The following is a 72,089-nucleotide window of genomic DNA, read 5'->3' as shown; positions in this document are numbered from 1 at the left end:
CAGTTATCCCAATACAGCCAGAAGTGAGGGTAGCTGAAACTGCTCTTTTGAAAAGCGTCAGTGACTGCTTCTAACTAAATATAAAAGCTTTTCTTTATTCCTTGTTTTCTTACGCCACCGTTTGAGTCACTGCCCACTGTTCTCTTAAAACTCTCCTTTCTTGAACCATCCTACCACCCGACCATTCCTTCTCTACCCGTTCATTGTCTTCTCCCCTCCAGTGGGTTTAGTGGATGGGTAAGCTTATTTATAAAGCAAATCATAGTTGATACTGGCAATTTCCGGGTTGATAGGGCAACATAGGTCAGGAACCTAGGCAAAGGTCTCACTTTTAAATACCACGAGACTTAAAATTCAATAAATACTTGTTGAATGATTTGGGGCCCACTGTACTTTCATCCATTAGTAGGATGGTTGAGAGTTGGCAGTATTTAATGTGTACATTAAATACATTATTAATGCTAGTATTTCCCAGTCTCAACTGGGGGAGTTCTGAAGGCTTTTCTATTCTCAAGAAAGTATGATTAAACAATTTCAAATTCAAATGATCAAGACTGTCACCTTTGCCAGAAGTTTTTTCTATGGCATTTATTGTATTCCTTTTTTTTTTCCTCTTGATGGGTCTCTTTCAACTTGTACAATTTCCCCATTAATCCTTCCCAGATCAGGTCCAATATTTATTCGTTTTTCCTTTTCAGTTTACATACGTATTTCTGTTCCAGCTGGTTCAGCAGTAGGCTAAAATTTCCAGGTTTTGCTTGTTATCTCAGATATGATTATGCAGGTTAATATCTTTATTGTAAATTATGTTTTTCATTTATTTTAGGTAATGATTCCAGACCCCTACAAGCGGAGGAATCCATAAATCAAGGTGATTATGCTACTATTGAGATTGTAGTCTCATTTTTCCCCTGAGGACATTTCTATTGATTATATATTACTCCTACATGTATTCAATATAAAAAAAAATAACTGCATCAAAAAGATGTCTTTGATAAACAGAATAATGCTTCAAAAGTAGCATAGGATTTCACATCTGTCAAAAGAAAGTAACTTAGATCTTCTGATCATTTGCCGAAGCTTTTATTGATATCAGATGGCATTAGGATAACCAAACATTAAGGATAATTGTGCATCTTTCAGTTACTCTTCTAACTCTCTTTCAAGAAACCTGTCAACACAGGCTTGATGCCTTGAAAAATAATGCCACTTTGAAGGAATTATTATCAAGCTGAAGTTGACAATTCAATGTTTACAGTTAAGGACAATTAAATGTTAGTTTATCCTTGGAGTTAATTTACTGCCCTTGAGACCTAGCTTCACTTCCCTTAAGAGTGTTTAAAAAATGATAGACTGATTTTTAAGAAATGCCCCTCTTGGATAATAGTTCACTTAAACAGAATTTTTAAAAAATTGTCTGCTTATGTTTGGCTGCCTATGTTTGAAACAGGGTTTAAACTGAAGTAGCATCTGCAAACATACAATAAGAAAAATGATTCTGAATAACAGCTGGAATTTTGTCCTTAGCCTAGAAAACAAAGATTGAGACAAAGTATATATGCTAATACTTTATTCAAAGGGAGAAGGTACAATTCCAGAAAAGCAAGAGTCACTAAAAAGGATATCAATAAGGGATAGAGAAAAAGCAAACACAAAGTGGTGCATTAAGGAGTTGGCCATAGCTTCGTGAGAAAACACCGTGGATTACTCGGTCAAGTCACATGGAATCACATTAACTCCTCTCCCTTCCTCCTTGATGACACGCAGAGCGCTTTCCACCTCCTTTGGCCAAAGTCAGCCTCACAGGGGGATAATGCCCTTGCACTCTGGGACAGTGTTACTGAAGACCTCTCTAGGCAGCTACTGGGGAAACCACAGCCCAAGGCACAGTGCTTCTTCTGAGTCCAGAAGCGGTAGGAGGAGCCATAGCCACCTCCATGGTCCGGTTGGGCTGGTTTGGGAGCAGGGTTGGCTGCAGCTTCCACTCTAGTGGTGTAAGGCAGGTCATGCCTGCGATGGTACTCACACCAGGGGAGTAAATCATCACCAGGGCTCTGCATTTAGCAAGCAGCTTGGAGGCAGGTGAGGCAAGTCTGGGGAAGCACATAATACGGGTCTAATATTCTCCTTATTGTTATTCAGGCCTCGTCTAATATTCTCCTTATTGTTATTCAGGCCCCCTACTTCAAAATTCCATTTAACACCGTTTTTGAGCATCTATCCTTTGCCAGACTTCGTGCTTGGGGCACAAATATAAAGAAAACAAGGGCCCTGACCTCTAGGATTTCACAAGCTAAAGGAAGCAGAGAACATAATGAACTATAATTCAATATAATAAATACCACAACCCTGGGACTCTAGATGAGAGAAATGAATTCTGTCTTGGAGAGAACACAGAAAGCCACAAAGAAGAGAACACAGATGAGCAAGGTAGCTTGGTCTAATTCAGGTGAGACATGTACGAGAGAAGAAAGACTGGTGAGAGATGTACAGGATTAACCAAGAATATGCATCTTTTCTCTTGAGCACAGAAGTAGGACTATATATGAGTGAGCCCCTCTAGCAGTTTAGGGTCTCTTCTTCCTTATACTTTCTATAACGAAAGCCACCTATACGGCAATGTGGCAATTAAAAGAAACTCTAATAAAGATTTAAACCATAAGGATATTCATTACTGACTTGGTAAGAAGTGCAAGGCTAGCCATCTTAGAATAGTTTTGGAAACCAGAGTGTCACCAAGAACCCAAGGTCTTTCTTCTGCTCTGCCCTCTTCAATTTGTTGGTTTTCATCCTAGGCTTATTGCCTCATTGTTCCAAGATGGTTGCTGCAGCTCCATACATTACATCTTCACAGAGCAATACCCAGAAAGAGAGGGAAGGAAGGGAACAATAGAAGCTTTCTTCTCAAGTATTTTTCTCTTATCAAAGAACTCTTTCCCAGAGGTCCTTGCAGACATCCTTGTACATCATACTGACCTGAACTGGGCTGCAGGCCCCAACCCTAGATTAATAAAGAGAATAAAATTGTCATGATTAACTTAGATCAATCAAGATCTATCCACTATGGCTGAGTACCTAATAGCACATCAAAATTGGCCTCCTTCTTGATCTTCTTGCTTCTAGCCAGTATGCTCTTTCTAACAAGCAAACTGATAGTGTCATTGTCACGCTTGAAATCATTCTATAGCTCTTCCTTGCCTATAGGGCAAGTCCAAGTTTCATGACCATTCACACTTCTTCACATCAACCCTTCAGTTTCATCCCATCCCACTTTGCCAACGGTACTCTGTTTCAAAAACATGGAATTAGCTGAAGTTCCCAGAGTGCTCTATGTTACCTCTGGGGTTTTGTATATATTGTCTCTTCTGTCTTCCCCCATCGTCTTCATAGCAAAGTACAACTCCTCTTTCAAGCATAAACTTAAATGCTCCTTCCTCAGAAAGTCTTCCATGATGTTTCTCTTCTGTTTTTTTCAATAGCGCCCTGTTTATACCTGTTTTATACCATTTACAGCCCTGTGGTAATTACTTGTTTTCTCATCTGTCTTCTTCTTTTGACTGGAAATCCCCAGGGCTTAGTCTAGTGTCCAGAATGCAGAAGCCACTTAAAAAGTGATTAAATGGAAAATCGCTATGGGTGTGTGTGTTACCAACTTCAACCAAGTCTTGATTTGTTTTATTTGTCACTTGTTGAATCCTGCCCTAGGGACTATTCCAAATACTCTACACCCTCCCATAGCCTACAGTCCAGACTTTGCCTCCCTTGTCCTTATCAGGTGAGCACAGCTTCTACTTAGAGTTCATTAATGACATTAAATTCAGGCCTTAATCTTCTCCCATTTACCTCGACCCACATTCTTAACACTTAACATTTCTCTGTTATACATCCTCTTCATTCCTCTCACCTAAGAAAAAAAGGTGTTTCTTCTCTCCACAGATCTTGTGCCTCTCACCTCCCTTTGGACCTCTCTACCCAGAATTTTCAGTCTTCCTTTTGATACCTGTTATCACTCTGGTCTTCTCCCCAGCCCTAAAGCACCCATCAGACTAGTTACTCTAGCACTGCCTGACATCTCAAAAGAGTAATCTCTCTTCGTCCCTCTCCTGTCATCAATGCCTTCTAACCAAGCCCTTAAAGCAGAGATTGCTAGAACTAGTGGCTCAAATACCAGACACAGACTAAATGATGTTTTACTTGACACTTCCAGTGTTTTAAAATTGAGAAATTTCACTTAAAAATAAAGATTTAGGTTATCTTCATAAAGATCAGGTGACTGGCCACCCTGGGCCACCTTTTTCATGTAGTAACAATAGGCTGGCACAGCTGCTCCCTTTGGGTGGGCCATGTGGTCACCAGGTTGTTCTCTGACCATCTGCTCACTTCTGTTACCTGCCAGATCCTTGTAAGCATTCGAGTTTGCAAACCCCTGCTAGAGTTTTTTTGTCCCATCTTTCAACTGGAAATGCCCTCTTGAAAGTCACCAGTGATTGTGAGATACACAAGTGTTTGATCATCCTCATTGTCCTTGAACTTTCTGCACTTCCAGAAACTACCAGCTTGACTTCCTTAGCACCATATGTCCCTGCTTCTCTTAGGTTTCTAAAGCCATCTTTGGTGACTGTTTTTCTTCTGCTCCCTAAATGAAGTCTTTCCCTAAGTTTTGGCCCTAGAATTTCCTTTCTAGGTCCCTACCCACCTCCACTGGCTCACCGAGTCATGTGGTCTTACCATCCATCCCCTTTATATGAAGAACTGCCATATTTCTCTCTGTCCCTAATGTCTCTCCCATCATGTCCTTTCACACATCTCCAATGGTATGCTGGAAATATCCTGCTAGATGTGCTTCCAGCACTGCAAATTTAACACCTTTGAAACACAACTGGTTATCTTGCCTCCTCGCCCTCCTCCCCCACCAAACCAGGTCCCTCCTGACTAGTTAACGGGGTTCTCACAGTGACCCAGGCTACAAATCACTTTGACTGCCTCTTTCCTTTGACCTCCACTGCATTTCTTCAGACCCTCATAATGTCTGCCTTCCCAGCTGGTCTCCCTGTTTCCTGCTCCTCATCCAAATCTTATCCCTTGCACCATAGTAAAATCATCTTTTTAAAACATTGCTGTGATGATGTCACTCTACTACTCTCAATTCCATAGCTGAGGGGATGGGACATGGCAATTAGTCAAGGTTCTTGTCCACTTTCCTCTCAGCAATCCAGTTATATTTAAAATCAGAGCAGTGAAAGTCTACCTTCCCCGCACCGTTCTTAGTGCTTCAGAGACTTTTAGTAGTTCTCCATTGTTGAATAAGAAAATGTGAAGCTTATGACCTTCAACCATCCCAGTCCAACCAGGTCGCTGACCTTATCTCCTTCTGCTTGCTGACACACACCTAATGTCAACTGGACAACTTGAAGTTCCACTGGATGATTCGAAGATACTTCATGCTTTCTCCCTTTGCTGATACAGGCCCATTGTCTAGAAGGTCTGCCCAGAAGTCTTCAAGGCCCATCTCAGACGTTTTACTGATAATGTCACCTGTCACACACATTCTTGTATTGCAAGTATTTATGGCCACTACAGTGTACCCTCCTTGAGAGCTAAAACTGTACTTCTCCGTCAGAATCCCCAGCACATGACATTCTTTGAGTCAACAAATATTTATATAAGCTTTCTATGATAGCTAACACTGACCCAGGTGCTGGCATACAAAGATGGATGAGGCACAGCCTCTGCCCTTGTGGGGTTCTCATTCGAACTGGTAAAAACAACGTATAAACACACAATTGCAAAGTGTGATGAGCACAGTAGCAGTATATACAAAGTATAGGGAGGATTTCTGGTGGAGGGGTGATTGAAAATGGAAAAGGCAGCCTCAGAAGATATGACATTTGAATTAGGCACCAAAGGAAGAATGGTCAGAGCGGTGGGCAGGAGAAATGATTAGAGCAAAACTTATTGGCAACTATGATGATAGCAAGATTGAAGGATTAGCTTAAATGTATTTAGATTACGTAGGTTTTATTTTGTATAATACAGATAAGTGAAAGTTTATTATGTAAATATGTCCTCTATCAAGGAAAATATGTGGGGGAGGAGTAATTGTTGACACCTTCCAGCACATATATCATTTTGTTGACAGGTGAATGTTTTAGGCTAACAGTTATTTATTATAGACATTTTTAAATGCGGGATAGAGTATTGGCAATCAAGATTTGATACAGCTCAGAAAAACTAGTGAAAAATGCTTTATACATATGGCAAGCACAGAATCTGCAAAAATGACTTAGATTTTGGAATGCTTCCATCCCTCTGAACATGACTTGAACAGCATTATCACCTACCAAGACTGAAGTCACTGCTAAAATGTCTTCCCTAATACAAGACAATCCCCAGAATCGGTCTCCATCAGAAGAATGACCTTTGATTTCATCACTAGAACACACAGCTTTATTTGACTAAGATAAAAAGAAAAAAGCCAGAAACCTGAAATATAACTTCATTTGATCATTTTAACTGAAATATCTTCCCATGTGAGAAACGATTTCCCCATCAGCATTTTTTTTTAAAAGGGACATCTGGCTTCAAAAGCTTTTATTGCCTTTTTTTTTTCCTATTGTAAAAATATTAAGTCAAGCATTTCTGGGGAGGTGTGCAACAAAAATGCCAACATCAAACTAAGTCCTGCTGGGTTTGCTGGGACTGTTTCTACAATAACAAGTCATTGCTATTGTTTTTACAGAAACACTAATAAATAAACAGTCCTAGAAACACAGCACATGGATAGTGATCAATAAAGTTAAATATCTATTCATTTTAAAGATGGCCCTTCAAAATACCACAGAATTGCTAGTGGAGAACATGGATAATCAGTGTTAAAAAGCAAAGGATTTATAATTATGGGATTTTTAGTCTCCCACCCAGGCAGCATTTATGCATTAGTGGTTGATCATCCTTTCTCATCTGCTCAGAAACTTCAAAGGTATTAACCCATATTGGGCACTGACCATCCATCTTCCACCAAGTGCATTCTTATTATCAAAACTAAGCATTGGAGGTCAATCATTATACACATTTACTCTCATAGAGTTCTTGGAATTTCAAATCCAAACCCTGGTGAAGCCAGCCTGGGTCATCCAGTTGTGGTGGGAGAGATGGGCAGGAAATGAGAACCAGTGTGCTTCCTGGGCCATCCTTTGAACAAAATCAATGTAAATCTTTCCTTATTGTGATAAGTGCCTCCACATGCCCAGTCAAGCAACATTTGGAAATCTTCACCATTCTGATAACCATCACTAGGCCACTGAGAATGCTAATGAGTTCTGGGTCTTTCCCTGGGGTCAATCACTTTGCAATAATATGTCTCTCGGGCAAACTCTAGTTCCCTAGCTAAACAAACAAAAAAACCCAAATTCCAGTTGCCTCCGAGCTGACTCCAAATTATGGCGACCCCATGTGCTTCAGAGTAGAACTGCTCCATAGGTCTTTCAAGGCTGTGGTCTTTCAGAAGTAGACTGCCAGGCCTTTCTTCTGAGGTGCCTTTGGGTGGATTCCAACCATCAACCTTTCAGTTAGTAGCTGAGCACTTAAACATTTGCATCACCCAAGTTCCCTAGCTAGAGGACTGCAAATATTATAAAAATCAGGAGAATTGATTTTGATATTTATTGCTTGCTAGATAACTAACACATGTGAGGACTGAAAAGCCTCTAGTTTTAAAAAATTGATTAATGAGGTTGAATTCTTTGTACCTGTTTGCTCTTTGAAACAGTTTTCAGGTGAGAGTTGGTGGCTGGCAGCTGATAGAGAATTGAAGCTGGGATGTAACAACATTTTCTACTTCTTCCACAGAGGTGGGACCAAGGGCCCTGGAGATGCCAGGCTTTGAGGATCCAGCTGCCTCTGGCTTCCAAGGCTGGTGTAATGGCTCTGTTCTCACAGAAGTGCTGACAGAAAATGACAAATAGAAAACAGATGTGAGCTGACCTTCTAAAAATGTATTTCAAGGCTTCTTAATCTTTGTAGGAAGATGCCACCTTCAGACAGTAATGCTCATGACATTTGCAGAAGGGCTGATGTTTCTCCCATGATCCTCTGAACAGTTCCCCGTGCCATTCTCTTCCTCCCGCCTCTCCTCCTCATTGCCTTTCAGACATCTCTCCCCTCCGTATCCATTTCACATGTGGTCATTTCCGTGCACACATGCTTTCTCCCCACCTGTCTTCATGCAGAGTCATTGCTTTCATAGATGTATCCACCTTTTACCAAGCATTGAGGCTACTCCTCTCCCATTTTTGTCATTGAATACGTTTGTTGTTAGTTGCCATCAAGTTGATTTCAGCTCATGACGACCCCGTGAGTGCAGAGTGGAACAGCACTCCCTAGAGTTTTCAAGGCTGTGACCTTTCAAAAGCAGATCCCAAGGCCTTACTTCTGAGGTGCCTGTGGGTGGGTTTGAACCACCAACCTTTCGGTTAGTAGTCTGGCATTTGACCATTTCACCACCCACGGACTCCATACTTGTTTTGTAATTGTTATTGTTCACAGCGTCAGTTACTAGCTTCAAGTCCTTTTGATACTAAATGTTGCTTTGGAGCCACTGAGTACACTAGACTTTTGCCCACATAGAAACTTCAGTTAGAAATATTGGAGTGGAGGGGTACAAAAGCCAACAGGAGAAACAAGTTTTCATTTGCTCTCACTACCTTCCTGGTCTGTAGCTTCTAGGGAAAAGTACTGCTCCCCCTGTGATATGAGCACCATCTTGGCACCATGCTGGATTCTGTGACTTTTGAATTGCTCTGTCAATGAGTACAAGAATTTGGGAGGGGTTACCCATAGTTTTTGCCCTTCCAAAGACAACAGTACTTTGAAGACTTTCTTCCTTGCCAACTTGTTGAGATCCCACAATATAACTTATGGCAACATTTCTTCTGAGAAAGAAAGCTATGCAAGGCAATGAAAATTCATTCTCAGTGCCAGTGATGAGCAATGAAATAAGAATTGCTGGTCATTAAGAAGTGAGAAGTAGCCCTGGTGGTGCAGTGGTTAAAGTGCTCTGTTGCCAACCAAAAGGTCGATGGTTCGAACCCACCAGCCGCTCCATGGGAGAAAGATGTGGCAGTCTGCTTCCATAAAGATTTACAGCCTTGGAAATCCTATGGGGCAGTTCTACTCTGTCTGATAGGGTTGCTACGAGTCAGAATAAACTCGATGGCACTGGGTTTGGTTTGTTTTGGTTTGAAATTCTACTAATAAATAGCAGAACAGGACTCAATCAGGCTGGTCTGTAATGTTGTTCTTGTTAGGAGCCGTCGAGCTGATTTAGACTCATAGCGACCCCAGGTGACATAGTAGAAGTGCCCTGTAGGGTTTCCTAGGCTGTAATCTTTCTGGGTGCAGATCACGAGGTCTTTCTCCTGCTGAGTGAATTCAAACCGCCAACCTTTCAGTTAGCAGCAGAGCGCTTAATCACTGCATCACCAGGACTCCTTTTGTCTGTAACATCAGAAAACCAAACCCTTTGCCATCGAGTTGATTCCAACTCATAGCGAACCTACAGGACCGAGTAGAACTGCCCCATAGGGTTTCCAAGGAGTGGCCAGTGGATTCGAACTGGTGACCTTTCGGTTAGCAGCCGAGCTCTTAACCACTGCGCCACCAGAGTTTTTATAGTGGCTCCAAAATGTTTGCTTTAAGAGTATTAGGTTTTACAACAATAAAAAAAATAATAAAAAGAATGTTAGGGGCAACCGTCTGATGGAAATGTGGACAGGGGACTTGTCTTGACGCTATTTTTCATAGCTAGCTCAGTGCTTGGCTTAGTACATTTATTTGGGTTTGACTGAGGGGATGCCATTTCTTCTCAGACTCTAAGACCCACTTTCTTTCTTTTTATTGTGTGCTAGGAGAAAGTTTACAAAGCGAATTAGTTTCCTATTCAACAGTTTGTACACAAAGTGTTCCATGACTTTGGTTCCATTCCCCACAATGTGTCTGCCCTCTCCCCATTTCTGTCCTAGTTTCCCTGTTTCCTTTCATCCTGAATTGCTACCCTTCCTGCCTTCTTATCTTTGCTTTTGGACAAATATTGCCCTTTTGATCTTGTAATAGATTGTTCTAACGAACATATTCCTCTCGGGTGCTGCTGTTTATTTTATGGGCCTGTCTATGGTTTGGCTGAAAGGTGGTCTCCAGTAATGGCTTCAGCTCCAGTTCAGAAGGGTGTCTTAGGGCCAGAGTCTCGGGATTCTTCCAGTCTCTATCAGACCAGTAGGTCTGAACTTTTTTGTTAGTTTGATTTTTGTACTGCAATTTTTCTCCTGCTTTATCCGGGACTTTCTGTTGTGATCCCAGTCACAGTGGTTGGTAGTGGTAGCCGGGCACCATCTAGTTCTTCTTGTCTTTGGGTCGTGTAGGCTATGCTTCATGTGGTCCAATAGTCCTTGGGACTAATTGCTCCCTTGTGTCTTTGTTTTTCTTAATTTTCATTGGGCCAGATGGTAAGAGATTGATGGTTGTATCTTATATGACTGCTTGCAAGCTTTTAAGACCTCAGATGCTACTCATCAAATTAGGATTCAGAACTTTGTCTTTATGTACTATGTGGTGCCAACTGATGTAGATGTTCCCCAAGTCTATGGTCCTTTGCCTTCGAATCTAGGGACTTCATCTATTTTCTTTCAGTTGATACATTTTGCAATGAGAGCTCCCAGTAAGAAAAGTTTAAAGACAAATCTGCAGTTGGTAGATTTTTGATTAATAGATTAACCCCAGATTCTATTCACTGCCTGTATATATGCTTCATTCCATATTGCCACCCCTTGCACATTCAGAGACTTAATAACTTTCTGGTTTTTTTTTTTTTTTTTTTTTTTTGTCTTCTAAGTCCTGCTTTCTCATCTCTAGGTCTTTCTTTGCACATGCTCTTCCCTTTACCTGGAATACTACCTCCCACCACTGCTTTCTCCTCTCTCTCTACCCACTTTTCCTCTGGCTAACTCCTATTAAGTCTCAGCTTCAATGTCACCTCCTCCAGGCAGCCCTCTCTGCTCTCCCTCCCATCTTTCAGGAGGTGCTCTGGATCCGGGCTGTGCACACTTGAATCCTGACTGCCTGATTGTGCAACATTGGGCTACTCACTCATTCTCTCAGTGTTTTACTTTCCTCATCTTCAAATGGGGAAAATAGTAGCACTCGGACCCTTGAGGTGTTTGTAAAGATGCACTGAGGGAATACCAGTCACGCAGTTAGAGCAACTCAACTTGTGGTGATCCGTTGCCGTCAAGTCGATTCCAACTCATAGCAACCCTATAGGACAGAGTAGAACCATAGGGTTTCCAAGGAGGGCCTAGTGGATTCAAACTGCCGACCTTTCGGTTAGCAGCTGTAGCTCTTAACCACTGTTTCTCAACTTGTGGTGAGCCCTCTGTAAATGTTAGCCATTACTCTACCTGTTTACAGTAATAGGCGAGGGACTGTGACTAGGCAGGTCTTCACAACATCCCAGCCCATGGCACAGCGCCTGTGAATATTTGCTGGATAAATGAATCTCCAGTTGCACAGGCATGCATGTCTACTGCTCCCGATCTGACCCACCATTTTCGCTCATCTGATTCTGAAAGATACCCCTGCTTCTATTCTTTGTTCCCTCCAGTCCAGCCAGAGGGATCTTTGCCAAACCCAAGTCGAATTATGTCACTCTTCTGGTTTCCCATCTAACTTGTAGTAAAAACTAAAGTCCTTGCAATGGGCACCAACACCCTACGTGGTTTGGCTCCCTATTAACCACTCTGACCTCTTCTCCTGCTACTCTTCTCATACGGCTCACTTGGCTCCAGCCACAATGGCCTCTTGGCTCTTCCTTGAACACACCAGGAATGCTTTTGCTTTGGGGTGATTGCCTTGGCTGTCCCTTCTGCCTGGACCACTATTCCTGGAATTAATTGCTGGCTAACTCCTTGACCCCCTTGATGTCTTCTTCAAATGTCACCTTCTCAGTAAGGCCTGCATACAGCAGTTGCTGTCAATTCTGACTCATGGCGACCCCATGCGGTGCAGTGCAGAACTGCATTCCATAGGGTTTTCATGGCTGTCACCTTTCGGAAGCAGATCGCCAGGGCTTTCTTTTGAGATGCCTCTGGGTGGGTTCAAACTGCAAACCTTCAGGTTAGTAGCCACTTGTTTAACTGTTTGTACCACCTAGCAACTCTTAAGGCCTACACAGACCACCCTATCTATCTTGCAACCACACCCACCCTCACCACCACACTCCCAGCCTCCTTACCCTGCTGTAATTTCCCATAACACTTAATACTTTTGTGATGGTTAAGATTGTGTGTCAACTTGGCTGGGTCATGATTCTCAGTGTTTTGGCAGTTGTATAATGTTGTGATCACTTCCCTGTTGAAATTTGATACGTGATTACCTCTATGATGGAATCTGCTGTGTGGTACTGGCAGGAGCAGAGCCTGTGGCAGCTCACCACCTCCTCAGCCTTCAACTCTCCGCCCTATGCCACCTACTTCCTGGATCCTGCAGCTGGCTGCTGTTCACCTGACCTCTGGTTCTTGGGACTTGAGCTAGCAACTTGCCTGCTGATCTTGAGATTCATCAATCTTCACAGCCTGCTACAGCCCTCTCTCCAGCCTGCTGATCTTGGGTTCGTCAGCCCCTACAGCTACGTGAATCTGGAGAATCCTTTCCTGCCCCACAGACTTGGGATGTTACTCAGACTCTAAAAACCATGTAAGCCATTTCCTTAATATAAATCTCTCTCTCTATATATTTATATATACACAATTTACTAGTTTTGCTTCTCTAGAGAACCCAGCCTAACACAATTTTCTAACTTAAGCTGTAGATTATTTGCTTATTATTTTCTGACTTTTCCTTCTAGAATGCTAGTGCCACAGGGCAGAGACCTTTAGTTTATTCACTGATGTATTTCCAAGCCCTTAGAACATTACCTGATGTACACAAAGTGCTCAATAAATATTGTTGACCAAATGATTACATATAAAACGTGCATACATACATGCACACATGAATAGCTACAGATAGTTTTAGTTTATAATTACTATGAGTTGGTAACTTTACCAGAAAGGCCAACTCTTGTAGGTGAGAAAGCAAAGATTTCTTGAATTGCGCTTTTGGCATATGCCCTAGATAGATTTCATTTAACTGGGTCTTTTCAAGAAAAGGAGTGTTACACAAAGCCCTTTCTTTGTGCAGCCCCAAGACTTTCTTTGGCAGTTTGGATGCTCTTTTGGCTAGGCTGTGGCCCTGCACATGGTCTTGATGAAATCCCCAATTAGTTACCAGAAGCGCCCGAGGAGCTCTAGGGACTAGCATGTCAGCTCATGTCTCACCATGGAGAAATGGGTTTTCGTTAGCAGTTCTACTGAAAGCCTTCTCGGACTGTCTCTATCCTTGGGCAACAACAAAAGACACACTCCCTCACAGTCTCTTCTGTCCATCTTTTTTCCTTACTGATCGCTAAAAATACAATGATTATTTCTTAACTTGTGATAACAATGTCCATTATTTTAAATTAAAAAAAAGATTATGTGGTAAAATATATATAGCAGAAAATTTGTCATTCTAACCATTTTTATGTGCATAACTCAGTGACATTAATTACAATCTTGTGCAATCATCACCACTGTTTTCAAAATTTTTCATCACCCTTAACAAAAACTCTGTACCCATTAAGCAGTACCCCCATTCCTCTTGCCTACAGGGCCCTGGTAACCACTAATGAACTTTGGTCTCTATGCACTCGCCTATTCTAGATATATCATATATGTAGGATTATACGATATTTGTCCTTTTGTGTCTGACTTATTTCACTCAGTATGTTTTCAAGGTTCATCCATGTTGTAGCCTGTACCAGAAGTTTCTATTTACAGCTGAATAATATTCCATTGTAGGTATATACATTTTATTTATCCAAAGAATCTTTCTATATTAAGGAATAAGACCCTGTTATGTATGTCCCAATTTTCCTTTTGACTATTTTTATTGTGGTTTTTTCTCCCCCCATAGAGAAGTGTTATATTTTTATGTAGTCCAACTTATCAAGCTGGGCCATGACAGTGTTTCTCAAATCAGCTGGATGTCTTGGACAAATGCAAATTCCCAGACCCCATGCCAGGCCTACCCAATCAAATATCTGGGGGTGGAAATTGGGATTCTGGACTTTAAAAAGTTCCCCAGGGGATATTCTTCCTTTCTCCTTTCCTACCTCCATTCTTTCTTCTTTCCGTCTCCCTTCCTTCTACACATTCTTCCAGAGTTTTATTATATTCAGTGATCAACATTGAACAACTTGTTAGAATTACTAAACTCAAATACAGAAGTAGATGTGTAAATTATACAATTGGAAGCTACTGTCATCTTCTGAGAGTGCACTGTAATCAAAATGACTTATTCTTTATCATTTCTTTACTTCAGGGAGAAGTAAAAAGGAATTGTAATGGCTTCTTCTGTCTGATGCCCCCCTTTTTTTTTTTTTAAAACTTTTTATTATAACAAATTTCAAGCATATAAAAAAGTAGAGAGAATAATACAATAAACTTCCATGTACCCATCACTCAACATCAACAATTATCAGAATATGGCCAATCTTATTTCATCTATACCCTCTATTTCTCCCTCTTCCCCATTCCCCAGATTATTTTACAGCAAATCCCAGGGGATTCCTAAACTCATTCGTATTTGAGAGTCAGAACTTTATGGCTTCTGGGTTTCACATTGTGCTTAGAAAGTTCCTTCCAAGTCCAAGAAAATAATATTCACTTCTGTTTTTCTCTAGCTAGCACCTTTATGAGCTCATTTTTTGTGTGTTTTAATCTCAAGAGATTGAAGTCTATTACTATTTCAACAACAGAAACTGAAGACTCTGGGGTTCTGAGGAATAGGTCCTAAGGAATGGATAGTTGAAATGTTTTCTACAGGAGTTTTCAAGTATCTGTTCTTCAGGATTCCCAATAGGACTTAACACCAGAATTTTCTTATATGTTATTAATGGCTAGCAAGATTATTATCTACAGTGTTTTGCAATTCATGACATTTGATGATCATATTTGATATAGTCTTAATTTACTCCAATTACTTAAAGGAAAGTTTCAGGAGTATTTAGGCATGAGCAACAGACAATTAAAAATGCTAACACTTTGAACATGAGAAGAATTAAGTATTGTTGAGACAGAGACCCACAGTTGTAGATTATTAGTCTGAGTCACTGCTGGTTGACTGAAGATCAAGCTATAGTCCCTTAATCCCTTAACAGATGTTTTAGGTTGGGTTCTGTAGAGACGCAAAATCAGTGAAGCATATAAATATATAGAGAGTGAGAGACACAGAGGGATAGATTTATCTCAAGGAAATGGCTCATGCGGTTGTAGAGGCTGGCAAGTCCCAAGTCCGTGGGTAAGGTGTCAGGCTGGAGGCTTCTGGGACTCATGTAACTGCAGGGGCTGACAAACCCACGATCAACTGGCAGGTCAGATGGCAGGCTGCTGGCTCACAGGATGCGGGGGCTGACAAATCCCAAGATTGGCTGGCTCAAGTCCCAAGAACCAGAGGTCAGACCATGCCACGGATTAGCAGTGCCTCTTTACTACTGGAAAAAGAGTCATCAGCACCTTTAACACTAGTCAGACTTGAGAACCAATCAAGCCGAATGCAGGATCCAGGGCAAGCAAGCAAGGTTTGCCAGAATGTCCATAAATATATTGAATGCAGGCCATACCCCTGAGGAAACTCCCCTTACAACTGATTGGCTGATCTCATCAGATCACATCATGGAGGATGACTACATCATTACATAACTGCCAAACCACTGAGAATCACTGCCCAGCCAAGTTGACACAACCTTAACCATCACAATGGGTAACAGCACTAACCATCTACCACACTGGTTAGAAAAAGACTTATAAATACTTTGATCTTCTTTAAATAAAGGAGCTGCCTAATTACTTGAGTTTCCTCTAATTGTTCCTAGTCCTTATCTCAATTAAGGAATTATTCCTTGGTATAAAAGATTCTCTTCCACTTGTAGAAGAAAGAACAGGGAAACAAATCAAAACTTGTACAATATTTCAAAGATTTTTATAACTTTAAACAAAATTTGCCACTTAAATGATTTTTAAAAAATATCAAAGTAAAATTCAACATTTCAACCGCTATAGAGTACAATTCAGTGGTGGTTAGTATATTCACAAGATTTTGCAACTATCACCACTATCTAATTCCAGAACATTTCCATCACTCTCAAAAAAAAAGCCCCATTCCTATCAATTTCCCCCTCCTTGCATCCCCTATTTTAAATCTTTCTGTCTCTAGGGATTTGCCTAGCCAATTCTGGACATTTCATAAAATGGAATCATACGATATGTGGCCTTTTGTGTTTGGCTTCTTTCACTTATAATGTTTTCAAAATTCATCCATGCTGTATCATGTATCAGTATTTCATTTTTATGACTGAACTATTGTATGGATATACCACATTTTGTTTATCCATTCATCAGTCGATGGATATTTGGCTTGTTTCTACTTTTTGACTATTGTGAACAGTGCTGCTATGAACATTTGTATACAAGTTTTTGTGTGGACATACATTTTAATTCTCTTGGGTCTATACCTAGGAGTGGAATTTTGGGTCATATGTTAACTATACGAGGAACTGCCAAACTTTTTGAGGAACTGCCAAACTCTTCTACAGTGGCTACACCATTTTACATTCTCACCAGCCATGTATGACAGTTCCAATCTTTCCATTCTTACCAGCATTTGTTGTTGTTTGTTTTTTAGTTATAGCCAGTCTAATGGGTGTGAAGTAGTAGTCTCACTGTCATTTTGATTTGCATTTCCCTAGTGACTAATGATGTTGGGCCTCTTTTCATATGCTTATTGACCATTTCTAGATCCACTTTAGAGACATATCTATTCAAATCTTTTGCCCAATTTTTAATTGGGTTGTCTTTTTATTGCTTAGTTTTAAGAGTTCTTTATATATGCTAGATACTAGAACTTTTTCAGATACATGTTTGGCAAATATTTTCTCCTATTCTGTGGGTTGTCTTTTACTTTCGTGATAGTGTGCCACTTAAATATTTTTCTATATTTTATAACAAGAGTAAAAATTTTGCAATGTCATTACACATACACGTTTGGAAAACAAACCAGAAAAAACCTAAGTCTTACTTTAAAAGTCATAGAAAAGAATTGAGAAAAATTAAGCCCTGCACTTTAGTTAAAATAAGACCATAGATTGGGGGATGGGGGAGACAGCTGGGAGGAGTCTATCTTATCACACTTCTCCAAACCCATTTAGATAAGGATATAACCTTTCATTACTTAGAAATTAGAGTGATTGCAATTTGTATACAATACTAAAGGAGGGTATGATGTTGTTGTTGGTGCCCGCCAGTCATCAATTTTCGACTCACAGTGACACCATGTGACAGAGTAGAACTTCCCCATAGGGTTTTCTAAGCTGTAATTTTTCCAGGAGCAGATTGCCAGGTCTTTCTCCTGCAGATCTGATGGTTGGGTTCAAACAGCCAACTTTTTGGTTAGCAGCCAAGCACTTCACTGTTACACCACTAGGGCTCCTTAAGGAGGTTACAGGATACAGTATAATAAAAAGTACACTGGACTTCAAATTAGGCGACTTAATTCTAGTTTCACTCTTTACTTACACAGGTTATTTACATTTTTGTACCTTAGTTTTCTTATCTGTAAAACGAGGAAGATTAATTCAGCTTTAAATAGAACCTTATTATTTTACATTCTATTAATTTTAAATCCTAGGATACTTTCACAGTAAGTAGACTTAGTAAAAAATGGACAATACACAGTCATGGTAAAATTGGATATTAAGATTTGTTCTTCAAATATTCATTTAGGAACTGCACACAACCACGGAAATGATTCTAGTCAGTTGTCTAAGAATTGCATTTAAATGCCATTATTCATATGGACTGCCTTTCCTATCATATGATCTAGGCTGGCCAAACAGAGTGTCTCATCTTCCAGGATAGAGTGATATGTCTGGGGTGAGAACTTGACCCAAAGAGGGACAATCATAGTCCCTGGGGTAGAAAGAGGTTGTTGTTTGCTGTTAGGTGCCATCGAGTCAGTTCCGACTCATAGTGACCCTATAGACAGAGTAGAACTGCCCCATAAGATACGTTATTTTCTGATTGCCGGCTGTGAGGTCCAAGCAATCATGGGACTACCATGGACCTTCTCTGCAACTTCATGGGGAGATCCTACCAAGATTAAAGCTAACAAAAGAAATAAGAGCTGACAGAAAGATTAAGCCATGATGGCATATTTTAAATCCTATGCATGAAGCCAGACCGACCTCCATGGACTTCAGTTTTATGAGCCAAAGCATTCTTGGGGTCTAATCTGACTAAAAGAATGAAGCAATGATCTCTCATGTCAGGGCTCCTCAAGTGGAATAGGACTTTCCCCCCCGATCAGTGTTTTTGTCTGATCAATCCCCAGACCCCACCCTATACTGTGGGGAATCTCATCCTAATAGGCCTGGCTGGCATTGAGCTAACAGATGGAGGAAAGCTGGATGATGCCTGGCACAGCTAGAAGTGCCACTCTACCGTAGGACCCCTGATAGAAATTTCAGACCAGAGAACTTTGCTTGACTTCCATGTTTACTAATACCACAACTTAAAAAAAAAAAGCAATCAAGTAAAAAGTAACCAATCAACCAGGGCAGATAAGATAAAAAGTATTGTAAAGTGCTACAGTGGGCAGTTTCCACTGTAGTGAGAACACAGAATCCCTGCATTAGGCATAGTTGCCACTTTATAGGAGTTGTGTAATTTACATTAATGCTACATGTTTACATACTTTCCAACCTATTATTGTTTTTAGGTTGCCAAAGATGGTTCAGCCAACATGCCCTTAAAAATTAAGTATTACTGAATGTTCAAACTAGAAGAAGGCTCACTATGTGGATGTGACCAGGAGAGGCTAAGGAGTAGGTAGAGATATTAGGGGAGGTAGGTGAAGCTGATGCACAGTTACCTCCTATGAGTCTCTCGAACATTCATGAGGGATTGAATCTTCTTCTGTATGAAGAATAAGGGCCCTGTGGTAGTTAGTCAGTACAATTCCTAAGATGTGATCTTTGCCATCAAAGAGCTTCTGTATTCTACAATGAGTGCCAATAAGAGATGTGTGGTGACAATACTATGGAGATACGTTAACAGTAAAGAGGGAGCTTCAGGAAGTCTTCAAAGAGGAAGAGAAACATCAAGAGGCAGAAACAGGATCTATAGACTACATTTATTAAGCACTTACTGGGCACATCATATGCAAAACAAGCAGGAAGGGGGCAAGTAAGAACTTTAAGAAATATACACATCAATTTTAGCACTAATTTTAGCTACTGGAGAAGTACAAAAGTTGTACAAGTTATACTTGAAATAAAATTTTGATGTCTGTCACAAGGATAAGCTACAAATACAATGTAATAAAAAAAATTTTCAAAACTGTACTTAACATCATAGGATTACCCTAAAATGGGTTGGCAAAATGCCTATACAGCATCCATTCATATTACACACATATGTTTCACATTAAAGACTGCTTGAATAGGACAAATACTTTGACTCATTGCTGGGATATCCATGGTCAACAACTATATATACAGTTCCTCTCAGAAACATAATAGCATTTGCATTAAGTCCATTTCACCATTAATGCCCACCTTTTTTTCAGTCCAGCTTATTACTGAGTTCTCGTCAGAACTGTTCATATCTCTTTTGTCTGATCATCTTCTTCGAGTTTCCTGATTTCATTTTTTAAACAATTTATAGTTTCACGACTTGCTTTTAATCTCTCTTTAAGCTCTGCAATTTCAAAGCTTGTTTTTTTCTTGGCAGCTTCTAATTTTTCTCTGGTTTTCACTTCAAGTTCTGCAACTAAGGAAAGCAAATACTTTTACTAAATTATTTCACTTTTCTCACACCTCTAAGATATTTCAGAGAGTAATAAATATTTATCTAGGTAAACCTTCCCATGATGAAATGTGGACACCTTAAGATATGTATCATTAAACATACGGGTAAGAAAGTCTGAATTCCCATACAGATCTAAGATGTTTTCTACAACTAAGACTGAAATTCTGGCAACTAACTCACAGGTAAGATTTTAGGACAATGTCCTCGTCTTTCTCCATACAGATATTAATTTGAAAATAAGGGGGCAAACCAACTGAAGGGACATTCAGCTAATATAGAAAAAATAACTAAATATTCTTAAATTTATGTACAAGTGAAACTTATATAACCAAAATCATACTGTCAAAACAAACCCATATTTTTTCTCAAAAAAGAGCAATAACTGCCTAGGTTTAAATTCCAGCTATATCACTGATTAGCTGTGAGACCCTGACTAAGTTACTTAACCTCTCTATGCTCATTTCCTCATATGCAAAATTATGATAGCAAATACCTCATGATATTATTTGTTGAGATTTTAAATGAATCAGAGTACTTATAAAAAGCCATTATTAACTATTATTATGATGACAGAGGACTATTAAATGATATTTAAAGTATTCTAGCTGGCTACTATCCAATTACGCAAGAAAATGTCATTACTGCAACTAGGATATATGTATTTAAATATTCCACTAGGATAGTGAAGCATAATGCTTCACAAAGAAAAATGTCTACTTTTATCCTACACTTCCGTCTGGTGGACATTTTATTTTTTTTATTGTGCTTTAAGGGAAAGTTTACCGTTCAAGTTAGTTTCTCATACAAAACTTCACACACACACTATTATGTGACCCTAGCTGCACTCCCCATACTGTGACAGCACACTCCTTTCCACCCCGGATTTCCCATGTCCATTCACCCAGCTCCTGACCTTCTCTGCCTTCTCATCTCGCCTCTGGGCAGGAGCTGTCCATTTAGTCTCATGAATCTACTTGCGCTAAGAGGCACACTCTTCACGAGTATCATTTTATGTCTTATAGTCTCGTCTAATCTTTGTCTGAAAAGCTGGCTTTGGGAATGCTTTTAGTTTTGGGCTAACAGAGAGTCCAGGGGCCATGTCTTCTGGAGTTCCTCCAGGCCCAGTCAGACCATTAAGTCTGGTCGTTTTACTAGAATTTGAGTTCTGCATCCCACTTTTCTCCTGCTCCGTCAGGGACTCTCTGTTGTGTTCCCTGTCAGGGCGGTCACTGGTGGTAGCCGGGCACCATCCAGTTCTTCTGGTGTCAGGTTGATGGAGTCTCTGGTTTATGTCACCCTTTTTGTCTCTTGGGCTAATATTTTCCTTGTGTCTTTGGTGTTCTTCATTCTCCTTTGCTCCAGGTGAGTTGGGACTAATTGATATGTCTTAGATGGTCGCTCGCCAGCTTTTAAGACCCCAGACACCACTCAACAAAGTGGGATGCAGAACATTTTCTTAATAAACTTTGTTATGCCAACTGATCTAGATGATCCCAGAAACAACGGTCACCAGAACCCTGCCCCTGCTACTCTGTCCCTCGAAGTGTTTGGCTGTATTCAGGAAACTTCTTAGCTTTGGTTTAGTCCAGCTGTGCCGACTACCCCTGTAGTGTGTGTTGTCCTTCCCTTCACCTAAGATAATTCTTGCCTACTATCTAGTTAGTGAATAACCCTCACCCTCCCTTCCCAGCCTCGTAACCATCAAAGAACGTTTTCTTCTGTGTTTAATCCTTTTCTTGAGTTCTTATAATAGTGGTCTTATACAATACCTGTCTTTCTGAGACTGACTAATTACACTCAGCATAATGCCTTCCAGATTAATCCATGTTATGTTTCACGGATTCATCATTATTCTTTATCTTTGCGTAGTATTCCATTATGTGACTATTATATTCATTCATCCATTCATCTGTTGATGGGCACTTAGGTTGTTTCCATCTTTTTGCTATTGTGAACAGTGCTGCAATGAACATGGGTGTGCATATATCTATTCGTGTGACAGCTCTTATTTCTCTAGGATATATTCCAAGGAGTGGGATTGCTGGATCATATGGTACTCCTATTTCTAGCTTTTTAAGGAACTGCCAAATCGATTTCCAAAGTGGTTGTACCATTTTACATTTCCATCAACAGTGTATAAGTGTTCCAGTCTCTCCACAACCTCTCCAGCATTTATTATTTTGTGTTTTTTGGATTAATGCTAGCCTTGTTGGGGTGAGATGACGTCTCACTGTAGTTCTGATCTGCATTTCTCTAATGGCTAATAATCGTGAGCATTTTCTCACGTATCTGGTAGCTGCCTGAATGTCTTCTTTGGTGAAGTGCCTGTTCGTATCCTTTGCCCATTTTTTAATTGGGTTATTTGTCTTTTTGTTGTTGAGGTTTTGCAGTATCTTGTAGATTTTAGAGAGTAGACACTGATCGGATTTGTCGCAGTCAAAAATTTTCTCCTAGTCTGTAGGCTGTCTTTTTACTCTTTTGGTGAAGTCTTTTGATGAGTATAAGTCTTTGATTTTTAGGAGCTCCCAGTTATCTAATTTCTCTTCTGGTGTTTGTGCATTGTTACTTATGGTTTGTACTCTGTTTATGCCATGTATTAGGGCTCCTAGCATTGTCCCTATTTTTTCTTCCATGACCTTTATCGTTTTAGAATTTATACTTAGGTCTTTGACCCATTTTGAGTTAGTTTTTGTGCATGGTGTGAGGTATGGGTCTTGTTTCAGTTTTTTGCAGATGGATATCCAGCTCTGCCAACACCATTTGTTAAACAGACTGTCTTTTCCCCATTTAATGGACTTTGGGCCTTTGTCAAATACCAGCTGTTCATAGGTGGATAAATTTATACCTAGATTCTCAATTCTGCTCTACTGGTCTATGTATCTGTTGTTGTACCAGTACCAAGCTGTTCTGACTACCGTGGCAGCATAATAGGTTCTAAAATTAGGTGGTGTGAGGCCTCTGACTTTGTTCTTCTTCAGTAACGCTTGACTTATCCAGGGCCTCTTCCCTTTTCATATAAAGTTGGTGATTTGTTTCTCCATCTCCTTAAAAAATGCCATTGGAATTTGGATTGGAATTGCATTGTATCTGTGGATTGCTTTGGGAAGAAGTGACATTTTCACAATGTTGAGTCTTTATCTATGAGCAAGGTATGTTTTTCCACTTATATAGGTCTGTTTTGGTTTCTTGCAGTAGTGTATTGTAGTTTTCTTTGTATAGGTCTTCTACATCTCTTGTTAGATTTATTCCTAAGTATTTTATCTTCTTGGGGGCTATTGTTAATGCTATTGATTGGTGATTTCCTCTTTGAAGGTCTCCCTGTTGGTGTAGAGGAATCCAACTGATTTTTGTACATTTATCTTGTATCCTGATACTTTGCTGAAATTTTCTATTAGTTCCAGTAGTTTTCTTGTGGATTCTTTGGGCTTTTCTGTGTATAAGATAATATCGTTTGCAAATAGAGATACTTTTACTTCTTCCTTACCAATCTGGATGCCCTTTATTTCTTTTTCTAGCCTAAATGCTCTGGCTAGGACCTCCAGCAAAATGTTGAATAAGAGTGGTGATAAAGGGCATCCTTGGCCATCTTGTGGACATTCGGTTAACTGCTGCTGAGGACTATTAAAGCACAGTTGTAGATATTCATTTCTCTAATTTTTAAAAAAATAAGTTAAATTTTTTTAAAAAAACACTTAACCATCTTTACTTAAACTGAGATTTTTCACTTGGCTTTCAAGGCATTATATCCTGGTTTTTCTTGCCCCATATTCACTGTTCTTTCACAATCTCCTTTGCTGGTCACCTTGATCTCTAAATGATGGCATACTCAAGGCTCAGTCCTTGGACCTCTTTTCTATCTTCACTCATTCAATAATACAACTCAGTCCCACAACTTACAATTCCATCTATACACTATTAACTTCCAAATTTGTATCTTCAGTCTAGACCTCTCCTTGAATACCAGACTTTTAGATGCACCTCCCTTCTCAACATCTCCACTTACATGTCTTACAGGCATCCTACCTCTAACATGTCCAAAATTGCACTCCTAACCTTTCCCCATAAACCTGCTCCCCCAAGACTTCTCCACTGTATAAAATACAACGGCTTTATTTAGTTCCTCAGGTGCAAAACCTTAAGAGTCATCCTTTGCTCATCTCTCTCTCACATTCCATTACTGAAACCATCGGCAAATCCTATTGTACCTACCTTCAAAATAGACCCAGAATGTGACCCCTTCTCACCACCTCCATTACCACTCTGGTCCAAGCCATGATTCTATCATATCTGGATTGAAATGTTAGTCTGATAATGTCACACTCCTCTGCTTAAAACCCACCAGTGATTTCCTATCTCATTCAGTTTAATAATCTAAAGTCCTCACAGTTAACCACAAGCTGCTACATGACCTGGTGGTCCCCTATTAACTTCTCTGGCCTCATTTTCTACTCCTCATCCTGTTATTCACTCCACTCCAGTCACACTGGCCTCCTTGCTGTTCCTCAGATATGCCAGATAGTGAAGCCTCAGAGCTTTTGCCCTTGCTGCACTCTCTACATGGGACATTGTTTCCTCAGATAGCTACGTGGCTCACTCCCTTACTCCTTTAGGTCTTTGCGCAAATGATATAATCTCAGGAAGCATTCTCTGACAATATTTAAAATTCCAACCATATCCTTCCACCAAAGGCACCTCTCCTTTTTTTTTTTTTTTATTATTGTACTTTAGATGAAGGTTTACAGAACATACTAGCTTCTCATTAAACAGTTAGTATACACATTGTTTTGTGACATTGGTTACCAACCCAACGACATGCCAACACTCTCCTTTCTTAACCATGGGTTCCCTATTACCAACTTTCCTGTCCCCTCCTGCTTTCTCATCCTTGCCCATGGGCTGGTGGGCCCATTTAGTCTCATTTTGTTTCATGGGCCTGTCTAATAGTTGGCTGAAGGGTGAACCTCAGGAGTGACTTCATTACTGAGCTAAAAGGGTGTCTGGGGGCCATACTCTCAAGGTCCCGTCTTTATTTTTCTCCATAGCACCCAATCATATCTTATACTTTATCTATTTATTTACTAATTAGCTGCCTTTCTCTCACTAGCATGTAAGTTCCATGAGGATAGGGCTTCTTATCTGTTTTGGACACTGCTCCTATCCCCAGGACTTGGAACAACGTCTGCCATATAACTGGTGCTCAATATATACTGTAAATGAACAGAGAATTAAAAGAATGAATGAATGAATAGTGAGATAAGTATTAACATAGAGATAGCAAATAGCTTTCATCTCAAGTGCCAACTCCAAATGAGTGTCAGTAGCTGCATAAAGTGGTGTGTAGAAGATTCTGAGACTGTCAACTCAGAGGTAAGATGTACCATGACTGTAGATCAATGTGGCATTCGGGTATTACCACCACCACAGCATTAATCTGAAACTGTTGTTAAACGACATAGATAAAAATAAACTAGTTTACAGCATACAAAAGTATAATTATGTTCTGCAAGGTTCTTCACACAGATTTTGCTAGCAAAGACTAGTAAACAGAAAATGATTGAATGATAGGTTAAGCAAGACTAATGAAAGGCTATGCTTAAATGTAATTAGGGGATAAAACAGACAAACCAGTTTTTCAGAGAATGTGAGAGCCTGCCTTTCACCTTTTTGAAAGTAGGCCTACTTTGGGAACAATTTAAAACATCTTTCTTCCATATTCTACAGTGTTACATACTTTTGTTTTTTAACTTCTGTAAAATTTACCTATAATATTTAAAAAAATGTTTAATAGGCACTAATTATACATTCCTTTCACCCTTACAGAATACACTATTTTTCAGGATTAATTATGAATATATGGCACTTACATTCTGTTTCATGCTTATAGGCGCCTAATGTAAGCTGACGAGATGTTGTTAATAATTGTTGCATCATTGCTGTTGGGTCTTGAAATATCTAATGGGATAGAATGGAAAAGGGCTCAATAACGTCAAAGTTCTTCAACTTAAAATGCTTTTAAAACTCTCATTATAAAATCGCCTTACCATTTCATCATAAAACTCTGAAACCACTGTCTTTTTTCCCAGCATTGCATTGGTGTCTGATTGAAACAGCTTTAATAAATGATACAGGGTTACCTGTGAAACAAAAACACGTCACGTCTGTACAATAGTTTTCATCATCATCATGAGGCATCTCATGGTAAACATCAAATGCAGAATCATGTTTCAACTGCAACTCCCTGAGGCAAATCACCCAAACTCTTTTACTTTTTTTTTTTTCTATTAGAAACCACCATCCATCCACATCTACTTAACATGAATGTTTTGAAGATACAGGGTAAGTCAGAAACTGTTCAAGCTTCTTTAGAGAGTGATTCTATGTAAAAATTACACAAGATACAGCTATGGAAATTAAACTAGGAAATCACTAATGAATCGCATGAATTCCTTTACTTACACAAGTTATAATCAGATTAATTTTAACAGTTGTTCTTAAGATTAAAGTTTACAAATTTACTGTGGGGAAAAAAGATTTAAGACTTTCAAAAATCACAATGAGGGCAAGATAATCTCTTTGATGATCTATAAGATTATTACATAAGTGACATGTAATAAACAAATAAAAAGTTGGTCAGTGATAATTCCCTCTGGCAAAAGCAACATGTCTTCAAAATACTTAAAAACAGATGTAGGAAGACAAGAAAGGAAGAGCTTTGTAGCATAATAATGTGTGATTATTTTAGTAAAAAAAAAAAAAAGAAAAAAAAAGGACTTGGCAGACTATCAGCATTCAGAAGGAAGTTGTAGAAACCAATTTAGAAGTCTCAAAGAATTTTCCCAAAGAGTTAAAATCCCCCAATTACAACATATTTGAGTTATGACCAACTGCACTTACCACTGTCTGTTTTTTTGTACACTGTGTCATTCAGTAATATGTACTACATGCAATGTTACAGTGCATCATTCACTGATGTTACTATTCTCAGATGTTCCCTCACAGATGTTCGATGTTATGATGTACTGTTCAAAACACTGCAGTATAGCAGGCTATGGTCTGGTCTACAGCGAAGTCAGTGTCAGCAGCCATAACAGATAAAAAGTTGGGTAATGTTCAACTCTAAAGACATACGACAATTGAATTGCACATGTGCCCTACAGCCATTACTTGATAATGCCACTGGACATCCTCCTGATGTAAATGATCTAAGTCAAGATGTGAAAGTGGTGTATCTACCTCCCAACATGGCAGCTGTGATTCAGCCTATGGATCAAGATGCAATCTCCACCTTCAAGGCATACCACCTATGGACTATGGCTGCTCAGCCAATAGCTGCACCAGACGGACGTATGGTAACATTACACGATTTCTGGAAGAATTATAATATTCTTCAGTGTATCCAGAACACTGCATCTTCCTGGGAGGAAGTTATGAGAAAATGCATGCAAGAGATATGAAAAAGATTGCTGAGTTACGTGAACATGCTCCAAGCATTTGATCAGGATAATATGATGGAAGAGATTGGTGGAAAAATCATCCATATGGCAAGAATACTGAACTTAGAACTTGATGTTGCCAGTGTGGAACACCTCACAGAGCACAAAGAAGGGGAACTGACTGATCAGAACTTAATGGATTTTGAAGAGGAAAGAAATGTTGAAGAAGAAAGAAATAATGATGAAGAGGAAGAAGCTGTCAAAAAATTTTACAGTGAAAGGATTAGCTAACGTTTTTTCTCAATGAAATCAACGGCTTCAGTTGCTTGAAAACATGGACCCAGACACTGATGACTCTGCTAAAGTTGATATGCAGATTCAGGGAGCAGTGAGCTGTTACCACGAAATACATAAAGAAAAAACAACTCTCACTAATTTTCTGACTAGAAACGCCACTCCCATTCCCAGGGATAATCCAGATGATCCACAACCTTCCATGTGTGGAGTTATTACCGCGAATAGCAAAATGCCAATGTTGTCTACCTCTTCTTCATTGTTGGGGTAAATTTTTATGATTTTTGTATTGTTTTATGTATGCACATATGTATTAAAATATATCTGTAAGTTTATACGTAATGTTTCCAACCCCCAAGGATAAATAAAGATCAAATTTATAAAGATATTGATAATACAAGGCATCAATAATGAAAACTAGGAAAAAAAAGAGGTATTCGACTTACATCAGGACCGACTTAATGACAGAGTCATCAGAATGGAACCCCATCGTAAGTTGGGGACTACTTGTATAAGGAAAGGCTATTCTTCAAAAACACTCATGAAATAGGAAAAAAGGGTACCCTCCTAAAGAAGTCAGAAAATCTAAAAATTCTTTTAACTGAATGAGATATGAACAATTTGAACAGGCACCACTGATTCCCTGCAAACACAATCCCTGGGCATGGCTAAGCCAGAGGAAGGATCCTATATTAAGGACATCTTCCAGGTTCAAGATGCTACATTAAGAATATGGCAAAGGGAGAAAGGAATTCCACAGAAATAACAGTAAAAATAGACAATCTGAAAATGAAAGAATATGGTATGTATTCCATATTTAAAGGAGATAATTTGACAAATTTTTGGACCAGACAGCAGATGAAATTACAATGATGGCTAAACCATAACAGAGAAAACCGTAACCTGAAAACTGCATCAGAGATGGTAGCCAGCAATCCCAGTGGAGACCCAGAGAGGCTCCAAGCTCAGAGCTGGCAAGTTATCAACACCAAGAAGGCTGTGGGGCAGCTGGGCCTATTGACTATTCCTTCTTCTCCCACCACTCATATACAAGGCAGCATAGCCCCCTTTGCAACTGAGAATTTTACACCTAAACAATTCATCAAGTATGAGGGCAAAATAAAGACATTTTCAGACAGGCAATGATTCAGAAAGTTTATTTTTCAGGCATCTTGTCTGAAAAAAATTCTTCCAGCAAAATGAAAAATGAAATCAAGAAAGAAAAAGAAAAAGAGCCATCTGTTACCATTGGGAGTTGACAGACACTATCTTAAGTTGAGAAATTCAAAATTAGGGAATTAAATATATGAGGTATTGGAGTAATTTCCAGAGGAACTGAAAACAGTATCTTAAAAAAGTGGTTTTCTTGGGGACGGGCTGGAAATAACGGAAAGAGATGTTTTCATTTTTCATTGAAAAAAAAATTTTTTAAACCATGTGCATATCTAAGAAAAATTTTAAAATTGCAACATGCAACTGTCGTTCCCTAAAATTTACTTTTCAGACTTCCAGAGGCATTCATGCAGATGTAGGCAATGAAAGTCTTCAAGGCAGATGTCCCTAATTTTAAGTATTTCAAGGTCTTTGAAAAGCAATGAAAATGGCTTATACTTGCCACAGAGATATTTCTAGGAATGAAAACTCAATCTAGCATATTGCTTTTAGAAACAAGCATTCCATTTAAAATGATTTATGACATACTAGGTTACACAGGCCCACTGCACATCTGTCAGTTTAGTGTACTATGGTGGCTTGCATGTTGCTGTGACACTGGAAGCTTTGCCACCTGTATTTCAAATACCAGTAAGGTCACCCTTGGTGGACAAGTTTCAGTAGAGCTTCCAGACTAAGAGCAGGAAGAAGGACCTGGCAGTCTATTTCTAAAAAAAATCAGCCAGTAAAAACCTTATGAATAGCAGCAGAACACTGTCTGATACAGGGCCAGAAGACAAGCCCCTCAGGTCAGAAGGCACTCAAAATACGACTGGGGAAGAGCTGCCTCCTCAAAGTAGAGTCGACCTTAATGACGCGGATGGAGTCAAGCATTCGGGACCTCCATTTGCTGATGTGGCACAACTCAAAATGAGAAGAAACAGCTGCAAACATCCATTAATAATCAGAACGTGGAATGTATGTAGTATGAATCTAGGAACATTGGAAGTTGTCAAAAATGAAATGGAACGCAGAGATCAATATCCTAGGCATTAGCGAGCTGAATGGACTGGTACTGACCATTCTGAATCAGACAATCATATGGTCTACTAGGCCGGGAATGACAAATTGAAGAGGAACGGAGTCACATTCATTGTTAAAAAGGACATTTCAAGATCTATCCTGAACTACAATGCTGTCAGTGATAGGCTATCAATATGCTTACAAAGAAGACCACTTAATATAACTATTATTCAAATTTATGCACCAACCACTAATGCCAAAGATGAGGAAACTGAAGATTTTTACCAACTTTTGCAGTCTGAAATTGATCAAACACGCACTCAAGATGCATTGATAATTACTGGTGATTGGAATGCAAAAATTGCAAACAAAGAAGAAGGATCAGTAGTTGGAAAATAAGGCCTTGGTGACAGAAATGATGCCGGAGATCACATGATAGCATTTTGCAAAACCAATGATTTCTTCAATGCAAATACCTTTTTTAAACAACATAAACAGCTACTATACATGTGGACCTCACCGGATGGAAACAGGAATCAAAGTGACTACATCTGTGGAAAGAGACAATGGAAAAGCTCAATATCATCAGTCACAATAAGGTCAGGGGCTGACTGAGAAAAAGACCATCAATTAATTGCTCATATGCAAGTTCAAGTTGAAGCTGAAGAAATTACAAGTAGTCCACGAGAGCCAAAATATGACCTTGAGTATATTCCACCTGAATTTGGAAACCATCTCAAGAAGAGATTTGATGAAAGATGGAAACAACCTAGGTGCCCATCAACGGATGAATGGATAAACAAATTATGGTATATTCACACAATGGAATACTACGCAATAATAAAGAACAACAATGAATCCGTGAAACATAACATGGAGGAATCTGGAAGACATTACGCTTAGTGAATTTAGTCAGTCGCAAAAGGACAAATATTGTATAAGACCACTATTATAACAACTCAAGAAAAGGTTTAAACACAGAAGAAAACATTCTTTGATGGTTATGAGGGTGGGGGGGAGGGAAAGAGCTATTCACTAACTAGACAGTAGACAAGAAATCTCTTAGGTGAATGGAAGGATGACACACACTACAGGGGAAGTCAGCACAACTGGACTAAACCAAAGCTAAGAAGTTTCCTGAATACAACCAAACACCTTGAGGGACAGAGTAGCAGGGGCAAGAGCCTGGTGACTATGGTTTCAGGGGACATCTAGGTCAACTGGCATAACAAAGTTTATTAATAAAATGTTCTGCATCCCACTTTGGTGAGTGGCGTCTGGGGTCTTTAAAGCCAGCGAGCGACCATCTAAGATGTAACAATTGGTCTCAACCCACCTGGAGTAAAGGAGAATGAAGAACACCAACGACACAAGGAAAACATTAGCCCAAGAGACAAAAAGGGCCACATAAACCAGAGACTCCACCAGCCTGAGACCAGAAGAACTTGATGGTGCCCAGCTATCACCAATGACCCCCCTCACAGGGAACACAACAGAGAGTCCCCGACAAAGCAGGAGAAAAGTGGGATGCAGAACACAACTTCTAGTAAAAAGACCAGACTTAATGGTTTGACTGAGACTGGAGAGACCCTGGAAGACATGGCCCCTGTGCTCTCTTGTTGGCCCAGAGCTGAAACCATTCCTGAAGCCAACTCCTCAGACAAAGATTAGACTGAATTATGGGACATAAAGTGATACTTGTGAGGAGTGTGCTTCTTAGCTCAAGTAGATACATGAGACTAAACGGGTGGCTCCTCTCTGGAGGCGAGATAAGCAGGCAGAGAGAGTTAGGAGCTGGTTGAATGGACACGGGAAATCCAGGGTGGAAAGGAGGAGTGTGCTGTCACAGATAGGGAGAGCAACTAGGGTCACGTTGCAATGTGTGTATCAATTTTTGTATGAGAAACTGACTTGAACTGTAAACTCCCACTTAAAGCAAAATGAATGAACGAATAAATTAAATAAATAAATAAAAGAATAGATTTGACACATTGAACCCTAATGACTGAAGACCAGACAAGTTGTGGGAGGACATCATACATGAAGAAAGCAGAAGATACTTAAAAAAACGGTAAAGAAAGAAGAGACCAAAACAGATGTCACAAGAGACTCTGAAACTTGCTCTTGAATGCAAAGTAGCTAAAGCTAATGGAAGAAATGGTGAAGTAAAAGAGCTGAACAGAAGATTTCAAAGGGCAGCTCAAGAAGACAGTAAAATACTATAATTAAATGTGCAAACGCCTAGAGTTAGAAAACCAAAAGGGAAGAACACACTTGGCATTGCTCAAGCTGAAAGAACTGAAGAAAAATTTCAAGCCTTGAGTTGCAATTTTGAACAATCCTTTGGGCAAAATTTAAATGACACAGGAAGCATCAAAAGCAGATGGGAGGAATAGAGAGTCACTGTACCAAAAAGAATTGGTTGACGTTCAACTGTTTTAGGAGGTAGCATATGATCAAGAACCAATGGTAATGAAAGAAGAAGTCCAAGCTGCACTGGAGGTACTGGTGAAAAACAAGGCTCCAGGAACTGACGGAATACCAACTGAGATGTTTCAACAAAAGGATGCTGTGCTGAAGATGCTCACTTCTTTGTGCCAAGAAATCTGGAAGACAGCTACCTAGCCAACTGACTGGATGAGAGCCCTATCTGTGCCCATTCCAAAGAAAGGCGATCCAAGAGAATGTGGATATTATCAAACAATATCATTAATATCACACTGTGACGGTTAAGACTGTATGTCAACTTGGCTAGGCCATGATTCTCAGTGTTTTGGCAGTTGTATAATGTTGTGATCACTTCCCTCTTCAAATCTGATACGTGATCATCCATGATGGAATCTGCTGAGTGGTACTAGCGGGGGTGGGGCCTGTGGCAGCTCACCACCCCCTCAGCCTTCATCTCTCCCCCCTCCACCAGTTATTTCCTTCCTGCTCACCTTGCCAAGGTTTTTCGCTTGTTCCGGACCCAAAAGCTGCCTCTTGTTGTCTCACCTTCAGTTCTTGGGACTTGAGCTAGCAGCTTACCTGTCAATCTTGGGATTCATCGATCTTCACAGCCTGTGAGCAAGAGTTCTGCACCCCAACCTGCTGATCTTGGGTTTGCTACCCGCTGCAGCTACATGAATCAGGGAAAACCTTGCAGTCTTGCCTCCCGATCTTGGAATTTGTCAACCTGCACAGCCTGTGAGTGGAAGCCCTGCTCTCTGACCTGCCAATCTTGGGTTCGCCACATTCTGCAGCTGCATGAACTGGGAGAGGCCTCTACCCTGATCCATGGACTTGTAATGTTCTAGCCTCTACAATCACGTGAGCTGTTTCCTTGATATAAATCTCTCTATATACATATTTATACGCTTTACTGGTTTTGCTTCTCTAGAGAACCCAGCCTAAGACACACATGCAAGTAAAATTTTGCTGAAGATCATTCAAAAGTGGCTACAGCAGTATATCAACAGGGAACTGCCAGAAATTCAAGCTGGATTCAGAAGAGAACGTGGAAACAGGAATTATCATTGCTGATGTCAGATGGATCCTGGCTGAAAGAGAATACCACAAAGATGTTTACCTGTGTTTTATTGACTATGCAAAGGCATTCAGCTGTGTGGATCATAACAAATTATGGATAACACTGCGAAGAATGGGAACTCCAGAACACTTAACTGTGCTCATGCAGAACCTGTACATAGATCAAGAGGTAGTCATTCAAACAGAGCAAAGGGATATTGTGTGGTTTAAAATCAAAAAAGGTGTGCTTTAGGGTTGTATCTTTTCATCATACTTATTCAGTCTGTATGCTGAGAAAATAATCCGAGAAGCTGGACTATATGAAGAGAACTCAATATCAGGACTGGAGTAAGACTCATTGACAACCTGTAATATGCAGATGACAGAGCCTTGCTTGCTGAAAGTTAAGAGAACTTGAAGCACTTACTGATGAAGATCAAAGACTACATCCTTCAGTATGGATTACACCTCAACATACAGAAAACAAAAATCCTCATAATTGGACCAATAAGCTACATCGTGATAAACGGAGAAAAGACTGACGTTGTCAAGGATTTCATTTTACTTGGATCCACAATTAACACCCATAGAAGCAGCAGTTAGGAAATCAAATGACACACTGCATTGAGCAAATCTGCTGCAAAAGACCTCTTTAAAGTGTTAAAAAGCAAAGATGTTACTTTCAGGACTAAGGTGCATCTGATCCAAGCCATGGAATTTTTAATCGCCTCTTATGCATGTGAAAACTGGACAATGAATAAGGAAAACTGAAGAATAATTGATGCCTTTGAATTACAGTGTTAGTGAAGAATACTGAATATACCAGGTACTGCCAGAAGAACGAACAAGTCTGTCTTGGAAGAAATACAGCCAGAGTGCTCCTTGGAAGTAAGGATGGTGAGACTTCATCTCACGTACTTTGGACATGTTTTCAGGAGGGATCAGTTCCTGGAGAAGGACATCGTGCTTGGTAAAGTAGGGGGTCAGCAAAAAAGAGGAAGACCTTAGACGAGATGGACTGATAAACAGTGGCTGCAAAAATGGGCTCGAGCACAGCAATGATCGTCAGGATGGCACAGGACCGGGCAGTGTTTCGTTCTGTGGTACATAGGGTCGCTATGAGTCAGAACCGATTCGCCAGCAGGTTATGGACTAAATGTAGTAAATCACAATCTGCCTGTATCTGTCTTTTATATTTTAAATAAAATCTTCATATGAAGTATATTCTGTAAGAGCTAACTATTGAAAAACGGTAATTATATTAACTATTTGTAACTCTAAAATGCTTTTTAAGGAACATATTCAGATCTATGTAGATCTATATGTGAACCTAGAAAATAAATCATTGCTGAAGTACATTAGACTATATTACTTTACCTTTCCAAGAATGGACTTTGAGAGCTCCCTTATAATGAGGTTACAGGATATGATTTCCTTCAGAGATGTATTTTCCAATGACGGGTGGTGACAGATGAGCAGACAGAAAGGTAAGGCAGCACATTCTTAAAATAAAAATGAACCCAAAGAAATCTTATCAAGTTAAAAAGAGTTTCTGCTCTCGTAACATTATTGGCTTCTCCTTCTTTCTCCATCTCAACGTCTGCTAAATTCTGTGTTTTTTCTAATAGATTAGTCTCACTGAAGAAAAGCAGTATCTCATGTTTGTATTCTTCACAATTCCTTGAACAATATCTTGAAAATAGTGGGTATTTAGTAATTTCTTGCCAAATAGGATATAATGTCTGCGAGCATATTCCAGAAGGCAACACGAATGATAGGGAATCTGGAAACCCTTTGACATGAAAAATATTTAAATGAGCTAGGGATGTCTATTCAAGTGAAAACCAACGTACTGAACAGTTATCAGTTAAAAAGTTTAAGGAAGCTCATCATTAAGTAGAGCTTTGAAAACTAAAACTACCTCACACCCGTACAGGATGCTTCACTTAAAGACAGAACTGAATATCCTCCATACTGGAGATATTCAAGCCCAAACTAGATGCTCATTAGGAAGATTGCCTAAAGGAATTCCTATGTGAGAGTACGGCCTACATCAGTGGATACCAAATCTGTGCACTGAAATCACTCGGGGTATTGGCCCTATAATAAAACAACTGAATTAAACTCTCCAGGGAGTCGGGTCTAGGAATTTGAATTTTTTTAAAAGCACCTCAGGTATTTTTGATATAGCCAGTTAGGAACTAGTTTTCTGAACCACTGGCCCAGATGATCGTTAACTCAAATGCTTTAAAAGCACTTATGCAGAGTGAAAACTATATAATCTGATAATTACAATATAAATGTTTGATGCTAAAGGAAAGAGCTGAATCTAACAAAATGAGAACTAATGGGGATAAATGAGAAAGACCTAAGGTTGGAGTTAAACTTGGCCACACTAATGTGGAATGAGTCATAATTGAGTTGTGACCCTATACATAAAAAAAGGCTTGGTGGTTTTAGTCAAAAGAAAGAGTACTGGAAAAAGTATGAGTTCTGACTGCAAATACCTGAGTCAAAAACTAGCTCCTCCACAATTAACTAAATGTTCTTGAGCATGTGACTTGACCTCTGAGCCTTAGCATTCTCATCTACAAATGAAGGTATTATCAGCCTCACAAAGTTACTGAGTTATAAAAGCAAAATCTTTGAAGGATTTTTGGCATTATCAAGCAATAATCTCATAAGAGATAAAAAGACGAAAAAGTCAGTGGTTAGAAATAATTCATAAGACGACAAAGTAAAGCTGCTAGTACTGACAGCAGCTTGAAAAAGCAAAAAAGACTTTCTATGACACTTTATTATTAAAAAATGAATATTCCCATTTCAGACAGCATATAGACTCAACTTGCTTATTTATAATACCCAAATGATACTAATGAATTTTAAACTTTTTTGCTGTAATAAGCAGGTAATTTTCACGGCTTTTTTCTAAAAATTTTCACATGATATCTTATTTCCATACTTCAAAAAAGGGGGGAAGGGATTTTGAAAGGCACTTCACTTAAAAATGGAAAATCTTAACTCATGTAGAGAAATTCCATGTACAGATTGATGAAGGCAAAGTCATGAAAGCTCCACAGACACATCCAAACTCCCTGGGGGACCAAATTACTGGGCTGAGGTCCGTGGGGACCATGGTCTTGGAGAACATCTAGCTCAACTGGCATAGCATAGTTTATAAAGAAAATGTTCTACATTCTAGTTTGGTGAGTACCGTTTGGCATCTTAAAAGCTTGTGAGCGGTCATCTAAGATACTCCACTGGTCTCACCTCATCTGGGAGCAAGGAGAATGAAGAAACCAAGGACACAAGGGAAAGATTACTCCAAAGGACTAATGGACCACAACTACCACAGCTTCCACCAGGCTGAGTCCAGTACAACTAGATGGTGCCCGGCTACCACTGACTGCTCTGACAGGGATCACAACAGAAGGTCCCGCACACAGCTGGAGAAAAAGGTAGAACAAAATTCTAACTCAAAAAATAAAAAACAAAGACCAGACTTACTAGTCTGACAGAGACTGGACAAACCCAGAGAGTATGGCCCCCAGACACCTTTTTAGCTCAGTAATGAAGTCACTCCTGAGTTTCACCCCTCAGGCAAAGATCAGGCAGGCCCATAAAACAAAACGAGACTAAATGGGCACACCAGCCCAGGGGCAAGGACAAGAAAGCAGAAGGTGACAGGAAAGCTGATAATGGGGAACCTAAGGTTGAGAAGGGGAGAGTGTTGATATGTCGTGGGGTTGGCAACCAATGTCACAAAACAATATGTGTATTAATTGTTTAACGAGAAGCTAGTTTGCTCTGTAAACCTTCATCTAAAGTACAATAAAAAAATAAAAACAAAGAAATTCCATGTATAGAGACTGGAGGAACCCCCGAGACTATGGCCCCCAGACACTCAGCTAACTCAGAACTGAAACCATTACCGAAGGCCACTTTTCAGACAAAGATTAGACAGGCCTATAAAACAAAAAATAACACAAGTGAGGAATGTGCTTCTTAGTTCAATCAAATATATGAGGCCAAATGGGCAACTCCCATCCAAAATCAAAGGCAGGAAGGGAAAGGAACTGGATGAATGGACACAGGGAACCCTGGGTAGAAAGGGGGAGTGTGCTGTCACATTGCAGGGATCGCAACCAATGTCACAAAACAGTATGTGTATAAATTTTTGAATGAGAAATTTTTTAAAAATACCATGAAATAAGCTTACATAAAGTACATCTAAATGGAAATATCAACACATAACCAGCTATTCACTAAATATTGTTACATTTTCACAATTGCTAAAAACTATTTTACATTTGTAAGAATAATGTTACTCACAGGTCTTTCATTAGGGTCAATGAAAAATATTTTGATGATTATTTCAAATTCACCCCATCCCGTTTCAGTAATTTCATATGGAGGCTTAGTAACAACTGAAGAAAAAAAAAATAAATTGTAAATTACTGATTTACTTTTGTTTCCTAGCTCCTTTTAAATTTGTATATTATGAATTAAAAAAATTAAAAAAAACTGTGCTGTACCTCTTAAAGGATTGCCATAGCTTTCGTGTAATTTAAACTGGATTTTCTTCACATATGCTGACATATCCTAAAATATAATTAATGAAATTAATTATTCTTCCATCTACATATAAAATCTAAGAAAGAAATACACTGTGTATATGAACCTAATTTTATAAAATACATTTCCCTTCAAATTTTATGAAATCTAATTTTCTAAAAAACATGAATTATACCTGGGAAGTTTTTTTTTTTTTTAAAAAAAAACAAAGGAAGTCTGTGTTGAATTCTTTCATTAATTATGCATTAGTACACAGTACAGAGCAATACATATGCCTCTAATTTGTTTTGCAAATCTTTTTATATACTTCTACAGACAATACTCTAAGTCAATTTTGATTTTTTTTTAATTGTGGTAAAAATAAGTATAAAACATTAACAATTTCAACATTTTTCACACATATAATGACATTAAATTCAAAATGTTGTGCAACCGTCATCACTATCTGTTTCCAAATTTTTCCATCATCCTTAACAGAAACTTGGTGCCCCCTAAGCAATGGCTCCCCCTTCCCTTTCTCTCCCAGCCCTGGTAACCACTAATAATCTTTGGTCTCTATACATTTGTCTATTTCGTGTAAGTAGGATTATACAATATTTGTCCTTTTGTAACTTGTATCTACATGTATTTAATTTAGTTTTTAAAAAATAAAATCAGGATCATATTATAAAGATATCTTAATATCTTACTTTTGTCACATTATTTGTGAGCATTTTTTGAGGCAGATTTTCCTAAGCATCTTTGAAGACTCTTTTAGTAACACTTCCATTCATATCTTCTACAAAACTTGGAGTGACTAGTGTGTACAATATGCTGTACCAGATGCTAAGTCTATAATGGAAAATAAATAGGGCCTTACCCTCAAGAAGCTCACTGTGGAATGGGGACAGACAAGAAAATAAGCACTTACAACACAATATAATATGTGTTATGAGGGCATTAAGTACAAGTATACATGAAGGACACCTAATTAAGTCTTTGGAGGTCAAGAATAGTTTCAAAGAAAATGACATTTGAACTAAGGCCTAAAGGATTAATAGTAATGGAGTGGGTGGAAAGGAATGAGGGAAGAGGTTTAAGAGTGTTCCTTTGGGAAATTGAGAGTAATTAGTTATCAGTAAAATTTAAGGTATAAGGAATAGATGAGGCAGATAGACAAGGCACCTATATTCTTCCAGAAATATTTTATGCACATAAAAATATTCTTTCCTCTCCACACTGACATAAACATTAGCAAACTATACACTCTATTCCACTTTTTAAATGTAGTAATGTATTTTGGAGCTGCTTCATATATGTGGCCCTGGTAGCGCAGTGGTTAAGAGCTACGACTGCTAATCAAAAAAGGCTGACACTTTGAATCTACCAGCTGCTCCTTGGAAACCCTATGAGGCGGTTCTATTCTGTCTTATAGGGTCACAATCAACTCATCGGCAACGGGTTTGGGTTTTTTTGGTTGGTTCATATATGTGCACGAAAAGTATCCTCACTTTTTGACAGCTGCATACTAATACACCATAAGGATGTCCTATAGTTATTAACCAGTCCTTGACTGATGGTTTTAGGTTGTTTCTAATTTGCTTTTACCAACAAGGTGGCAATAAACAACACTGCACATATGTTATAGTGCAAGGATACATGCAGATCAATTCTTATAAGGGAACTCCTGGGACAAAGGGTATGAGATACAAATGTTTGCCTCTTTTACCATTTGCATTTGAATTGTTTATAGTGGTTTTTATTTTTATGTAGTTGAATTTACCTATTCTCTTATGGCTTCTAAGTTTTGTGTCAGAAAAACAGCCCTCTTTTAGTCAGAGATTTAAAAAATTCTATGGTTTCTCCTAATAATGTTATGGTTTTATTTCTTTCATTTAAATATTTGATCATTTGCAATTTATCCTGTTACAGGCAAGGATCCAATTTAATTTTTTTCCCATAAGGATTCCTAGTTGTCCTAACACTTAAATAATTTTTTAATGACATGATCACTTAAATTGTTAAGTGGGACAACTAAGATTCAAGAGTCTATATACAGTATGCTCCCAACACACACACACACACACACACACACACACACACACACACACACACACACATTCACAGCTTAGAAGGAAAAAAATTATTAAAAATACTAGTGAAATTTAAGACTAAAAAAATTCATTCAACTTTTTTTGCAAAATTTCTACAATGGGTCAATCTTTAATCAGAAAGTTACTATAAAACAATATTATAATCTTTCTTCAAGCAAAATAAATTATAGCTTTGAAAAATCATAGGAAAAAAATGCCTACCTCATTTCTATACGGTTTTACATATACTGTCCACTGATGGGTATGTCCATCTTCCTCTCTTTTCTTTCCAAAGTATCGAGCAACATTACCATAAACTATTGGTTTAACAATAGTAACCCCCTAAGAAAAATAAAAGACAATAAATATCGTGCCATTACCCAAATACACAGCATGAGAGCTCTGAAGTAATGGATTAAGTAATGGATTACACCAGCAGTCTAACAACCTGGAGTTTGGCTATAAAATAAATCTCAGTCACTCGTTCTTATTTCATGTTAATACAAATAACACTAGATTAATTAAAATTTCCCATTTTGAAGATGTCTTTTTAAATTACCCATGTAAAGCACTTTGAGGATTTTGTAAAAAGAAGCACAAAGGTCTGTTCCTTACAAACTTTAAAGCTAGCCTTTGGAAAAAAATTGCCAACGTTGACTGCCATCACCAGCTGGTTATGTCAGTAGTTTGTGGAAATTTAGTCAATCGCCTCCTCTTTAATCATCCTATTGAGTGTTTGGAGCCCTGGTGGCACAGTGGTTAAGAGCTCAGCTGCTAACCAAAAGGTCAGCAGTTTGAATCCATTAGCCACTCCTTGGAAACCTTATGGGGCAGTTCTACCCTGTCCTATAGGGTCACTATGAGCCAGAATCTACTGGAAGGCAATGGGTTATTAAACGTTTACCGAAACACTGCAGGAACACCAAAGGCAGTTTGTGTGAGGATGTTATCAGGTAGAATAAAGGCAAATGGTTTTTATTTTAATACTTTATCAGTATTAAGAAAAAACTACAAATAGCAAATAAAACCCAAAATTTAAAAATCTTAATGCGTAAGGTGTTTTTAAAATTGAACTGATTTAAATAAAAATGTTAATATTACAATTGGAGTGAGATATGGCAAAAATGGTAAAATGGCCCTTACATGACTGAAGTTTGGTAAACATGCTTGCTCCATTCCATGCTCAGTTCTTAAATGTACGTTCGACATGTTTCTCATCACTTCTAACAAGCATAAAGGCTGTGTTGACAGATTATGATGGAAATGAAGAGAGATAAGAAATTTCAAGTGAAAATACAGAATGTTGCGCATGAATCTGGGACAAATTGTTCAACAGTAGGAATGTATCTGAAGGACAAAAAACAAGTTGTACCACACACAAAAAAGGCTGTGCCAATGTAATCAACAATATGAAATGAGGAAAAATAGTGAATAAAATGGAAACACTTTTAACTGTGGCTAGATAATCAACAACTAAATCTAATACCTATTAGCCTAAGGTTACTTCAGAAAAAGGCAAACTGTACAAGAACTTAAATAATCATAGTATGCGCTACTGATGAAACTTTTGGGGCAACCATAGATGGGACCTCAGGTTCTAGGCCTGACTGAAGTACAAGGAGCACTGATGTGGTATGTGCATAAGCTTCCACAGCTGCTATGGTATTGCTAAGAATTTGCAGTTTGTTAATGGTAAAAAGGGCTCACCTAGATGAAATTTATCTAACCTGGAAAAATATGCCTGAAAGAGCACATAACAATCAGGAAGGAGGAGAAATGAATCTGTAATTTTCAAGCTTTACAGGGCTAACTCACACCCAATGTTGGTGGAAAAGCATTTGAGGACTGCAGGGTTAAAGTGAAGTCATTTCGGACTTAAATTTACAAACTTTTAGAAACTAACATAATTACAAGCAGAGAAAATTCGGTAACTTCTCCCTCAAAAATCTGTTTTAACCCTTTGTTCTGTAGTAGTTCCCATCAGTCCAAAATCTTACCATAAATGCATGTATTTATAGTTTCTAAGAGATTTTACCTGCATCTCCTTCCCATTCCATTAAATTTCACCAGTTTTTTTTAAATTTTAGAATTCCTACTTTACATGTGATATTAAAACACTTCATAAGACAGCTGTGTATGTAAAAATGTGACATGGGTAAGGACTCTTAAAGAAAAATCAGAATTGCAGATTAACTAGATTGGTGCAATAATGGGTGATTTCTTTTTGAATAATTTTCCTTTCACAATAATAAAAATCAGAACCAGTTGGTCCCAACTTAAAAATTAGTTAACATGCCAAGGTCTGTGGGGAAGCGCAAGAGAAGCGTCACATGCTAGGCTATATACTAACCTTCACCAAAAACAGAAGTTAACGTTTACTGAATGTTCTGTACGCGCCAGACACAGTGTTAGTTTCTTAACATGCCTTGATCAATAACCTCGCCGTAGCTTTGTGAACACCATAAACTCGGGCAAGTTTCCTAACTTTTCTACCCCTCGGTTTTGGCACTTGTAAATACTGCGGTTGATACTGACTTTATACTGTTGTGGTCAGGATTAAATCAGCATCGGGTGGTGTTCAGCCTGTCTTGGGCACACGGTAAGCTCTTATCGAGTATTTGCTACTACTGTAACTATCTTCACAGCCAGGCAGGGGCATCCCGTTTGCCGATGACCACCAAGCCAAGATTCCCCAGCCCTCTAATTGGCCTGCTTCCTCTGCCACGACGTCCAGGTCATCACTGGTTATATTTATTTTTTGGCGGGGAAGGGGGGGATAGTGACGCGGTGAAGTCGGCCTCTGACTCACCGTCCGCCTTTAAATCACAGTTCAAACCCGAGGAGAGAAGGCGCGAAAGAGAAACCGGCCCGCGTCGCGCTGGGAGGGGCCGGGGCGTGAGCGGCACTCCCGGAAGGAAGTCGCAGTCCGGCACTGACCTTCACTCTCCCGCCGGAGTCAGGCCCAAATTCGGCCATTCTCTTGAACATATTGTCCCACAGAAGAAGCCACCGCCGCCGCCAGGGAAAGAGACCGGGGCCGCTGGGATCGCCGCTCCCGTCACAGGCCCCGCTCCTCCCGCGCGGGCGCAGGCGGAGGGTTTCTGGCTGAGGAAGGGCGTGTCACCTGTGCTCGGGTCACTGAGTAACCGCCAACACCTCGCAGTAGACGCCGTCGCCGAAGCCCATTCAGTTCCGCGCCGGAGGAGAGCGGAAAGGAAGAAGGGGCGACGGCTACGCCGTGCGCAGGCGCGGCGGGCTCCCGTGCACAGCGCGCACGCGCCTCTCCGCTGCCGTGGCGCGGGGCGGTCTAGATGGCTGGAACTCGGGGATCATCAGTCAACGTGTCACATGCCCAGACGACTTAGCTTCGTAATAACCGAGAAATTGCCATTTGGAGGCAATACCTTGTCCTCGAGCAAGTGCTCCATTCTGAAGTCAAAATCATGAAATCGACTTGCTGACACAAACCTTCCCCCACAGCTTTTCGTTGTCCTCATGCAGACCACCCATGTCCTCGTTAATTTCTTCCTATCAGCCCCCTTCTTCCTTTCTTTTCCTACTCAGTTTAAATTTTAAGTTCTACGACTTGTCACAATGCTCCGTTGTATTGCATATTGCCCTTCTGTGGCACTACTGCGAAGATTAGTGCTGTACTAAATCAATATTCTCCAATTTAATTGAAGCCTTGGCTAGGGGTCCGCGGTTCTCTGTTACTTTATCTTTCGTAATTATTTTAAAAATTTCTCTAGTCTCAACCTCTAACTGACACTAACTCCCTCATTGTTATCAGATGACTTTGCATCCTACTTCGCAGAGAAAACAGACCCCATGCCACCAGACCGAAACGCGAGCTTTGACTTGTCCAACAGCCACCCTCCCCCTTCCTTCTTCTCTTTAGCGGGAACCGTTCCGTTTACAAGCAATCCCTCTATCTGTGTTCTTGGAACCCAGATGGCGCAGTGATTAAGAGCTTGGCTGCTAACCAAAAGGTCAGCAGTTGAATCCACCAGCCATTGCTTGGAAACCCTATGGGACAGTTCTACTTTGTCCTATAGGGTCGCTATGAGTTGGAATCGAAGGCAATGGGTTTATCTGTGTTCCTGATCTCAATTTTTTTTTTGCTTTCTCAAGGATTTTGCCTGGTCAACCATCCCCACTCTGCTCTGTATCAACTTTTCCTTGTCCTTTGGCTTTTTCTCCTAAGAACGTTTAAACAAGCTTACATCTCTCCTGTTTAAAACCAACCAAGCAAATCTTTAATCCCACATACCTCTGTGTTGTCCTGCATAGTTGAACTTGGAGAAGCTGTCAACATTTCCTGTCTGTTTCCATACCCTCTTCAATCCACCACTTCTAACTTTCACCCTCACTGAAACCAAAGATACTGACGTCTCTATCAGTAAATCCTCTTGGCAGTATCCACTGCCTCCTTTAGTGACACCAATTTCTTTTGGTTTTCCTCCTTCTTCCGTGGCACCTCCTTGATTTCCAGGGTAGTCGCTCTCTCCTCTATGTTCCCGTAGTGCCTGAGGGATTGTAACATTTATCATGTTATATTTTAATTATTTAAAAACTCCATGAGGGCAATAACTAATCCAACCAAATGTGGAAATTATCAAACGATATCATTAATATCACACGCAAGTAAAATTTTACGGAAGATCGTTCAAAAACAGCTGCAGCAGTATATTGGCAGGGAGCTGCCAGAAATTCAAGCTGGATTCAGAAGAAGATGTGGAACCAGGGATATCATAGCTAATGTCAGATGGATCCTGACTAAAAGCAGAGAATACCAGAAAGATGTTTACCTGTGTTTTATTGACTATGCAAAGGCATTTGACTGTGTGGATCATAACAAATTATGGATAACATTGGGAAGAATGGGAATTCCAGAACACTTAATTGTGTTCATGAGGAACCTGTACGTAGACCAAGAGGCAGTCATTCGAACAGAAAAAGAAGATACTGCGTGGTTTAAAGTCAGGAAAGGTGTACATCAGGATTGTACCCTTACACCATACCTATTCAGTCTGTATGCTGAGCAAATAATCAGAGAAGCTGGACTATATGAAGAAGAACGTGGCATCAGGATTGGAGGAAGACTCATTAACAACCTGCGACATGCAGAGGACACAACCTTGCTCGCTGAAAGTGAAGAGAACTTGAAGCACCTACTGATGAAGATCAAAGACCACAGCCTTCAGTTTGGATTACATCTCAACATAAAGAAAACAAAAGTTCTCACAACTGGACCAATAAGCAACGTCATGATAAATGAAGAAAAGGTTGAAGTTGTCAAGGATTTCATTTTACTTGGATCCACAATCAACACCCAGGGAAGCAACAGTCAAGAAATCAAAAGATGCATTGCATGGGGCAAGTCTGCTGCAGAAGACCTCTTTAAAGTGTTAAAAAGCAAAGATGTCACCTTGAAGACTAAGGTGTGCCTGAACCAAGTTATGGTGTTTTCAGTTGCCTCGTATGCATGCGAAAGCTGGATGATGAATAAGAAAGACCGAAGAATTGACGCCTTTGAATTGTGGTGTTGGTGAAGAATATTGAATATACCATGGACTGCCAAAAGAGCAAACAAATCTGTCTCGGAAGAAGTATAACCAGAATGCTCCTTAGAAGCAAGGATGGTGAGACTACCTTTCACATACTTTGGACATGTTGTCAGGAGGCATCAATCCCTGGAGAAAGACATCATGGTTAGTAAAGTAGAGGCTCAGCAAAAGAGAAGAAGACCGTCAAAGAGATGGATTAACACGTGGCTGCAACAATGGGCTCGAGCATAACAATGATTGTGAGGATGATGCAAGACTAGGCAATGTTTTGTTCTGTTGTACATAGGGTTGCTATGAGTCGGAACTGAGTCGACGGCACCTAACAAGAACAGCAACATTCAGTTTAGTAGCCTCAGCTTCTGGTGATCATTTGCTGTGACTTATAATCAATGTCTGTTGAATAGATGAATTAATGAAAAACAGAGACGTCAAGAAGACTTGAGGCTATTCTTCAAAAGGTAATTGAAATCAGTCAGATCTGTTAAACCACTGTCCTACAAGGTCCTCCACACACAATATAGTTTTTTGTTCTCTGTACCCTTTCTTGAGTTTCACTTTTTTCTAATCATGCTTTCAGAATGTGATCCCTGGACCCCCGATTTTTTTTTTTTAATAATTATTCTCCGGTTTTCCTTTTTTTTTTCTTCCTCCTTGTTTCTCAGTGGATTTTATTTTTTGCTTAAAATGTTACCTTAAGTATTTTTAAGGTAAAATAAAATTTCATAAAATAAAATAAACAAATGTATAAAACACATTTGGATCTTTTGGGGAAAGATAATGGATTGAACACACATCTTTTGCTTCTTCCCCAAATTCCTCTAAAACAAGTAAATGATTTTTACAAAAGGCATAATCCCATTAGAATGGGGAAAATGGGAGAGAAAGCAGCAACCAAAATTTGAAATCTGGTACGCAAATGGCAAGCGGTAAAGGACAGACCTGAGAACTGAGCAGGCAGAGCTAATAACCAAGTCAATTTACACTGCAGCACAACAACCCCCCACCCCCACCCCACCCCAAGATCCATACAGTCAAGCAATTGCACCTTATCTACTCCAAAGTATAAAATAGGATCTTTGCACTAAGGAACACCAGACAGAGCTGAAGGAGGATACCATCCAGAAAACGGGTAGGTTAACCAAACATGTGCCTACCACCTGCTGAGACCCTCGTCCCTCACTTAGCTATTTAAAATGCTGGCAAGTAGGCCTTTGTTTTCTCATAGGGTATAGGGAGAGGCTTCTCTGGGGAATCTGACCAGCCTAAGAGGAGGGATCTAAGGCTTTCCAATGAAACTAACCCAACCTAGCTTGATCATCCTACAGTGAAGTACAGTGTTCAAATCCAGTTAGACACTGGGCACTTCAAATTAACTTTTAGTTGCCCACTCCTATATTAAGTAGGTGATCAAAGATTACCAGACATATGAGGAAAACCTCTAATATGAAAGAGGTAATCCAAAAAGAAACAAATAGAAATGGCAAATTAGAGGAAACATAGAGAAGAAAACCAAAACAACACAAATTAAAACTATTATTACTACTCGGATAAAATAGGATGTCACAAATATGACACAAAAACAGGAAAAAAGGAACATCCAGAAAACAAAAAAGAGCTGTTAGAAATTAAAAATATGGTAGCAGAAACGAAAACCTTAATAAAAATATTAGAAGCTTAAATTGAAGAAATCTCCCAGATACTAGAACAAAAGACAAAGAAATGGAAAATAGGACAGGAAAGATAAGAACATCAGAGGACCAGTCTAGAAGTTCCAGAAAGAGAAAACAAAGAAAATGGAAGGAAGCAAATCATCAATAAATGATTCAAGAAAGTTTTCCAGAACTAAAGGATATGTTTCCAAACTGAAAGATCCCACCAAGTACCAGTACAAGGATGAAAACAGACCTACATTAAGGCACATCATTGTGAACTTTCAGAACATGAGGATAAAGAGAAGATTTCACAAACTTCTAGGTCATAAAAATTCAGGAATCGTAATGGCTTCAGATTGCTTAATAGGAACAGCAACATTTGAATCTAGGGAGCAATGAGGTATTACCTTCAAAATTCTGACGGAACATTACCTCCAACTAAGTATTGTGTACTAAGTTGGCTATACTTACAGGCAACTATCAATCAAGCGTATGAATAGAATAAAGACAATTTTAGACATGCTAAGACTCAAAAAATAAAAATTAAAATAAAACCTCTCATTCACCCTTCCTCAGAAGGGCCTGGAGATGTAATCCACCAAAATGAGGGAATAAGCCAAAAAGGAGGAAATCTTGAAATACAGGAAGCACAATAATTATCAAACATGGAGAGAGAAGAAGAGAATCTCAAGACGACACTGAAAGAGTGAGCCTAGGATGACAGCTATGTAGTAGGTAAACCCGGCAACCAGTCTAGATTAGCTCTGGTCAGAAATCTTTGGGTGATACTGCTTCAGGAAAATGAAATTGATAAAATTCCAGCTGTATCTGAAGAATTGAGAGGAGACTTAAATATTAGACTTAGAGTTTGGGAGTTGAATTAATGACAGATACACAGAAAGCTAGGCAAAATTTAAAATTATGCAGCTATTAACTTTGGGGAAAACAAAATCTTGTGTAAGAAAAGAAAGGAACTATATTTACAACTAGGTAAACCCTGAGTATTGATCCAACCAAAAAAAATTATATAATTACGTTGGAAGGATGGGTTTTGGGGAACAGTGCATGTGTAGTGGGGATGGGAAGCGTGGCTAGAGCTTAATTCTTAACTTCCATAGTGGGAAGTCAGTATCCTAAAATGGAAAAATCAAGAAGGAGCAATATAAGCCTAATATTTAAAGTCATGGAGGTAAATATAAAAAGAGCTAAATATAAATAAGCTAAAGGAGTAGAAAGTGGTTGCATCTGAAGAGGGAGAGATGGGGGGTACATTTTTTGTAACAAGCCTTGTAGAGCTATTCGACTCTATAAACATGGAGAATTTATAATGTTATTAAAAATAAAAATTAAAAGCAATTTTAAAAGATAACTTGCATGATAGACATGCATTTAAAATGATTTTGAAAAATATCAAATATCATCTCTGTTAATGACTACAGCTTCAAGTGATTACAATTTTTAGTAATTCCCTTTACTGACTTATAAAAAATATTTTAAAAATGATTCCGCTAAATTGAAGTGTAAGAAACATGCTCAGGGCTTAGTTATAATTAGTGCCACATGAAGAGCTCAGTTATTGCCTAGACTATCACCCTGAATTTCAAATAATATCCTGGGGTGAAACTAAGCAACACAGAAGTTGAGTTTCTTTTGACAATGATCAGGCACTAATACTGATTTTTATTATGTTCTCAGAATGAGAGTAGAAATTTGGTTTGGAAATTTGATTGTATTAAGACAACAGATATTATCAAGAACACCAAACAAACTCTCCAACAAACATTGCTTTCCATTTTCAGCCAACTTCTGCTGTTTCCTTAGTCAGCCTGGTTCTTCTTGGTTACGTCTCACCTTTGTTTCTTAACTGTCACTCTTCATATCTCTATCCCCTACCTTGACCCATACTTCGTACACCTCAGAGAATCCTGCCCCAGCTTCCTGAGTTTATTCATATCAAGATAGTCCCAGAGCCTAAAGCTGTACCTGTGTTGGGGCCCTCTGCTCCTCACCCACCATGGATGCTTTATGCACTACATTCTCATAGGCTTTAGGCTGACTCTTGGAATACCAGAAGCTGTTGTAATGGAATGACATGGGCTTGAAGAATATGAAAAGTTTTGTAAGGATCAACATAGAGGAATATACTAAAGAATCGACGAGATTCAATCAACCAGTATTTATTGAGCATGTACCATATTCAAAGCACTATTCTAAGTGTTGGAGCCCTGGTGGTGTAGTGTTTAAGAACTATGGCTGCAATTCAAAAGGATGGCAGTTCAAATCCACCAGCTGCTCCTTGGAAACCCTATGGAGCAGTTCTGCCCTGTCCTATAGGGTCACTATGAGTTCGAATCGACTAGACGGCAACGGGTTTAGGGTTGATTCTAAGTGTTTGGGATATGTTGTTGTTAGCTCCTCAGAGCCCGACTCACGGCAATTCCATCTCTTACAAAGCAGAACTGCTCCATAGGGTTTTCTTGGCTGTAATCTTTACAAAATCAGCTCACCAGGTTTTTCTTCCTCAAAAACACTGGGTGAGTTTGAACTGCCAACCTTTAAGTTAGTAGCAGATGGCAGACTGCTTGTGCCAGCCAGGTGGGAGTGAACAAAAGGGTAAAAAAAATTTCTGCCCTCCTTCCTATCAGAAGAGTGGTTCAGCATGGTGTGTCAGAGCAGTGACACAGTAAGGAGGGGTCCAGGTGTGTGTGGGTGGCAACCCAATGAGAGGTATCAGAGCCTGAGTAGGGTGAAGAAGACATCTATTCTCTCAGTATAATACAAGGCAAGCAGGGGCTCGGGGAAGCAGAGGACTGGGGGGAGGGTATGGGATTTTGAAGAAAGAGGAGAAGAAGTAAAATAGTAATATTTATTTTAGAGAGTGGGGACATCAACACAGAAGGATTGCAGAGAAATGACGAAGACAGCCAGGCAGGTTTGAGTGTTCATTTGAGATTTGTAGGTGTGAATTTAAAATGAGAACTGTCAGGATGCTTGTGTATTTTTCTGCAGCAATATCCAGCTGCTTGGGTGCAAGTAAGGATACAGGAAATATATTGAGTGCCAAATCATTTTTTTCAGTTTTTTTTCTTCAGAGACTCTAGATGTCTTAAACAAAGACAGACAAGGTATGAGTTACAAAGCCTTTAATGACCATGTTTGCATTTTTTTTTACAATGTGCATAATTTCATACCTGTAGTTAATTAGCAATTATTTCAATACTTGCAAAACTCATCTGCCTTCTGGATTTAGTCTTGATGCATGAATTTACATTAATAAAACTAAAGAATAGCAATCACTTTTCTAATCTTTCTTTATGTTCCTTCATGATTAACAAGATGCATGAGAGAGTTTTTAAAGGACTAAAAGAGATGGAAATGTAAATTGCGAGTCTATTTGTAAAGCTGCATAAAAGCAGCTTTTTCTAAGAAAAAAATTTCAACCAAAGGTCACACACTTCGTGAAAACAAAATTCTTAATTCAGGCAATCAGCACTTCAGCCATTTGGCATTCTGCATCTTTTTAAATTTTATATTGCCCAATAAAGAGTGACCATCTTTACTGCTTTTGAAGATGACTGAACAGTTGAAGGCATCGTATGCCTACACAGTTGGGATTCGGCCTGAGATCAATTTATTCTGAGATAGTCTTTTATTACATTTTTATCTAATATTATGGAGTAACTGTATTAGTCAAGATTAAGTCTGGGCTATTTCTTTGATTATGAACTGAATATATTGGAGATGTATTTGTTAACCAAGACTTTAGATTCATTTCCACCAGCATTAGTTCTTTTAAGCAAACTGAAAAATGTTGTAGACGTAATATCAAATAGTACACACGTTATTAATCATTAAGCCTTAGAAGAAAGGTGATATTTTGTTCCTGCTTCTGTAAAAAATTCTGTGATTGAAGGGGAAAGAATGGTAGTATGACCTTTCAATTATTTACTACTCCCTTAATACGAAAAAGAGGCAAAAGTGAGTTGAAGAATGAAAACTCCACAGTTAAACTCCACAACCTTGAATGTATTGAGTGAGATCTTGGTTCTCACAATGCTTCTTCCATGCCACCCTATAGAGAAAGGTCAAACAAACCGTGTAAAGGTTAAAGTATCTTTGTTGTATATACCTACTTCAAATCTTTTGGGGGAACAAAGTATTTACCAATAAATAAACTATAGGCTATAGATAGTCAGTATTATTACTTATTAAATGGAGATATACAAAGCACTCCACTCCTTCCCAAAGCCCTCACTAGAACATCAGAATGCAGAATACAAATGCTGAGTAATGTGCATTCCACATCAGGAGCTACAAAATACATTATACATTTCTTTGTTCTAAAAATTATTTCAAGATATGACAAGCATGCACAGTGTGGAGAATCTTAAAAACTCTAGAAACCCCCTAAAATAAATTGATGAGGCAGAGAGTAAGATTCTGAATCAGTTAAGGTAGATTGTTTCTTCAAGAATAGAGTTAATATATTGTTCACCATAAACCTAAAGACGCAACTTTTAGTTCTCAGTAGTGTACTTTGGCCTTTGAAAGCCTGCTCTCTGCACAAATCAATAGTAGGGTACAATAATTTACCCCTTTAACGCTTGAAAACATACCATGCTCTAATGCCTTGTGGATCGCGGACAACCCTCTTCGCGCAAGCTATAGCTTGAGTGATATCATCTTGCAGCAAAACTGAAAAAGAGGCAGCGAGGAATGAAAACAGCTTTCACAGAAATCTCATTATAAGTTTAGGTTTACCCAGCTTTACTCTATTAGGCTGAGGAAGGAATACTAGACCGTTATTTTCCAAGAGTCCATATGTCTGTGAATAGGAGGAGAATTTTCTCTTCATTCCATCTCATTTGGCACGAAACAAAGCATTTTGTTTATCATTTATGAAAGTTGTTGAAATTAGTAACTAATATCATCTTAGGTCCTGTTTGTACTTGTTATTGTTGTTAGGTGCCCTCAAGTTGATTCCGACTCATAGCAACCCTATGTACAACAGAACGAAACACTGCCCAGTCCTGCGCCATCCTCACAATCATTGCTATGTTTGAGCCCATTGTTGGAGCCATGATGTCAATCCATCTCGTTGAGGGTCTTCCTCTTTTTTGCTGACCCTCTACTTTACCAAGCATGATGTCCTTCTACAGGGACTGGTCCCTTCTGATAACATGTCCAAAGTATGGGAAACTAAGTCTCGCCATCCTTGCTTCTAAGGAGCGTTCTGGCTGCACTTCTTCCAAGTACATGTGGTGGTTGTACTAGGCAATGTAAAAAAAAAAATTGCCTAGTAATTTTTTATTTAGCAATTCCACTTCTAGGAAATGAGCTGAAAGATATATGCACAAGGCTTCTCATAGTAATTTACGAAAGGGAAAAGTGGAAACAAGTGTTTTCAGCAGGAGTTGGATCAATAAATTGTGGAATATTCATGTAATGGAATTCTATACATCCTTTAAAAATGATAATACAGATTTGTATTTGTTGTCATGGAAATAATTTTAAATAATAAAAAGCAAGTTGTAAAGCAGTATATAGAATGCAATTTCATTTTTGTAGAAACATACATTGCTTTCGTGTTTGTACGTGGGTAAACGTGTGCATGAGATACTGCTTCACATTCATTACATGATATAGTCTTGAAAAGTATATGCCAAAAAGTTAATAATGGTTATAAATTTCTGAGAGGTAAAATTGTGGGTGATTTTGTTTCTCAGTATTTTCTAATGTTTATTCAGTGACCACAGGTTATTATATAATACAAAATATTCTTTAAATTACATTAACTGGATTTTAAAAGAAGAATATTCTAAGACTAATCTTTTCTATTAGGGATTTAACATTTAAAAACTCAATAATATTAACTTTGCAATACTTATTCATTATTTTCTGCACTAAAGATTCCATATGTTATTTTTATTTTTATATGAGCTCAAGACAATATTTGTTTCACCCCAAATAAACAAATCCATAAAATAACTTATTAGGAGTATCTAGAACTTGAGATAGAGTTCTTCTAGGTCTCTGATGAACCCTTCAAGGCTTTTTTATTTGCACTGAATCTCTAGTAAGTATAACCAGATGGATCCTCTGCCATCACTTATACACTATCTTGTCTTACCATTGCAAGATATGCCACAGGCATTAACTGCTCCTGGGGTTTTGCCATCATTACACCAGTAGCGGCTATTGATCTGAAAAATCCCGTAATCAGTGCTTTTGCTTCCAGGATTGTAGTTTGTAGCTTTGGTGTTGTAACTACTCTCCCATCGGGCCAAACACACCCCTGAAAGGTAATAAGCAAGCAACACCAAATTACCTATATTGTAAGTATAAAGATATATTCAATTTGCTAAATATTTTAACATTTTAGTGTTAAAGGGCCCCTAAGAGAGTCCTTTTTACAACGCAAATAACTTTTTAATACTAATGAAACAAGCTAACATACTTTAAAAAATATTAAAGTAGGGGTTTCTTCCATTGCTTTTACCCTTCCCCTGTTCCTCAGGCAACATTCAGCCTAGAATGCTGAGTGGGTTTTTTAAATTCATAGGAGATACATAAACCAATACCAGTTGCCTTCCAGTCGACTTCAACTCATGGTGCCCCCATGTGTATCAGAGTAGAACTGTGCTCCATGGGGTTTTCAATGGATGATTTTTTCCAGAAGTAGATAGCCAGACCTTTTTTCTAAGGCACCTCTGGGTAGACTCAAACCTCTAACCTTTCAATTAGCAGCTGAGTGCATTAATCACTTGCAGCATCCAGGGGTCCCTAGACTGATGGAAAAATGCTTTTGATTAGAGAAAATAAAGATTTTCTGAGAGATTAAAATTTTCTTAAAATCCTTAAAAGGGTATTTGAATATAAAGTCATACTCTGCAAATCAAGAGTTATAGAATAGGAAGAAATATTTTATCTATCAGTTCATTCATTTACTTCTTTATTCAAAAATATTTACTGAGGGGAAATGTTTGAATTCAATCTGAAAAGTACAGTGATGATATTGGCAAATATGGACTAAGATACAAAGTAACTTTTACTCAGGGCACATCTTGAACTGTGTGGAAGAAAATGAAAAATAGTTAATCAACCAGATGAGTAAGAATTTAAAAAAACATTATTTCATGCTGAGTTTCATGCTAAACGTTACTGTTAAAGATCTTATGTTGTGACGGGAATTTTTAAAAACATACTGCATCACTCTAGGCTCTCAGGAGTAAAGTAAGGAGGAACTGACAGAGATATTCTAGGTCCTCAAATGTATCTTTCAGTCAGCCTACTTGTGCCATTGAGTCTGAGGCAACTGGCAAATTCAGTGGAACTAGAAGAGTACAACAGGTCCTATTGTACTTAGAACGGTAGGAATTTTGCCCTTCCTTACCATTATTCCTGAATCTGGTATCTCTGATTTTAAAGGAAAAAATTAGTGTTTTTAACCATTGTAAGTATACAAACGCCAGTGAAACTTTAAAAAGTGCATTCACTCAGAGCCCCTTCCTAATACTCATCCTCTCCTAGTATCTCTTTCTCTCCCGGGCAAACACGCAGAAGTATGAAGGAGAGTGGACTTACAGTCTGCCAGGCGGATTCCGTGGTAGCCACCCATTCCATTTCGTTTCAAAGTTCTGGCAAACTCGCACCTTTCAAAGATCTTGCCCTGGACAGAGGCAGAAAGGAAGAGAAGCCCCAGAATAAGGAGAGCCTTCATGTTGACTGGGAAGTCACACCACTCGGCTGACCAGGGCGAGCTGGTCCCAGTATTTAACATATTTTAACTTCCTCCTCCTAATGGTTTGGGGACACCACCCTTTGAACTATGGGGAAAGCAGGAACTGTTTATCCACTGACATTAAAAAGTTTTTCTTGTGTGGGTGTCTTTGTTTTTTTACGTTTGAAGATAGAGATCTTGATCTCCTAAGGATTACCTACAGGAAAATGATGAAAGAAGGTACATTGTTTAAACACCTGACTCAGGAAGAACTGGGAAGTTGTATTGTTTCCAGAACAGAAACATTCTCCTTTATTTTATATTCAAGCAACTCTAAAGAAAAAAACAAAACTAACTAATGAACACTTTACATTGCACAAAGTGAGCCCTGATCTTTAATTAACATTCATTTTCATGAAATTGTTTTGTGTGCATTCACTACTTTCTACTCATCTTTTTGACTTAAAATTATCTTACATGCACTTTTCCACAAATGGACATGAAAACATGTGCCTGTCATTTTAGTGGGTATATAGCATGATATCATGTTGCTTGGCCACTTCCCTATTCTAGACATTTTCTGTTACTATTGTAATTTTTTTACTATTATAAATCCAATTTTTCACTGTTATAAATAAGTCTGCTGTGAACAACTTTCCTGGCTCCTTTTCCACAATGCCTTGCCTCGCATTTCCATTTAGAGCATAAAGGGTCATTATAAAGCACTAAACCCGGTGCCGTCAGTCGATTCTGACTCATAGTGACCCTACAGGACAGAGTAGAACTGCCCTATAGGGTTTCCAAGGAGCGCCTGGTGGATTCGAACTGCCGACCTTTTGGTTAGCAGCCGAACTCCTAACCATTTTGCCACCAGGGTTTCCTATAAAGCACTGGGACTTTCAAAAAATTAAATATACCCAAATAGATATATTCAACTAAGTGCTGCCTTTAAAAATAGTGATCTCAGGGGGCTGTGCACATTTTAAGAACAATGCTGTGTACATTTTTTTTTAAAAAACAGTGCTGCCAGAGCTCAAAAAAGAATTGTCCTTCTAGACCTGCCTATGAAGACAGATTATGAGCTACACAAAATGGTATTACTTTGTAGTTACTGTTATTTTTCATCAATAGCAGTCTCTCTCTGTCCTCTAAGATTATTCTCCAGCATTGTCTCTAAATGACTGGTTAGGGAACTTGTCTAAAACAAAAATCAAGAATAACTCCATTTTTCAAGCTAGTTCTAATTTTGCTACTTTATGATAAATATAGTGACATTTTCAGGACCCAAAGAGACAGAAACCAGTTTAAAACATTAGTCTTTGGTCCCCTTTATACTCTCTCCAACTCAATGCTGAAGAACATATCGTTATTACCCACGCTGGTCTCAGCCCTCTGCTGATGAGATTAACTTTTCTTTTTAAATATCTGAATAGTTCTGGACTTCCACTTTATTGGGATGGGATAAGGCAATATTTGCTTGCCACCCAGAACCAAAATGATAGCATGATAATGTGAATATTTCAAAGAGTAGAGGTGTTTTTGTCCCTTTAACTATCTCCCCGGGGGCAGAAATGATAAGCAGTGATAACATCGTATTAAAATCCTATTATTTCATTTGAAGTGATTTTAATTAGCAAGCTATTTAAAAATAAAATAGCAAGTAAGCACACTTTTTGGGTAGAGATTTTTCCCCCCAGAAATTTTATATGAATTGCATGTTTATTTGGTGCAGTATATGCATTTTATCCTTTTGGAAAAAGTGTGTATAGATCCTGGATTATTTAGTTATATTATAATACACAATGCTATTGTTGTTGTTAGGTGCCCTCGGGTTGGTTCCGACTCATAGCAACCCTATGTGCAATAGAATGAAACATTGCCTGGTCCTGCGTCATCCTCACAATTATAGCAATGTTTGAGCCCATTGTTGCAACCACTGTGTCAACCCATCTCCTTGAGGGTCTTTCTCTTTTTCACTGATGCCCTAACTTACCAAGTATGATGTCCTTCTCCAGGGACTGGTCCCTCCTGATAACATGTGTAAACTAAGTGGGATGAAGTCTTGCCATCCTTACTTCCAAGGAGCACTCTGGCTATACTTCTTCCAAGACAGACTTGCTTGTTTTTCTGGCAATCCGAGGTATATTCAATATTCTCCGCCAACACCATCATTCAAAGGCTTCAATTCTTCCTTGGTCTTCCTTATTCACTGTCCAGCTTTCACATACATATGAGGCAATTGAAAATATCATGGCTTGGGTCAGGTGCAACTTAACCCTCAAAGTAACAACTTTGCTTTTCAACACTTTAAAGAGGTCTCTTGTAGCAGATTTGCCCAGTGCAATATGCTATTTGATTTCTTGACTGCTGCTTCCATGGGTGTTGATTGTGGATCCAAGTAAAATGAAATCCTTGACAACTTCAATGTTTTTTCCATTTATTATGATGCTGCTTATTGGTCCAGTTGTGAGGATTTTTGTTTTCTTTATGTTAAGATGTAATCCATACTGAAGGCTGTAGTCTTTGATCTTCATCAGTAAGTGCTTCAAGTCCTTGCTTTCAGCAAGCAAGGTTGTGTCATCTGCATATAGCAGGTTGTTAATGAGTCTTCCTCCAATCTTAATGCCACGTTCTTCTTCATATAGTCCACTCTTGGGTTATTTGCTCAGCACACAGATTGAATAAGGATGATGAAATGATACAACCCTGATGCACACCTGTCTTCACTTCAAACCACAGAGTATCCCCTTGCTCTGTTCGGACCACTGCCTCTTGGTTTACATACAGATTCCTCATGAGCACAATTAACTGTTCTGGAATCCCCATTCTTCCCAATGTTATCCATAATTTGTTATGATCCACATAGTCAAATGTCTTTGTATAGTCAGTAAAACACAGGTAAACATCTTTCTGGTATTCTCTGCTTTCAGCCAAGATGCATCTGACACCAGCAGTGGTATCCCTTGTTCTGTGTCCTCTTCTGAATCTGGCTCAAATTTCTCACGGTTCTCTGTTACTGTACTGTTACAACTGTTTCTGAATTATCTTCAGAAAAATGTTACTTTTCTGTAATATTAATGATATTCTTTGATAATTTCTGCATTCTGTTGGATCACCTTTCTTTGGAATGGGCAAAAATATGGATTTCTTCCAGTCAGTTGGCCAGGTAGCTATCTTCCAAATTTCTTGGCATAAACGACTGAGAGCTTCCAGCATTGCATCTGTTTGTTGAAACATCTCAATTGGTGTTCCTTCAATTCCTGGAGTCTTGTTTTTTGCCAATGCCTTCATTGCAGCACCTTCTTCTTCCTTTAATACTATCGGTCCTTGATCATATGCTACCTCCTGAAACGATCGAATGTTGACCGATTCTTTTTGGTACAGTGACTCTGTGTATTCCTTCCATCTTCTTTTGATGCTTCCTGTGTTTTTCAATATTTTGCCCACAGAATCCTTCACTGTTGTAACTTGAGGCTTGAATTTTTCCTTCAGTTCTTTCAGCTTGAGAAATGCCGAGTGTTTTCTTCCCTTTGGATTTTCTAACTGCAGGTCTTTGCACATTTCTTTATAATACTTTACTTTGTCTTCTCAAGCCACCCTTTGAAATCTTCTGTTCAGCTCTTTGACTTCATCATTTCTTCTTTCTCTTTAGCTACTCGATGTTCAAGAGCAAGTTTCAGAGTCTCTTCTGACATCCACTTTGGTCTTCTCTTTCTTTCCTATCTTTTTAATGACCTCTTGCTTTCTTCACGTATGATGTCCTTGATGTCCTCCCACAACTCTTCTCGTGTTCGGTCATTAGTGTTCAATGCATCAAATCTATTCTTGGGATGGTCTCCAAATTCAAGTGGGATATACTCAAGGTCATATTTTGGTTCTCGTGGACTTGTTTTAATTTTCTTCAGTTTCAATTTAAACTTGCATATGAGCAAATGAGGAAACCCTGGTGGTGTAGTTGTTAAGAACTACGGCTGCTAACCAAAACGTCGGCAGTTTGAATTCACCAGGTGCTCCTTGGAAACTCTATGGAACAGCTCTACTCTGTGCGATAGGGTCACTATGAGTCAGAATCGACTTGACAGCAATGGGTTTTTTTTGTTTGGTTTTTTGTTTTTATGAGCAATTGATGGTCTGTTCCACAGTAGGCCCCTGGCTTTCTTCTGACTGATGATATTGAGCTTTTCCATCATCTGTTTCCACAGATGAAAGGGGGACACTATAACTTTGTGAATATCTTTCATCTTGTTCCTGGAGGAGAGGGTGAATAGAACTCTGTAAATATTCAGGTTCCTGGTGATAGTTGGCCTGATAGCGGCTTCAGTCATCACGTACCCTACCTTTCTCTAACCTCACCACCTTGGCAAATAAGTAATTTTTCAGTTTGAAGAGCAAGCTACTTTTGTGTAAACTTTGGCATAATTTTAAATATGACTTCCTAGGTTAAGACCCGCACAGGAGCCAATGTCAAGATTAGGGATTAATTATTACCTGTGTTCAAACTTAACACCCAGCTCTGGCAGTTATTCGATTTAGACTCCTGGGAAAGTTATTTAATCCTTTAAAGTTTTAGTGGATATATCCTACCTGAATTTAGAGACCATCTCAAGAATAGTTTTGACACATTGAAAACTAATAACTGAAGATTAGATGAGTTATGGAATGACATCAAGGACATCATACTTGAAGAAAGCAAGAGGTCATTAAAGAGACAGGAAAGAAAGAAAAGACCAAAATGGATGTTAGAAGAGAGTCTGAAACTTGCTCTTAAACATCGAGTAGCTAAAGAAAAAGGAAGAAATGATGAAGTAAAAGAGTTAAACAGAAGATTTCAAACGGTGGCTCGAGAAGACAAAGTAAAGTATTATAATGACATGTGCAAAGACCTGGAGATAGAAAACTAAAAGGAAGAACATGCTCGGTATTTCTCAAGCTGAAAGAACTGAAGGAAAAATCCAAGCCTCAAGTTGCAACAGTGAACGATTCTGTGGGTAAAATATTGAATGACACAGGAAGCATCAAAAGAAGATGGAAGGAATACACAGAGTCATTATACCAAAAACAATTGGTCGATGTTCAACCATTTCAAGAGGAGCATATGATCAGGAACCAATGGTGCTAAAGGAAGAAGTCCAAGCTGTGCTAAGGCACTGGCGAAAAACAAGGCTCCAGGAGTTGACAGAATATCAATTGAGATGTTTCAACAAATGGATGCAGCGCTGGGAGTGCTCACTCGTCTATGCCAAGAAATTTGGAAGACAGTTACCTGGCCAAACAACTGGAAGAGATTCATATTTATGCCTATTCCCAAGAAAGGTGATCCAACCAAACAGGGAAATTATCGAACAATATCATTAATATTATATGCAAGCAAAATTTTGCTGAAGATCATTCAAAAGCAGCTGCAGCAGTATATTGACAGGGAACTGCCAGAAATTCAGGCTGGATTCAGAAGAGGAAGTGAAACCAAGGATATCACAGCTGATGTCATATGGATCCTGGCTGAAAGCAGAGAATACCAGAAAGATGTTTACCTGTGTTTTATGGACTGTGCAATGGCATTCGACTGTGTGGATCATAACAAATTATGGATAACATTGGGAAGAATGGGAATTCCAGAACACTTAATTGTTCTCATGAGGTATCTGTACATAGATCAAGAAGTAGTTGTTCAGACAGAACAAGGGGATCAGGAAAGGTGTGTTTCACGATTGTATCCTTTCACCATACCTATTTGATCTGTACGCTGAACAAATAATCAGAGAAGCTGGACTATATGAAGAAGAATGGTGCATCAGGGTCGGAGGAAGACTCATTAACAACCTGCTATATGCAGATGACACAACCTTGCTTGCTGAAAGTGAAGAGGACTTGAAGCACTTACTGATGAAGATCAAAGGCCACAACCTTCAGTACTGATTAAACCTCAACATAAAGAAAACAAAAATCCTCACAACTGGACCAATAAGCAACATCATGATAAATGGAGAAAAGACTGAAGCGGTCAAGGATTTCATTTTACTTGGATCCACATCAACACCCACGGAAGCAGCAGTCAATAAATCAAAAGATTTGCATTGGGCAAATCTGCTGCAAAAGAACTCTTTCAAGTGTTAAAAAGCAAAGATGTCACCTTGAAGATTAAGGTGTGCCTGACCCAAGCCATGATATTTTCAATTGCCTTATATGCATGTGGAAGCTGGACAGTGAATAAGGAGGACCAAAGAAGAATTTACACTTTTGAATTATGGTGTTGGCAAAAAATATTGAGTATACCATGGACTGCCAAAAGAACGAACAAATCTGTCTTGGAAGAAGTACAACCAGAAAGTTCCTTAGAGGCAAGGATGGCAGGACATACATTGGACATGTTATCAGGGGGGCTCAGTCCCTGGAGAAGGACATCATGCTTGGTAGAGGGTCAGCAAAAAAGAGGAAGACCCTCAGGGAGATCAATTGACACAGTGGCTGCAACAATGGGCTCAAGGATAACAAAGATTGTGGGCAAGGCACAGGACCAGCCAGTGTTTCATTCTGTTGTACATAGGTCGCTATGAATCAGAACTGACTCGACAGCACCCAACAAAAACAGCAAGTTTTAGCTTCCTCAAGTGAAAATGGGATAATAATGATAATATCTGTTTCCTGGGTTGATGAGAGAGTTCAGTGAGATACTGCATGGAAAGTGCCTAACAGACCCTGGCATACAATAAATATTTCATACATGTTCATTGTTATTACTAATTTTCTGTCCATGTTCTTTGCTCATTTTTAAATTCAAGTTAATTTCTTTCTAAACAGTTTGTAAGAAATTTTCCCATATGGTAAGGATATTTACCCTTCGTCTATGACACATTTGCTAAATGTTTCTCCCAGTTTCTCATTTGCCTTTTAGTTTTTGTTGACGTTCTTTTTTCAACATATAATGCAAATGCATGCCGGTCTGTGTATGTTTAAAGACCGAATTTTTCCAAAAAAAAAAAAAAAACTATCTCCACCGTTTAGCTAAATAACAGATTGCTCATAAAATAAAGAACATTACCCCTGAGTACTGTACACCTTTAAAGAACCGCCTCTGTGAGACCAAATGGTCAACAATTACTCTAAAGCAAAGCTGAAAGGGTAAAGGAACAGGCAAACCAGATTACTGGAAAGGAAACATACACAATAGAATTGAGAATTTTGATACATTATGAAAAATTTAACAAGTGTCACTGAACAATTTGTGTAGTAATTGTTAAATGGAAACCTAATTTGCTGTGCAAACATTCACTGAAAACACAATAAAATATTATTTTAAAAAAACCATAAGAAAGGAAACACTATTGTAATATATTATATTCATCTGTGAGTGTTTGCATAGGTTGGTAAGGGGGAAGTATGTCAGTAAGGTTTGTGGAAATAAGTAGAAAATGTCTAAGACTGAAAATTAAAAGGCACACATCAAAATGTTTACAATGATTATTCCTGAAAACTTTTCAGAATTTTAATTTACTTTGTCCTTTTGGGCATGTTCCAAGTTTTCTTCTTAGAGCATTTATTACTTTTGCAACCAGTAACATAATAAATAATCACACACATACACACACACACACACACACACACACACACACACACACACAGAGGAACGTGCTTTAGACCTTCAAGAGAACTCTAAGAGAAGAGTTTCAAAAATATTTTAAGCAACGGAGGATTATTTTAAAAAGGGTGTTTATTTTTGAAGTCTTTCACATTCATCTGTATGTATGAGCTCTGTCATATTTGTTGAAATACTCAGCCATGTCACTTTATAATCATCTTCTTCTATGTGGTTCATTTGTACTTCGATCTGTGATATCTCAAATTTCAATGGAAAGGAGTTAATTAATAATTTTCACAGAGCTACAAGAGCTGCATTAAAATGGCATACAAGCTATATAAGTAGTCATCAGAGAGAATATCCCAGTATAATGCTGTTTTGGTAGAATCATTTTTATTGCATAATTAATTTTTTAAAAGACTCTTACAAGATTATCATTCATAGTTTCAGGAATAAAACCCAAATTGCCAAGCTCCTGGAATACTACCTCCACCCATGTTTTTGTTTAGGAGACAAGGTCCATTGAGGGGAGAATAAGTTGGGGAGGGCATTCCCTAAGGCCGTGGGGTATTGAGAGGTATATCTGGCCAGATCTAAGGTGATAGCAGGAGTCCTTGGGTGGTGCAAATGGTTAACACACTCGGCTGCTAACCAAAACGTTGGAGGTTCGAGTCCACCTCGTGGCACCTTGAAAGAAAGTTCTGGAGATCTACTTCTGAGAAATCAGTCATTGAAAACTCTATGGAGCACAGTTCTACTCTGACACACATGGGATTGCCATGAGTTGGGGTCGCTATGAGTTGGAGTTAACTGGACAGCAACTGGTGGTGGTGGCAGCAGTAGGGTGATAGTGGTAGCAGGTTCTAAGAGTGGCAGGGACCTGCACCGACTCCCACGTGCAGCCTTGGGATGGCATGTAGCTGGTAGGGTAATTGAACACTAACTGCCCTGTTTGGGGAGGCAACAAAGGTGCACAAAGGAGCCTCCTGCCTTGGAATGAACCATGTCAGTTTAGGTGATAACCACATGTGAACATCTGAGGCATGGCCACGATGGACTGAAGCTCTAAGGTTCGCCTGCAACTTCTCTGGACTTGGTAGTTTCTTGGTACTTTTGAATGACCTGGGCAAAAGATCAGCTAAAGAAGCTTTAGAAAAGACTATCATTGTTTCATCACTGAGGGGAAGTGGGATTTAGAAACAAATCTCATTTGATTTAGAAAAATAAAGCAAGCTAATGTTTCCTGCACCCATTTATGATGTAGCAAGTAGCAAATTTATACCCTCTAAACCTTTTGATGTAGACTTGCTGTTCTGATTAGAATGTGATTGGTGGGTGGGAAGTGACATAGTTTCTGGGAGCCCTAGGGATTAAACTGTTTTCCTGACAATGGCTCTTTGGTTCCATAATTAAGGTCACCATTAACCCTGGAGGTAATTCGAGGTATTCTGGTTTTTGGTGACTCAGACTATTGGGACAGATCTGTCGGTCTTCATAGTCTTGTTTTACTATCAATCATGCCAGCACTACTTTTCTGTTCCTACAATACTGTTTTCTCTACTATGATTAAATAATTACAATCTATTCATGGCAGTATATGAGGGACAATAAAAACGGTATGAAAATAAACAAGCCTCAGAAAGTAACTGATGCTGGTAGTTCGAAACTGTTTGTATTAACAGAAGAAAGCATTGGCATGGATTTTGTCAAAGGGTGTAAATAATCCACTTGCATAAGTGAAGTGAAGCAATGCTGCTTCCCTGAAGCCACTTGAGAGCCTTGGAAGAGCACAGTCAGGGCAGCTGCAGTTACCTGATTACTCAGCTAATGCTGTCCCTATGGAGTTTGGCTGAGGGTTGCAGAGGACCTAGACTTATCTCTGCTGAGGCAGCAAGGCTGTGAGGAGAGTGTGATGGAGGTGGGGGAGTTGCGGTGGGGAACTCTGTCCAGCTCTCCAATGGAGCCCAGGTGCTGAAAGTTTCAGGTAAATGAGTTCCTCACTTTTCTAGTGGAGCTGCCCTTCTACTGCCTAACAGCCTTGTGAAACAGGACCAGCACCCTTAGCACCTGCTCCCTGCAAGCCCAGCAGCCTGGCTACAGGTCTCAGTGGCTTCCTGTGTGGACAGAGCCTGCCTGGGGAGCAGGGCCTGACTCTTATTCCAAGGTGGCATTTTGTTGGCCCCTGAGAGGGAAGAATCTCTGGGAAATGGTAAATAGCTTGGGCTTGACTAATTTGGACCAGTGTTTTTTTTTTTTTTTAAGGCTTACTAATCACTTTCTGTTTTCTTAGCTCTCAATATCTCCGTAATATAAAACTTGCCTTTGCAAAATAGATTCAGCAGACAAAAACAGTTCTTTCCTAGGTCTCCTGCCTCTAACCAAACTCCATCATCTAATCATCTAATTTTGCACTTAATTTACTCTATGATCTTGTTGCTTCTTTGAGTCAGGTAACTGGTTAATATGGGGAGGAAATGATATTATTCAACATGTATCAGAGGACTGTGTAACAGAAGTTATTTCTGCTCTAGTGCCAATACTGTGCAACAAGAGTCTCTAGCAAGAGCCACATGTTACTGTTCCTGAAACCCATCATTTGATCAGTAAGCCCAATAAATAGCACTAACTTACTGAGATCCTCCATGAACTTCCTCTCCAGCCACAGAGAGGAGTTCACCATTCCTGGTATTTGTTGTACATGCACTCGCTTCTCTGCCTTAACTCCCCAATCTGGTATGCTTTTCCCCTACCTACTCTGCCTGTGGAAACCCCACTTATTTTCTATTTACTCTAATAGCATTTTCTTCAAATCTCTATTACATTTATTTGGTTACCTATTAGCTTCTCCTACCAGACTAGAAGCTCCTCTTATTTATATCCATCTTCCACGGCATCTAGCTATGTATTTGGCAAATAGTAGGCCTGTAATAGGAGCCCTGGTGGTGCAGCAGTTAAGCAATCATCTGCTACCAGAAAGGTTGGCAGTTTGAACCCACGCAGTGGCTCTGCGGGAGAAAGACCTGGCAATCTGGTCCTGTAAAGATTTGGAAAAAAAAAAAAACCAAACCCATTGCCGCCGATTCTGACTCATAGAAACCATATGGGGCAGTTCTACTTTATCACATGGGGTCACTACGAGTCAAAATCGGCTTGACAGCACCTAATAACAAGAGGTCTGTAATGATAATCACTTATTAGAGATGTCTGGATTGTAGATGCCAAGGAGATTTCTGCTATGTATAAGACTTTAACACATCTAAAATCATGGGTTTTATTTTAATCATCAGAGCACAAATCCCTTAACAAGAAAGAGTCAATGTTCCATTAATCCTGAATTCATTCTCTTACCAAACAAAAACTAAGCTTCTCCTGGGTCACTCTGTGCTAGGTGCTGGGGATTCTAAGACAATAGAGCAAGTATGGAGAAGAGGGGCAGTCAGGGAAGCCTTCCCTGGGGAGGAGAGTGAGGCCAACTTGAGGCTTAAAGAAGTACAAGCCAGCTAGGGAACTGGAGGGGCTTGAGGGTGGGTGGGCAGCGTTCTAGATAGAGGAAGCAATATGAGCAAAGGCAGGGGGCGGAGGGAGCAGGCCACAACTGGGGGAGCTCCCACAAATCATTCCAAAGTTAAGAACATTTCTGTAAAAGGGATGTTTAAAGTTAAGAGCCTTTTAGAGGTATATTTAACATTTAAAAACATTTTTCTACAAGGCTTCCTGGCTTTTAAGCAAAGTTGCTTTTAACATACTTCTTAGAGTTGCTCTCTTTGCCCATTTGTCATACTGCCATGCTCCCAAGGGGAGATATTTATCTGTGCAACAGTGTTTGCATCTAGTAGCAACTATGTGCTAGACAAGCACTGTGCTAGGAGCTACCCTTGCAGAGTTTACAGAATAGCAGATCATGCTGATTTTAAGCAAATAATGTTAAGTGTTATGAGTACTACAGAAATGAACTATATGCCTTATGAAAGAACTTAACAGGCGTGATGAGCTTTATGGAGAGGTTCTAGCTGAGACCTGAAGGATGAGTTGAAGTTAGCTAAATGAGGGAGGTGGGAAAGGGAGGAACTGGGGAAGTGAGTGGAGCTGAAACAGCATGTTTTAAGACCCAGAGGCATGAAGTAAGGGTAGGCTGATTTTGACACTGAATGACTGTGCTAGCATGTTTGGTGAGAAATCATCAAAGAGAAATGAGGTTGGAAGGGTGAGCAGAGCCACACCTAGGCACTTACACCTAGGTCAGAGGATTGCAACCAACGCCACAAAACAATTTGTGTATAAATTTTTGAATGAGAAACTAATTCACGCTGTAAACTTTCACCTAAACCGCAATAAAATTAAACAAACCAACCAACCAACCCTAGGGAGCACAGTTTTATTCTAACACATATGAGGTCATCATGAATGGAGGTAGACCCCACGGCAACTGGTTGTTTGCATTGTGCCAAGCTCTGCTAGGTGCCTGGGATACACTGGTGAGACTGCAGATCAGAGGGGTCCTCTGACCTCATGGAGCTGTCGGTCTACACAAATGAAAGGTTAGTTACAGAAGGAGCTGAGAGCTTTGCAGAGGTGCATCAAGAGTGGGTGGTGGGAGCAGCCCCGAGCAGGCAATGAGGGATGTAGTGTCTGTAGATAATATAAAAACAATAACAAAACTGATTGAAAGTAGTCTAAACCATGTCAGTGATAAGAAAATTCTCCTCTGGGCGGGGGAAGGGTTTAGAATTTTGGGCTTAATTCCAAAGTTAATGAGAAATCATTTGTGAATATTAAACAGGAGGATAACAGGATTAAATTTAAAAAAAAAATCACTCTAGCTAGGTTGGATCAGGGACTACTGTTAGAGAACTGGCCAATAATCTAGATAGTAGATGATGGTGGGGCATGGAGAGAACTGAGATGGTTCAAGAGATATTTCCTATAGGTAGGTATTACTCCTATTTTACAGATGAAGAATATGCATCACAGAGAGGTAAAGTAACTTGCCCAAAGGTATATAGCCAGTAAGTGGCAGAGCTAGGATTTGAATTCAGGTTATTTCCAGCCTCTTTTCAGTCTACCATACTACCTTGTAAAAACTGAAGAAGAAAGGGAAGAAATTCTTTTGAGACCTAGTTCTCTCTCCTTGACACTCTATAACCTATTTTACTATTTCTTATCTGATTTCAGTTCCTGATATAGTTGTGCAAACCCATTTTATATATTTATTTTGAAAGTCTAAGTTTTCTCTAAGAGGTTGTTCCAACCCAGGTGATGCTACTGGACACATAGTAACTACTTTTAAAATCAACGTTCTTGGTGTTGAACAACTGATAAAAATAATTCTGGAGGACTTTTGATCTCTTTGTGAATACTTTCTTTAAGCTTCCATGGTCAAAGCAATTAGAACACTGGCTGGATCTCACTTCCCTTTTTTCACATAATAAATAAATACTTTCATTTCCCACTTTGGTCAAGTTACAAAAATCCTCTCTCAATTTGTGCAATATTCAGCCATTCAACATTGAGAAATTATACTGAAGTAGTTAACTGATTGTTCAACCATTGAGAAATTATACTGAAGTAGTTAACTGATTGTTCAGACTTGTGTAAATGCAGTCTTGTTTGCAAAGAGATGGAATTGTTCCTGTTTTGATTTGCTCTTTCCAGAAGAGTATTCTAATTTCTGTCCTGTGTTAAGTATGACCTTTGGATTTAAGGTTCTGTATAATCTTTTCATTTGTGTCAACATAACTGCTTATTTGTTAAATTTCCTTTCATTGAACCAGAAATCTGTGATAGCAACTGTGAATGAGTTATAGTAACATCACAAAATGTTGGGGGAGGGAGGAAGAAATTGTTACAAATAGGGGAATGAGATCAAATCGTTGGCTTGTTTTTTCCCCCTCTTGACAAACATTTTATTGTTGCCCTTGGCAATCAAATAAGATAATATGCTGAACTTCTTATTAACAACAATTAACACGTACATACTTAGTTCGAGATGATGCTTTTCTCCCTTTTGGTATATCACTCCAAGTTGTTTTGGATGCAGCCACACTATCTCAGTACCCTCCACCCCATGATCAATAACATGCCTCTGTGAGGTGGCTGCTCGTCGCAACGGACAGAGTGTATTTCCAACTCAGTCAAGGAGGAGCTGAACACACAAAATGCCATTTCTACAAGCGTCTCGCAATAAAGTGAGCCTGACCCAAAGATGATGAGGGCTGGTATCAATGTCTCACACATTTATTTTGGAAAATAGTCTTCTTGAATGGTAATTCAAAACGATGCTCAGCTAAAGAATAAACCAAAAACCAAACTTATTGCCATCGAGTTGATTCTGACTCATAGAGACCCTACGGGACAGAGTAGAACTGTCCCATAGGGTTTCGAAGACTGTAAATCTTTATGAGAGCAGACTGTCACATCTTTCTCCACCGAGCAACTGGTGTGTTTGAACCACTGACCTTTCAGTCAGCAGCTGAGGGCTTAACCACTGCACGAAGAATAACTTAGTAAATTAGGAATGTTGTTATACAAATAATAGGATGGTAAACCTGCTTAAAAAAAAAGAAAAAAACGAGTGGATGTTTTAACGTCTAGGAAGTAAAGATATTTTCAAGTTTTCTCTATAAGTGTCCTGTTTTCTAAAATACAAAAGTTTACACACACACGCACAACTACTAATTTTTGTGAAAAATAATGGGAATAAAATAAACATAAATAGAGAAAAACTACATTTAAAATATCTTTCTTATGTAAGGAATTCAATCACACAATTCAATTTTGTAGTTAAGGAATTCATGTTAATTCAAATATTCTCCCCATACTGTGGCATGTGGAATCTGGTTCAGACCTGAATTTCATGACTAAGCTACTAACATGGTTTTCTAACTAGTCTACTTAGCTCCAATTTCTTTCCTTTTTTGCCCACCCTGCACTCAGATCACGCCAGCTTTGAACCCAGAAGAGTTGGTATTCGTAACTCTTATTTATCAGTTACACCTCAGCTATGACTATATTGTCTATTCTTGTTATCTGCTGTCATATTGTCATTATATTTGTCATCATGAGCTCTTTGAGGGCTTATATTCCTTTAAGGCTTCTCTTCTGCCTTCCTAGCGAGAAGCACATTCACTTACACATTGTAGACACTCAACAAAATTGGCAAAGTCAGTGTATAAAAGGTGCATTCCACCTACAATTAAAATGTTACTCTCCTCTCCTAACTACATATGTTAAAATAGGATTCTGACATTAAAAATAATTCAATGAAGTAAACAAGCTTACAAGTAAAACCCAACCACACACTTGCAAATAAAAAACTACCACAAACTAAGAAGGATGTACCTCTTGAACTTTAGAAAAGAGTTACAAAAGATAGCCTAGAATTTTAAAAAACAGGAAAGAGATAAATTTTTTTTTTAAATAAAGAGGTAACTCAGGCCTCTGAAATAAATTAGAAATAAGGCCACATATTTGCGACATAGGCCCTTCTGCAATATGAACTTGCAGCCCCTTCTCATCGGGGAGTGGAGCCTAATTCCCCTCCCCTGAATCTGGAATGGCCTTAGTGACTCTCTTGTAATCAGTAGAACGTGGTGGAAGTGATGCCAAGTGACTTTTGAGGCTGACTGAGCAAAGGCCGTACAGCCTGATTCTCTTGAAATGCTCACTCTCCAGAAGTTTCTCTAGGGGTGTTCCCTAGGAATCAGCTACAGTGTTATGAGAAGTCCAAGCTGAATGGAGAGGCCAGCTATTAGGTGCTCTGGTTGACAATCCCAGTTGAGCTGGACCTTCAAGTCATTCCACCCCAAGCACCACACTGTGAGAGAAGTCTCCAGATAATTCTGGTCCCTGGCAACTTGAGTCACCCCCAGCCATTCAAGCATCCCCGCTGAGCCCTAGACATTGTGGAGAAGAGACAAGCCATCCCTACTGTGTCCTATCTGAATTCTCGACCCACAGAACCCATAAGCATACTAAAATGGTGGTGGTTTTATGCAAAAAAAAAAAAAAAGATAACTCAGACTTCTAGAATAAATTAGAAATAAGACCATATATTTGAGACATGGAATGACTCATGCCAAGGTAGGTAAAAACTATTTGAAGTTATGATTCAAAACTAACCAAAAAGTTGGAGGTTTGAGTTCACCCAGACGTGCCTCAGAAGAAAGGCTTGGCTATCTACTTCTGGAAAAATCAGCCACTGAAAACCCTATGAAGCATAGTTCTACTCTGATAACATGAGGTCACCGTGAGTTGGAGTCAACTGGAAGGCAACTGGTTTACTGGTTTATGTATCTCCTATGAATTTAAAAAAATCCACTCAACATTTTAGGTTGAATGTTGCCTGAGGAATAGCAGAAGGGTAAAAACGATGGAAGAAATCCCACTTCAATATTTTTAAAAGTATGTTATCTTGTTTCATTAGTATTACAAAGTTATTTGCATTACAAAAAAGACTCTCTTAGGGGCCCTTTAGCATTAAAGTGTTCAAATATTTTGCAAGTTGAATATATCTTCCTACTTACAGTATAAGTGATTTGGTGTTGCTTGCTTACTACTTTACAAGTGTAGGCTATGTATAGTAACTTCCTTTCAAAGACTACAGTACATAAAGGGGGAAAAAGGAGTCACTTTACAGTGGAGAAAGCTGACGAACACTACCCCAGCCAGGGGATCAAGCTTAGCATCAACAGTGATAAGTCATGTACCCTTAATATGATGTGATGAAATGGCACTTTACCTCTGTGGTCTTCCTCCCCAAAACACACAATCCCAGTCTAATCATGAGAAAAATGTCAGATAAATCCCAACTGAGGGTCCATTCTATAAAATACCTGACGAGTACTCCTCAAAACTGCCAAGGTCATCAAAAACGGGAAATCTGACAAATGGTCACAGCTAAGAGGAGCCTCTGGAGATATGACAAAATGTAATGTGGTTCTCTAGACAGGATCCTGGAACAGAAAAAGTACAACAGATAAAAACTAAGGGAATCTGAATAATGTATAACTTCAGTAAATAATAAGATATCAGTATAAGCTCATTAATTGTAACAAATGTACCATGTTAAAAATAGGGGAAACTGGGTGTGGAGTATATGGGAATTCTCTGTACTACCCTCATAATTTTTCTGTAAATCTAAAATTATTCTAAAATTAAAAGGTTACTAAAAAATAAAAGAGATAGAAGAAAGAACATGGTGTGTTATAGAAACTGTTTTTGACATGGGGAGTCAAGTGAGGAGCTTGGCGAAACAGACAAAAGGATTTTTATGCTATTCAAAGGAGATTCAATTTTTATCTTATAAACTGGATGAGAGATCTCCAGAAGATCTATTAATGGGCTTCACAGGTGCTACAAACCTCTGAAATTATGTAAAATCATATTGCATATGTGTGTATATGTACCTTTTTCTCAGGAGAAGGTCAAATCCTTTCTTATTTATTTTCAAAGGGAAAAGTACCTAAAATATGTTAATAATCTCTTCTGAGAGCAATGTAGAAACTCTGAAGAATTCTGAACAAGAG

General features: G+C 39.0%; 2 protein-coding genes across 7 annotated transcripts; both read right to left on the bottom strand.

Moving 5' to 3' along the window:
* Positions 1-18,450: 18,450 nt before the first annotated feature.
* On the bottom strand, positions 18,451-43,300 carry YEATS4 (YEATS domain containing 4). Of its 6 annotated transcripts, none has more exons than XM_023740806.1 (8): positions 42,988-43,162; positions 41,194-41,289; positions 40,273-40,392; positions 37,939-38,005; positions 37,736-37,830; positions 26,036-26,128; positions 25,859-25,946; positions 18,456-19,955 (listed from the first exon to the last, which is right to left on the bottom strand). In XM_023740806.1, exons 1-8 carry the CDS (start codon positions 43,036-43,038, stop codon positions 19,786-19,788), a joined length of 780 nt encoding a protein of 259 aa, XP_023596574.1. In that variant the 5' UTR covers positions 43,039-43,162; the 3' UTR covers positions 18,456-19,785. The 6 variants fall into 6 exon arrangements, with proteins under 6 accessions (XP_023596576.1, XP_023596574.1, XP_012413857.1 ...); XM_023740807.1 differs by having other exon boundaries at positions 18,459-19,955; positions 42,860-42,996; XM_004386433.3 differs by lacking the exon at positions 41,194-41,289 and having other exon boundaries at positions 19,228-19,955; positions 42,988-43,300.
* A 7,097-nt stretch (positions 43,301-50,397) lies between these two features.
* On the bottom strand, positions 50,398-55,035 carry LYZ (lysozyme). The gene is made up of 4 exons (XM_004386432.2): positions 54,854-55,035; positions 53,400-53,564; positions 51,886-51,964; positions 50,398-51,341 (listed from the first exon to the last, which is right to left on the bottom strand). The coding sequence occupies exons 1-4, from the start codon at positions 54,987-54,989 to the stop codon at positions 51,275-51,277; spliced, it is 447 nt and encodes a 148-aa protein (XP_004386489.1). The 5' UTR covers positions 54,990-55,035; the 3' UTR covers positions 50,398-51,274.
* Positions 55,036-72,089: the final 17,054 nt, after the last annotated feature.

This window comes from Trichechus manatus, unplaced genomic scaffold (assembly GCF_000243295.1).
Source record: "Trichechus manatus latirostris isolate Lorelei unplaced genomic scaffold, TriManLat1.0 scaffold00164, whole genome shotgun sequence".
Taxonomy (NCBI): domain Eukaryota; kingdom Metazoa; phylum Chordata; class Mammalia; order Sirenia; family Trichechidae; genus Trichechus; species Trichechus manatus.
This window is presented reverse-complemented; position numbering and strand designations above follow the sequence as displayed.

Coding starts and splice junctions, on each gene's coding strand:
- YEATS4 (XM_023740806.1), bottom strand. CDS start 43,038: ATGTTCAAGAGAATGGCCGAATTTGGGCCTGACTCCGGCGGGAGAGTG. Junction 38,006..40,272: donor TAAAACCGTATAGAAATGAG/GTAGGCATTTTT, acceptor ATTATATTTTAG/GATATGTCAGCATATGTGAA. Junction 19,956..25,858: donor CTATAAGCATGAAACAGAAT/GTAAGTGCCATA, acceptor TGCTTTCCTTAG/TTGCAGAACTTGAAGTGAAA.
- LYZ (XM_004386432.2), bottom strand. CDS start 54,989: ATGAAGGCTCTCCTTATTCTGGGGCTTCTCTTCCTTTCTGCCTCTGTC. Junction 53,565..54,853: donor CGGAATCCGCCTGGCAGACT/GTAAGTCCACTC, acceptor ATTACCTTTCAG/GGGTGTGTTTGGCCCGATGG. Junction 51,965..53,399: donor CTGTGGCATATCTTGCAATG/GTAAGACAAGAT, acceptor CCTCTTTTTCAG/TTTTGCTGCAAGATGATATC.